Consider the following 53623-nt stretch of genomic DNA (forward strand, 5'->3'; position numbering starts at 1 on the left):
GTACATTTCCTGGAATTAGAGACTGGGAAAATGAAGGGGAATTCCCTTTGATTTTATTCAGAAAGTCAGGTGAACCAAGTCAAGTCAGAGTGACGAACTGAAATAAGTTTCTTTCTTCTCATCATAAAATAATCTGTTTGTCTTATCCAGTTTCCTTATTGTCCTCAGATAATTTTTTGTCCTGGAATAAATTTATGTCTGATAGATGTCATCTCAGTCCATAAGAACATGTGAAAATACACACACCTGGGAGGCCCTGGGAAAAGGCATATTCAGATAGTGGAAATGTTTATTAGAACCAAGGGACTTTGAAATGTAGAGCAATCCAAACAACAAAATGACCCAAATCTCCCAAATCTATAACTTTCAGATGAGGATTTGAAAGAATTCCAAGAGAAACCAATATTAATGACTCTAGAATCAGTCATTCCTTCAATTCATGAATACTAGTTGAATGTTAAATTTCTCTCAAGGTTTAGAATCAATTAACAAATGTCCTTCGGGCTCATTCATATTGTTACAAATGACAAGATTTTGTTATTTTTTTTAAAGATGAATAATATTTCATTTTGTATATCTACCACATTTTCTCTATCCATTCACTTATTGATAGTCACATAGATTGATTCCACATCTTACAATTGTGACTGGTGCTGTTATAAATACGAAGTGAAGACATTTCTTTGACCTACTGATTTCCTTTCTTTTGGCTATATACCAGGAGTGGAGTTGCTGGATTATATGGTGGTTCTACTTTTGGACTTTTGATGGAAGACTATGCTGTTTTCCATAATGACTGTACTAATTTACATTACAGTGTGTAAGAGTTGCTCTTTCTCCACATCCTTGCCAGCATTTTACTATTATTTTCCTTGGCCTTTTGATAATAGACATTCTAACTTGGGTGAGATGGTATCTAGTGTGATTTTGATTTGCATTTCCCTAATAAATGTTGTCAAACAGTTTTCATACACACACACACACACACACACACACACACACACACATATATACACATACAAATGACATATGTATATTTATACATGCACACACATACATATATGCCATTTGCATATCTTCTTTTCAGAAATGTCTATTTGGATCATTTATCCATTTTAAAAATCTTATTGCTTTTTTTGTTGTTAAGGCTTATGAGACCTTTATATATTTTGGATATTACTCTCATGTCAGATGAATAGTTTGCAAATATTTTCTTCCATTCCGTAGGCTATCTCTTCAATCTATTGTTGCCTTTGCTTTGCAGAAGTTTCTTAGTTTAATATAATACCATTTACCTATTTTTTTTTTTTGCCTGAGATTTTGAGGTTCTTACCCCATGCCCTCCAATTTTTGCCCATATCAAAGTTTTAGAGTATTTCTCACAGTTTTTGTAATAGTTTCATAGTTTCAGATTTTAGGTCTTTGATCCATTTTGAGTTGTTTTTTGTATATGATGAAAGATGGAGGTCTAGTTTCATTCTTCTACATATGGATATTCTGTTTTCCCAGCATCTTAATTTCTTAAAAAAGATAAGACATAAATATACAAAATTACTTATAAGATTTAAATTAAAGGTCAAAAGAATATCAATCAGAGAAAGACATTCAATAGCTTTGAAAAAATGCTGTAAGAATTCAGAAATATATTTTTTAAAGTACTCAGTTTAAATTTCCATATTTCAGACTTTTAGACAGTTTTTCCAAGCAACCACTGGTTTTGATGATATCTGCTAATGATGCAAAAACTGTGCCCAATCTTTAACATGTATACATTTGTTTCTCCTTCCATTTTGTGATAAAACTAGGGCTTGTGTAACAATCTGTGTCTGTCACAGCTTCATATGTAGATTCTCAAATCGGTACTACGATCGTCCAATATTGACCGTATTATGGAAATATTGGCTTACCAGAAAAATTTATCTCACTAAAAGAAAAGAGTTCACCTGCCAGTGTGTTTGGGTTGGGGTGGACTCATCTGGGTGATTCACTAACTCCACTTCTAGAGATGGGTTGATCTCTGAGCAATGTCAACAATAACTCTGCACACTTGAGTCCATCCAATCATGTATTTCTGGCTGTCAGTTTTCTTGCACAACATCCTTTTCTCAATTCCACGTTGCATAATGTGTTCATGAGAAAATAAAAGTAGCTGGCTACTGGCAGGGATTTAAAGTACATGTTTTTCCTTTGGTATAAGTGTAAGAATCTGAGTTTGTTTTTTGAAGTCCACTAAATTTTAGTTATGATTGCATTGCGTTTTTCAAAATGTGTGGTGATCTTTGCCTTTTTGGTTCCAAGTGTTTGTGCACTGGACACTTTCATTGCTGCAGTGTATGAGCATGCTGTTATATTACCAAACAGAACAGAAAAACCTGTTTCAAAGGAAGAAGCTTTGCTCCTGATGAACAAGAACATAGATGTGTTAGAGAAAGCTGTCAAGCTGGCAGCCAAGCAGGTATTGTCATTTTTATACTGGCTGGGTAAAGGGGATTTAAAACTTGGAAAGTGTGTGAATATTTAGAATTTATGATAAACTTCTTTGCTCCCACTTGGTTTGAGCAGGGTGCTCACATCATTGTAACCCCAGAAGATGGAATCTATGGTTGGGTCTTCACCAGGGAGAGCATTTACCCCTATTTGGAAGATATACCTGCCCCTGAAGTGAACTGGATTCCGTGTAGAGATCCCCAGAGGTAATGTCATGTCATTGCCCTTCGTTTTTTTGAACAGAAGGATTGTGATATTGTCAGGTACCCACAGCAAATTCACTAAGCTTGACTAGTAATTTTGCTGACAAATAGCCAGTCTATTCCATTGGACTCTGATACAACTGCTGTTTCATAATGTGTATCATCTGGTGTGTCTCCTATTTGGTGGATGACCTAAGATCATGATGCTTGAGTAGTTATTTGTTGCTATTTCCTTATGTGTATACACAATTTTTATAATAAATATAGTTAATTGGGTTTCAGCAAGCAAGAAAGTTGCACTATGTACATCTTATGTTGTCAGATACAAGTGAGTTGGCTCATTTGTGAACACCTCTGTCCTTCACAGGAATGGTTAAAAAAAAAAGGGTGAATGAGTCTATATTTCCAAAGAGTGTTGCTATCACTGTGATTTACAGCATAATTAACAAGATGAATGGAAATTGCATGGGACTTGAAGCACTGTTAGTTTGTTTTTTTGTGGGGCAGGTACCTGGGACTAAACTTAAGGGCACTTGACCACTGAGCTACATCCCCAACCCTATTTTATATTTTATATTTTATTTAGAGACAGGGTCTCAATGAGTCGCTTAGCTCCTTGATGTTGCTGAGGCTGGCTTTGAACTCTCCATCCTCCTGCTTCAGCCTCCGGAGCTGTTGGGATTACAGACATGTGCCACAGCACCCTGCAGGAAGTACTGTTTCTGATTCCACATTTTACTGCTTCCTATGCTGAGTGATATGGGGCATATAACCTAAATGCTTGGCATTTCTGTTCTTTTCTTTATTTGTAAAATGGATAATAAAATTTACTCTCTACTTCCTTTACAGAGTAAACAAGAATTTCAAATGACATGACAGACATGGAACCTGTTTCCTTCAGTGCTTTCTTCATTGTTAGCTGACACTATAGCAATTTTTTTTAAACAAAAGGAACTGAGTCCTTTTTTGCATTTTGTCCTTAGAGTCTAGTAACTATTAATAGTCATGGTTTAGGCATAACTTTCTTTAAAGAAAATGTGTACAGTAAATAAGAAATATTTATGAAAGAGATTATATTAGGTGCCGTTTACTTCTAAAATAGCTACTATGTAATTTAAGTGGGAAAATTTCAAAAGTAATTTAATTTGCTAATTCTGTATTTATATGCACCTGTTCATAATTATGTCTATGTGCAAAAAGAGGAACTTAATACTATTGACCCTAAGGAAGCAACTGGAGGACAAGTCCAATGCTATGATATGCCAAATCTGCTATGTGGGTCAAGCCTCAGGATTTTCAGCTTTGGGAAAATACTCTCTAAACATTGCATAATTTGTGTTTACAGAAACCATGTAATCATGACTCAACATCTACTTGCTTATGAGACTTTCAAAGCAAAAAGCAGTTGCTATTTGCATAATTCAAAAGGCTTATATTAAAATATTTGACTAGTAGAATAAGCTGGTAAAAATAACTTTCCTAAGGGAAAAATGGTCATAAGCCTGATAATTAGTGTTAGAGAATTATTTTAACTTGAGAAAGTAAATGACCAGTGACACTTTAGGGAGTCCAGTGGACACATTCACACTCTGTGTTTTAACTAAGGAGAAGTCTAGTATTTACTATAATGATAACATTGGAAAAGAAAGGTGCAGTTTCTTCCCTGGTAATATTTATCTCTGATAAAGGGCTATGTGGTCATGCTTATGGATTTAAATATTACTACTTAGAATGGTGACATGACCAACAACTTCTTGGGCATTTTTCATGAGGAGTTAGTATTGAGCCAACAAAAGAAAAATTTTTAGAAATTACATGGCAGACTTATTAAAGATTTTAATGAATATAAATATTGATAATATTTCTTGATATTTCTTGGAGGAAAAAAAAGAAAAGGCCTAAACTAATAAGTCATTAATCTGTCCCTTTCAGAGGGACTGAGAAATCATGGAGAGATTGTGACCAGCCTCAAAAGGCATAAAGCCATCATTACACAAGATCACCTTCTGATAATTACAGTTTATTATTATAATTTATTTACTGAGCACTTTCTGGTCCCAGATACTGTCTCTGTTGTACTGTGTACCTCCAATCTATAACTACTGATATCAGTTATCTCTCCGCATTTTTTTTTTCATACCAGGGGTTGAACTCAGGGGCACTCAACCACTGAGCCACATCCCCAGCTCTATTTTGTATTTTATTTAGAGATGGGGTCTCACTGAGTTGCTTAGCACCTCACTTTTGCTGAGACTGGATTTGAACTTGGGATCATCTCGCCTCAGCATTCACTCTGCATTTTAACTACAAGAAGAAAAGGAGGTTTATGGTCTTGTACTTGATAATTATATCAGCAGGAATTAAAACAGCCACTTGGATTTAGCATGCTGAGTGCCTGATTGCACCATGTTATGCTGAAACTTTCAGAGACTAGTAGATTCCCTTTTTCACCAACAGTGGTCTGGTTTCTAAACACTTCTTATTTTCTACTGAACCCCTTCCCTCTTGTAACTTCCTTTGGTCTTTGTTCTACCTTGTATGTTACATTCATATACATGACCCATATCCTTAAATGAGAATCCTTTAAATATTTAAAGGTAACTGTCACCTCACTACATTCCCTTCTTATTTTTAGGATAAATATCCCCCAATATGGATGAATTTAGCATTACTCCGAAAAGCAATTTCATGGTCTATATTTTTCCCATGAGTGCTAAGATATAAAGCTGTATGTCATATGTGACAGATGAGAAAGCTGAGCCAGCACTGTAAAGTGTCGTTTGTTGACATTTCCACTGCACAGTGCTGCCTTGATTCTCTATAGAAGATGGCCTGCACAGGACCAACTATTTTTTTGTCATCTGTCTCTTGTGCCACCTCCTATTAGCAAATGTGTAGAATTAGGGTTTATAGACGAGGTCATTTGCACAAAAACTCTGCTAAATTTCAAGCCCTTCTCTTGCCTTCCTGGGTGCACTTCATAAGAGACAGTGTTGCTTCTCCTCCTCCTCTCCTGCCTCCTCCATCCCTTCTGCTCTTCAGTCTTGCACTGGTATCTGGAATCGGGCACGTTCAGAAAGTTAACTTTCACAAAGATGGGCACTATATTTCATCTGAGTTTTAAAAATCTTTTCTGTTGATTCTTGACCTAGAGCTGCCATGTTGTAGGAAGCAGGCAAATAAAGTTTTATTTCATATTCTGGAAATCACTAAAATAAATAAGTCAGAGGCAATGTTTTTTGAATTAGGTTTGGCTATACACCTGTGCAAGAGAGACTCAGCTGCCTTGCCAAAGACAACTCTATCTATGTGGTGGTAAATATTGGGGACAAGAAACCATGCAATGCCAGTGACCCTCACTGTCCCCCTGATGGCCGTTACCAGTACAACACTGATGTGGTGTTTGATTCTAAGGGTAGGCTGGTAGCTCGCTACCATAAGGTGAGAATTACTTTTGCCTTAGAAAAACTTGACTCTCTTTGCCTGTGATTTACATACATGTTTGTTTGTTGAATGCTGGGAAGAAAATGGTTCTGGATGCATCTTATAATCCTTAGTAATTCTAGTTGGAAAGGGGATTTAATTTATTTCAATCCAAAAGAAGGGTTTCAGACTTGATTTAGTAATAAAATAGAATATGGCAGAATATAAAAGCAGATGTGATAATAGCCTCACAAATATTTTAATATTCTCTGAGAAAGGAGAAATAGCATTTTTCATCCATGATTTAGTGTCAGAGTCAATCTTTTGGTCCCATTTGTTAATATTTCATACTAAGCTCCCATCTATTCCATTAGGACTCATTTGATTGCAATGAAACATAATCCCCAAAGAAATTGGCTTTAAAAAAATGGAAATTCTCTGCTTATGTACTTGTGCTAGCTAACTTTGTCACTGTGACAAAATACTTGAGAAAATCAACTTAAGGTAGAAAAGATATATTTTGACTCACAGTTTCTGAGGTTCCCATTTGTGGTCACTTGGCTCCATTGCTTTGGGCCTTTGAAGAGGCAAAACATCTTGACAAGGAGCAGATAGTGAAGCAGAGCTTCTCATCTCATGATGGCAGGTAATAAAGAGAAAGAGAGAGTTGATGCTCAGTGGTGGAGTGCTTGCCTAGCATGTGGTAAGTACTGGGTTCAATTCCCAGGAATACAGAAAAAAGAGAGAGAAGGAGCGAGGAAGAAGGCTAGAGACACGAGATACTCTTTCAGGAAATACCTCAATAGCCTATATTTTCCCATGAGTGCTTCTTCTAATTTGTCCCCATCTCCCACATTTTCCATCCCCTCCCAATTGTCCATTAAGTTATGAACCCATCAGGGGATTAACCCACTGATGTGGTCAGATCCCTCAGGATACAATCACTTTCCAAAAAACCCCACATCTGAACATTGCTGCTTTGAGAACCAAGCTTTCAATGCATGAGCCTTTGGAGAACATTCCAGATCCAAACAATAATAGTACCTGAATGAATAGTATCATGATAAGAATGGGGCTTGTTTCAGGTGCAGTCTGTCACTCAAAGGGTCAAATCATATTGTCATCCCTCTGGCCCTTTTTGCTATTGTTAACAGCTGTTTTTCAGGGTGACCTTCCTTTTAGAAGCCACAGACTATAGCAACACCAAGTTCACAACTATTATTATTATTATTATTATTATGGCAAAATACACATAACACAAAATGTATCATTTCAGCTATTTTAAGTACACAATTCAGTGGTATTAACTATTCATATTGTTGTGCAACCATCACTATCATCTATCTCTGGAATTCTTTTCACCTTGTGCATCTGAAATTCTATTCCCATTAGGCAACGACCCCTATTGCCTGACCACCCAGCCTCTGGCATCCACCATTCTACTTTTCATCTCTATTTGAAATTCATTCAAGCAGGAGGGTTGACTAGCTGGCATGGACCCACTAGAGAACCTGCTGAATGCCTGGACCTTTTCTTTCCAGAAAAGCCCACTTATTGTCTCCAGATTGAAAACCCCTATTTAAGTCTGTGACATTTTTGGAGCACAGAGTTCATATCCTTATGAACAAAATCCACAGGGAGAGTGTACATGGTCTCCTAGGTTCCATCCGTTCACCTAAGGATGAAGGATGCACTACCACCTGGGGGTGAAAGGAGGAACTAGAGATGAGCAGAGGGCATGGGTAAGTAGCTCAAGGGAGAGCTCACCTACGTATACATCAGACAAATAAAATCCTGATCCAAGCATATGCTGAACTCCTGAGCCCAGGTTAAGTGAACCTTTGGACCCATAATCAGGCTGAAAAATAATTACTCATAGATTACTGATTAACAAGGTTTAGCTATTGCATTGTCTAAATTAATTTTAAATCTATCTCACTTATTAGCAGTATCACAGGGAAACAGGACAAAGTTTATTTTATTAATATGCATTAGACTTCACGTAGGGAGTGGTATTGATATTGGAAGAACACAGGAAATAACCTGAAAATGATAAAATTCAAGACTTCATCCTGTGATTTTAAGATAGAAATATTCACATCTTAAAGATCACTTGTAGACATAACTTCACTCATTGGTGGTAGAAAGGCAAGTTTTTTGATTAAGGTCAGTTAAAAATTCTCATAGGTGTATAGTGGGCATGAGTTGTGCAAATCCATGTGTAACAGTTTTAAATGTGCAAGTCAGTATACTTTGGAGGAAAGATTTTTTTTTTTTTGGGTGTTGATCACATCTGTTGGCAGTTTGCTTTATACTGATTTCCCCTTTCTCTGCTTTTTGTTAACAGTACAATCTTTTTGCCCCAGAAATTCAGTTCGATTTCCCTACGGATCCAGAACTGGTGACTTTCGACACTCCCTTTGGGAAGTTTGGCATCTTCACTTGCTTTGATATTTTTTCTCACCACCCAGCTGTGGCGGTGGTGAATGAGTTCCAGGTGGACAGTGTTCTCTACCCCACGGCCTGGTACAACACACTGCCCCTCCTCTCTGCTGTCCCATTCCATTCGGCCTGGGCTAGAGCCATGGGCGTCAACCTGCTGGCTGCAAATACCCACAACACCAGCATGCACATGACAGGTAACTCATGCCAGTCACACACGGAGTGGCAGTGACGGTCTTGGGAACTCTTTACTGATATTCAAGCCACACTTTTCCTTCTCCTCCCTTTTCTTCCTTTCCTAACAGTATTTATCAACCCTAAGCCAACCACTTTCCCCAGATTGCCTGGGGAGATTTAGGACAAGGAACATATAGGGCAGAGGGGACATGAGAGACAGGAGCACCTACTGGTGGGGGCAGTGGCCCCTTCACTTGGTGAAGAGGATGAGAAAGGACACCATCAGACAAAAGAGCCCATGGCCTCGTAGAGGCAAACCCCAGAATAGTGTAGAGAGCTATTGCTTCAGAGAAGGATCTTGGCTTGCTCATTACCAGTGGTGAGACTCCCAAGCACAGTGCTAATCCCAGCCCCAGAGAAGCCACCCCAAATGTGGCAGCCCCAGCTCCAGTGAGCGTGGCTGTTGTGTTGATGTCTCTTGAAATGGCATTGATTTGGAAGCTGCTGCTAGTGACAAGTGAGATCGGGTGACTAGACGGCCAAGTCGCGGAGGCTCTCACCTGCCAGTGGTCCCAACCAAGGAGCGAGAGGAGATGGACTTGGAGCAGGCATACATTTTTTAGGGGGTAAACAACGGTGACAGGAGAGCTGCCCACTGCACAGAGAAGAGAGAGGGGCAAAGGGCAGGGCCTGCAAAACAGAAGCCACATTTTTCTTTACTGATTGATGCATGTATTAATTCTGTCACCATAAAATTAATGATAATATTGGTTCTACTTAAGAACATTATTCTTGTAAATAAAAGAGGAAAACATTATCTCAGTCTTATATGAGGGGAAGAGAGAAGTCAAGATAAGTAAAAAGTCAGAGCCAGGTCTAAGGAATGTCCCAGCCAACATCTACTGCAATCATGAAATAAATCTTATTGTTCAGATGATAAAATCATTTCAGACTTATCAGGTTTTTAGAGTTTATCCTTTAAAGTATTCAAGTTCAAGTTTATGCACACTCCCCTCTTGCCCTCCTGAATACTTATTTGTTGATTAAAATAAGGACTCCCAGACACAAATAAATGAACTAGATCAGTGGGGAGCTGAAATTACCCTTCATATTTGGGAGAATGTTCTAATTTCTTGTTAAAGTTACTTAGAAAAGGAAAGATTAAAAAAAACAAAGAGCTCTCCAGGTTAAATGAAGATTTCAGCAGCATTTTAGGGAAAACACGGGCCAATACAATAGCCATCTCCCTAAATGTCTTAAAAAATGCTTATGCCTTAATAACCTTAATTTCACAGGGGAATAGTCTAGCAGCGTGTCACCTTAAAAAAATTGAGAACTGGGGGTGTAGGTCAGTGGTAGAGCATTTGCCTAGCATTTGCCCTAAGTACCATCCCCAGCAACACAAAAAAAGTAAATAAAATGGAAACCAACACTTGCATTTTGTTGTTGTTGTTGTTGGCCATAGGGAGTGGAATCTATGCCCCAGAAGCGGTCAAGGTGTATCACTATGACATGGAAACAGAAAGCGGCCAACTGATGCTCTCAGAGTTGAAGTCTCAGCCCCGTAGTGATCCCGCCTACCCTGCAGCCATTGACTGGGGTGCTTATGCCAAAAGTGTCAAGCCCTTCCCTTCCGATCAGCTGGATTTTCCAGGGATGATTTATTTTGATAAGTTCACCTTCACTGAGCTTAAAGAAAACATGGGAAATTACACAGTTTGCCAGAAGGACCTGTGTTGTCACTTATCGTACAAGATGTCTGAGAATCGAGCCGATGAGGTCTATGCCCTGGGCGCTTTTGATGGACTGCACACCGTAGAAGGCCAATACTATTTACAGGTAGACATACATCAGTGTATTGCATCACTAAGTATTATTAGTGTTTCTTCTAGGTCATCATTACCTTTCTTTAAAAATTGTGCTAGAGTCGGTCATAATTGGTGTAATGTTACATTTATCATTAATTTTTTTTCACCCGGAACACTCAAATTTGTTTCATCATAGCCAGAACAGAGTTAATTTTCTTGACTGCAAGGTAAAAATATAAAGTAGATTGATTAGTTCTCAGCGGGTCAAGTTCAAGTTTAAAAAGCTGAAACTTTTGTTCATTCTTTTTCCACCAGGTCAAGTGGTATTTTTCAAATCACCTTCAACTGGGGTCTCATGTTTTCAATTGTGACCCATTTTAGCCACATGGCCAAACCTCTAAAAGAGATATTTAACTAAACCGTTTATGAAACAATCAAATTAGAATTTGAAGTAGTTATAATTACGTGAAATACACTTTGATTTTAAAAATTCTAGTCTATTCCATTTGTCTTCACTAAAAATAATAAATCTGGATCCACTGAATAGGCATTAGGATTCACTAATAAGTTGTGACTGAAGTTAACACTACTTAAAAGGCAATTTAAATATTCCTCTACTCTGAAATTGTGTATTCAAATGAGAAAATATTTCCAAATTTTTATGACTACTTTTTTTTCCTGCTTAGATATGTACATTCCTGAAATGCCAAACCACAGCCCTGAGAACTTGCGGGGAGCCCGTGGGGTCAGCTTTTACCAAGTTTGAAGAGTTCTCCCTCAGCGGCACATTTGCCACGAGCTACGTTTTCCCACAGATCGTCCTGAGTGGGAGTCAGCTTGCCCCTGAAAGACATTACGAGGTAGGAGGTTTTCAAGATGACTTTTCTTTGTGCAGATGTGGTAGAACCACATAATGACAATCTTTGAAATAATGGGACCGTATGGAAACATTGTCATTCACATTCTTTGAGAAACACCTGAAAGACGTTTGGAAACGATGGGAGGAACGAGTTGTGGCTTTAGATTGTCTTTGTGCTGTGGTAGAGGAGTTGGGCTTCATTTTTCTTCAGAAGTGTGATGTTGAAATCCAAGGCATCACTGAAATCATAGAGAAATTAAACTTGATGTATTGATTGCTGATAATGGCAACTAATGTCCTGTTCCTTTGCATATTATAGAATATTCATGTTAAATATGGTACATTAAAAATGTTTCTGAGGGGCTGCCGTTGTGGTTCAGTGGTAGAGTGCTCGCCTAGCATGTGTGAGGCACTGGGTTTGATTCTCAGCACCACATAAAAATAAATAAAATAAAGGTATTGTGTATTGTGTCCATCTATAACTAAAAAATATTTTTAAAGATGAATCTATGATTTATTTCTTGAGTGTTTTACTTTGAGAATTTGTTATAATGATAGTAATAGTTAATAATCATAGTGTTTTATGAGCTTAAAGAGCACTTTTTAAAAAAATACATTATTTTATTTGATCACCTGTGAAAGAGAATTATTTGCCACACTTTCAAAGTCCCTCTATTATTGGATCTAAAACATAAGCCTGAGTTTTTGGATACCAAATCCTGCCTGCTTTTTACAACCCTGTGCTGCTTTAGCAGGAATGTTGTTGCCAAGCAAAGCCCCTGGCTGGAAACCAAGCTCTGCATTGGAATTAATCCTTTGCTTTCTTTCATTAGGTTTCGAGAGATGGACGTCTAAGGAGCAGAAGTGGAGCCCCTTTGCCTGTCTTAGTTACGGCCCTCTATGGAAGAGTGTTTGAGAAGGACCCTCCACGCTTAGGGCAGGGACCTGGGAAGTTACAGTGATCCCTTTCCCCAGGGCCTTTCAGGATTAGCCTGGCAAAGGGGTTGCGGGGTCGGGGAGAGAAAGAGAGAGGGGTGCCCTTGGTATCTGTTCAGAAGAGATGCCTTAAACTTATTGAAACAGCAAATAAAGATTTAAAAAGCAATGGGTGTGCTATGATTTGAATATGGTTTTCCCCTCCAGCACTCATGTTGAAATTTAATTGCCACTGTGACGTACGGAGAAGGTAGAAAATCGATCTAACTGTGTTTAGAGGTGGGACCTTTGGGAGGTGATAAGAATTAGAGAAGACCATTAGGGTGGAGCCCCCAGGATCAGATCTTGGTGGCTTTATAAGAAGAGGATACTGGAACACATAGGTACACGTGCTGTCTCATGCCATGTGATGCCCTGTACCGCCTCTGACTCTGCAAGCCCGAAGGCCATTACCATGTGGGTCCTTGGCCTTTTATCATGCACTCAAATAAACCTCTCTTCTCTAAAATGTATCCAGTCTTTGGTGCTGTTATTAGCATCAGAAAAGACTATGACAGTGTGAGTGCATATTTGAATCAGCAAAAACTCATTACATGTATGTGTTCCTGTAAGTCTGTATAAGTATAATCAAACATATATGTAAGTGGGAGCAGGGCCTAGAAAAATCCTTTTGTAGTAATTGCTCTAATGTAGGCAAATATTGATTCCATTTGATGGTGATTAATTTTATGTGTTAACTTGACTGGACATGGATGCCCAGATAGCTGATTAGACATTATTTCTGTCACATAAAGAGAGGTGTTTGGGAAAGAAATTAGCATTAGAACCAGTGGACTGAGTTAGCATCAACCAGTCCTTTGAAGACCTGTGTAGAATAGAAAGGCAGATGAAGGTTTTATTCATTTTCTGCCTGAATACTTCAACTAGACCATAATCTTCTGGCTTCTGGTGCTCAGACCCTCAAATTGCATTGGAATTGACATTATCTACTCTCTACCTCTCAGGCCTTCAAACCATTGCACCAGCCTTCCTGGGTCCCCAGCTTGCAGATGGATGTCAGACCATGAGACTACTCAATCTCTATAATTGTGAAAAACAGTATCAAATATGTCCTAATCATCATAATCAAAATCATATATATCATTAATAATATAAAATATAGGATATCTATTCTATCATTTTATTGACATATATAAAATATAAGAGATCATTTTTATCCTATCAGTATATATCTCCTATCACCTTCATTGCTTTGGTGAATCCTGATTAACACGTCATTTGTCATTATGCAGGGTGAACTTTGTGCTGAGGTTATTTGATTCCCGTCAAATAAAACACTAGGGCAACTTTTCAAATGATTATGAACAACTTTGTAGCTAATTAGAATTGTTCCTTTATCTTTTTTTTTTTTTTTTACCATAATCTACTTGATTCTTATGGTGTATTTGAAAGAAAATTAGATACTTGCAATGCAAATAAAAAATATTTAAATGATCTCCTTCAGACTACATCTTGAATTTTTTTCTACCTATAATCTACCCAATTCTGATTAAGTCCTCTTGAAGTACTCAGAGATTTGTTGCAACATGTGCAAGGCCAGGAGCTTTCTTAGAAAGAGCCATCCTGTCACCTTTCCCCTAACAATTTTTGGCCCATCTCCCCTGGCCCTTTGAGTCCTTTTCCTGGCTAGTCATTGATTACCTCTGGGAAGAGACTCACATGAGAGAGCACATGGGTTCTCTGGGATCTGTGGGGGTGACTGAGGACCACTGAATTAAGAGACACCTTTTACCTGTATTTTATATATGTCAAAGTATGATGATTGCATTCCTAGGCTTCTCCTAGGCATTCATTCCCACCCAATATAATTTAATCTAGGACCAGGAAGCCAGAGACATTCTGAGCAGCAGAAAATGCCTTTGGTATCCCCATTTCCATCTTTCTTAGATCCTAGATGATACCACACTGACTGGATTTCTTCTGTCCATGTGGGATATGGGCACCTTCCCTCTTTATGGCCTTATACTGGTACCTTCTTAGGTTTCTTCCTTGTTTCTCATAAACCACTGTGTGGAGGTGGTTATGCATAGTGGCCCCAGCTTCCTTACCACCCTTTATTTCATGCAGGTTTTTCTAAGCAAACTTCTGCACTCTTTTTACTAAAGAAAATTTCAAAAATCAGATTCCATGGACATTTCTTAGCTCTTAGTTTCCATGAGAGAACAACTGAACTGCCCCCTCCTGAAGTTGATTTACCCCTTATCTTTTAACACCCACTCGTACTTTTTATTTTCTTTCACCTCTGGCTTTCCTCCCTTCCTCTCCTCACTTCTCATGTTATTTACCATGACTTATAAGTCATACTAAACTCAGCTTTCACAGACATGACTCTCTTTCTTTGCTCTCTTTCTTTGGAGAGTAAAACCACTCATAGCTTCAACTAGTATTTCTGATACTGCAGAATTTAACTCCCTGGTTAGAAAAAGAATCAAACAAAAAACTAAGCTACGAAACAAATTCTTGAGAGCCAGTTCAAGTTGTTAAATAGATATTACAAGGTGCCTTTGTTTTGGACTAAGCTCCTGCCCTGGACTCCAATAGAACAGGCTAAAAATCCACATGGAATCACTTATACTAAAGTTCAATGTCACCAAATGGAACTATAGTGGTTATCTGACCCTCTGAGAAATCAGGATTAGAGAGATAATGACCAAATTTCCCCAAAAGACCAGTTTCAGTTGGTAGGTAATAAAGATCCTTCTGCTTTAATATTTACATAAAAGAAGTGATCTGAAATAACAGGATCTAAAACAATAACTTTTTTTCCTACTGTTCTGTCTCCTTGTTTCTACTTTATAAGGAAAGCAACTTTGAAATGACAGGCCCATTTTTTGTCCTTTTGTTTTTCTTTAGCCTTCTCTGTCTGAAAAAACCAGCTTATTTTGCTCAGGTCACAGGAACACTTGTTCTATTTTTTGGAATGAAATTTTCCCCAAATCTGGAATTTAAAATAAAGGCAATGAAGATCATTAAGATACATTGTTGTAATTTTGTCTTGTGACAAGGCCACCTAATAATGTTTAGGGGCTACATTAAAAAATGCAAAAATAGTTTTATTAAGTTCTATGCCAAAAATATACATTCTGAGTACATAAACAACTTATCAAGCAGATTAAGGTCAATCAGGGAATTGACATGGAGTTATAATGACTAATGGAGTTATAATGACTATGAACATATATATTTTATATATTTATTTTATATATAATATATACATATATATTTACATATACATTTTTTAGCAATGAAGAGGCAGACTTTTCATCTTTCACCACACACACAGGTGCACCAGTGTGTACATGGCTTTTCAGAGTTCACCAGGTGAAGTGCAAGAGGTAGTGCTAATCCCATTCAGTCCTTGTTCTCAGTTCCTTCCCCTATCTTTTAATTCTCTCTAGTTGAACTGGCAGAACTTGCTTCTGAGTTCCTCCTGGGGCCTGCTTCCTGGGTTGGTGTCATCACTGCTCTGTCAGCAAAGTCCAGTGGGTCTTGCCTCTGTCTAGGCAGTGGGCATTGTCCATTTTCCATTCAAGAAGCAGTTGACTTCCTCGGTTCTTGGTACTTCTCATTTCCAGGTCCTGTTTTGACATGGTTTTGTAAGAATCTGCAGTATTTCATCTGGAGCCTTGTACATGACAGGTAAGTCCGAAATAGACTGATAGCATGGTAATCCTCAGGGACTAGGGAAGTGTCCCATGGTACCATGATTCCGTCTCATTCTTCTAGGGAGCCTGTACCCAGGGCTGTGAACTTCCTTCACAAGTGCCTCCAAGCTTTTTTCGTCTATCCTTAGGAGGGTTATGAACCAGGTAGAGGCAGTTAGAGTTGAGATTTTACCCTTTCTTGTGGAAGGTTAGAGGAGTTGGATTTGAAGTCTCCCTTCTTCCAGGTAGATTAGACCCTGGTAATAAGCTTCCCTTAAGGGCAGGCTTTTGCTAAGGAGGAGAGAAGAGAATGTTCTGGGTATATTTTATAATGATCTTATTTTCTCTCTCCTCTGCAGGAAGCACAGGGGATTTTTATCCTGATATTTATCCATTTTCCTTGAGAACCTGGTGGGATTTCTGGAAGTAAAACTCACAAATGTGAGAGAGACTCCTACAACCCCATTCAAGAGTTCTAACTGTCAAGATTGTCCACACTGAGTTTCTAGCAATTCATCCGTCACAGGTCAGAGCACTGGCTCCACATCAGACTCTCCACCTTCAAGTGTTTATCTTCCGTATTTGTCTGTCTCTCCAATACTGAGAGTGATCATTTGTTCTATGACCTGAATTCTCTGATGCTTCTAAGAAAAGTTGCTGATTTTTAGTTGTTTGACTTTTTTCTTATGGTGAGGATGGGCAAGATGACTGCCAAGTTTTTTACATGTTATATTGGAAACTCAGTGGGAGATTTTCATTTAATATTTTTAATTTAAGAAGTTCAAAGTTGTATTTTTTTAACCTCTTGGTGACTCATACCAGCTTTGAGATTCCTTTTATCAATTGTTTTGTAACCATTACATCTCCTTGCAAAGTATGTAGCATCCCTTGCTCACCTGGATGTGTGGCAGGTCCAAAGGAGGTCAACAAACAGAGGGAGCTTGTGTTTGTTGTGTGACTCAGGAGGACTGGAACTCAAGTTAATGTTGAAGTCCAGTGCCTCTGAATGTGACCTTATTTGGGAACTATGATGATGGGGTTATTCTGGAGTCATGTGGGCATTAAATCTAATGATCAATGCCTATATGATAAAGGGGACTTTTGAACACAAGTATGCACACAGGGAAAACACCATCTGAAGAGACGGAGGGAAAAGATAGCCAGGGAGCCAGGCCTGGAACACATCCTTCCCTCAGAGACCTGAGTAGGAACCAACCCTGGTGACACATTGCACTGAACTTTTAACCCCCCAAATGAGGAGACAATACATTTTTGTCTATACCACCAAGTTTGTGATACTTTGTAGTCTTGGCAAACTAATAAGAATACATTTCCTTATCTGCTCTTTCCAAATCACCCTTGCAAGAAAAGGTCTTTTGTTGCCTAAGAATAATGTGAAGGCACAACATTTTCTTAAAATTAGTCTTTTTCTTTTTATACCAAGCAAATGAGACCTCTATTTTAAGTTTTCCTTAAAAACAAAGACTCCGACAAACATTCCTGTCTCCTCTGGGAAATGCAAGATGATTAGAGAAGTGCATTTCATAGTAATTTTTCTTTTATGTACTCCAAAACTTCATATACACACAGACTGGGATAGCTTAAAGAGTTTAACCTGAATATCTTGGAATGTCATAAATTAGTCTTTAATAATTACTTGTACAAAGGGTTCATTTTAAAGCAGTGAACCAGCTTTTCTTTTCATTTGACTTTTTCTACTTTTCTATTTTAAGTTTTATTTTCATGTGAGGGTTGAGGGGTGGGAGTAATTATTAAATACCTATATCATTGAGAAACAAACTTTTCTACAATTAAAATTAGTCTTTGCAATTCGTTTTTAAAGTACTAGGTTCTGGGAACCATGTGACCGCTTGTGATTTCCATCTATAAATAGCAAGACACACTCTGTTTTGCAGTACTCTTTGGACTTCAGCATGATCACTTCTCAGTTGCTGGCTTATGTGGCAATTTCGGTTTTCTGTGTCTTAAAAGCCAGCTCCTTGGATACTTTTATTGCAGCTGTTTATGAACATGCAGTGATACTGCCTGATACTACCCCGACCCCAGTGTCTCGTGAAGAAGCCTTGGTATTCATGAATCGAAATCTTGATGTTTTGGAAGGAGCAATCAAATCAGCAGCAAGTCAGGTAACATCTCTGCCATCTCTCCAGCGTGCTAGATTCTGTGAGAAGTACGGGTCCTAGGGGACAGGTAGGTGTTGTCAGGGTCAGTTACAGTTTTAGATGACATATGTATCAGGATAGCCAAGATCCTTTGTTTTACAGTTAGAATCTCACTTTCCTCTCAAAATTGACAGAATAAATAAACTCATACACTCCCAACAATGACAGCAAATCTAAGAAAGGAATGGTTTGGTCATCACTAAGAAATAGCAGACCTTTGAGAAACTTGCTATAAATTCAACATCTTTGTTCCTCATTTCTGCTACAGATGGGGGTGTCAGACAGATGGGGGAGGGAACAGGTACTATCCTCAGAGTATTCATGGCCTCAGTGTTCTCTTGTACCCTTAAGAGTTTGCAGGATTTCAGGTAAATTTATGATCTGAAAACAAATTAAAGTTACAAATTACTTGCAGGTGTGTATTATATGCTACATGCTTTATTCTAATTGTAGGATAAAAGTATATGTGTTATTGAACAGTCAGTTCTGGAGTTAAATGAAGGGGTAAGATTGAAGCAAAGCATGCAGTTTAAATGTGTGTTTTGGACAAATAAGATTTAAATAAGATATTCATATGTCAGGTATAGAGCATAGATAAGTGATGAAGATTACTGGTAACATGCATATTACACAATCTGTCAGTGTATATTCTCATATGTATTAAAATATGGCATTATCAGGAAATTCGATGCTCTTTTTCAATTAGTCCAGTTGTTTCCTTTAAGACCACAGCAACCTTTTAAGGTGACCCTCCAAACCAAAGGTGGTCATGTTAGCTCAGGTCGTGCTTCTAGTCTCAGAGCAATTCAGGTAACTGTGACTCTCCTCCTTCATTGGAACAGGAATTCTGTTTGCAGGGTGCCAAGTAGGGGAAGGCTAGAGCAGAAGAGGAAGTAAACAGAGAATTTGAGTTAATAAATCCATCCTGGCACAGTAGATGCAACAATTGGTCAAAGTTCAGGGAGGGATTGATTTCAGGAAGAGCCAGGTTTATAGCTAATGACTGCAGTGGTGACAGAGTTGAGAATGGACTGGAAAATTATTTACATCTTTGAGAGAATGAAAAAGTTATATAGAAAAGGCAATGGCAGGATTAGAAAATTAAAGCATTTGGGAAAAAAAATAAATTACATCAATGTAGGAAACAAACGAATAAGAATGAAAGGGGAAGAAAAGACCCAAATGGATGTTAGCCATTTAGTCCCTCTTGAATCCCTATCCCCTTCAAATTTCCCTATTTGAAGAATATTTTAATTAACTATATATATTTTCAACAGGGCGCACATATAATTGTGACTCCAGAAGATGGCATTTATGGTTACAATTTCAGCAGGGAGTCTATCTACCCATACTTGGAGGATATCCCCGACCCTCAGGTGAACTGGGTCCCCTGTAATAATCCTAACAGGTAAAGAAACAGAATGTGAAAAAGTCAATCATGAACATCAGCTTCTTTTACCTGGGAAAACTTTGATGATAACCATTGCATAGATCCATTGTGAACTATACACTTCAAAATACTTTATTTTTCACATATTATGGATCAGAAATGTGAATTATGAAGTCATATAAATCAGTGTTAGAAAATAGCTTAGAAGTCATCACATTTCAGCCAGATGTGGTGGTGCACAACTGTAATCTCAGTGACTTGGGAGGCTAAGGAAGGAGGTATTTAGTGAGAGAAACAAGATCCAAACGTTGGTCTCTAAATTCTTGCCTGTGAACAGAAAAATATTTCCGTGTGGATTGTAATTTGAAACTGTATGAGCAGATTGCAAAAGAGAAGCACATGTCAGTTTAGGATTAATAATTTTCCTTTCTCATTGATCAAATAGTTGATGAGGCTATTGTATCAAAACACTTAAAACTTAGGCTGATTTTTAAAAAATTATTCTTTTTAATTATACGTGACAGTAGAATATATTTTGACTTATTATATGTACATGGAATACAACTTCCCATTCTTCTGTTGTGTAGGCTAAATTTAACCTAGGAAGTGATAGAGCAGAATTGTGTATATGGTTTAAATCTTGTATAGACTAAAAAAAATGAAGTATCATATAAATAGCACTATTAATTTTAATGTAGGAAAGTCAATATTTCTCATACCTGGGAGAATCATGTTAGTGAACACACTTCTTTCTGAATGCACTGTGGCTAACAATGTTTTAGGAATTCCGCTTTTGAATCAGTTCTCAAAACCACACAAACCAACTACTATAGCTGCTGATAGAGACACCTTGATTTTGACAAAGTTCAATACTACTTATCTTAATCATGTTATTCTCATTTCATTGTATCATAATTATATTTTATACAGTCATCTCCCACCCCAGATCTTCAGTGTCTGAAAGACCAGAATTCTATTATTACTTTCATTATGAATTGAATTTATTTGTTTCTGAATGTCATTTCCCTTCTCTATGAATTTGACTACTCTAGGAATTTTATATAATGGAATCATATAGCATTTGTCTTTTTGCGATTGACTTCTTTTACTTAAGATAACGTTCTCAATCATCCTTTTTGAATTTCCTTTCTTTTAAAGGCTGAATAATATCCATGTGTTTGTGCATGTATACCACATTTTGCTTATCCATTACATTGCTTTCACTTTTTAGCTATAGTGAGCAAGACTTCTATGAGCATGGGTATATGAATATCTCTCTGAGATAATTCTATTTTAACACTTTTGGGTTTATATACCAAAATGAAATTGGTGGTTCATTTTTTGAGGAACTGACAAACTGGTTTCCATTGTGGCAGGTACTTTATCACCAAGAATATGCAGGGTTCCAATTTTTCCACATTCTAACAAACACTTTTTATTATTCATTATTATTTAATTGCCATCCTTATGGGTATAAGGTGGTCTATCACTGTGGTTTTGATTTGCATTTCTTTAACAATTAGTCATGTTGATCATCTTTTCATGTGTTTATTGGCCATTTGTGTATTTTCATTGGAGAAATATCTATTCAACTCTTTTGCTCATTTTTGAATCATTTGTTGTCATTGTTGACTTTTAGGAGTCTCTATGTATTCTGGATATTGATATTAATACATATTTTTCTTTGTACCTTATAACCATTTTTGACTCAGAGTCTGTTTTGTCTGATAACAGGAATGGTTATCCTTGATTTTTAATGGTATTATGTCCTGATTAAATAAGTTGAAAATATCATAAATAAAAAAATACTTTTAGTAGGCTAAATTTACTGAACATCATCTCTTAGTCTAGACTATATAAAATATACTCAGAACATTTACATTAACCTACAGTGGGGCAAAATCATTTAAGAAAGATTATTTTGTAATATAATGTTGAATACCCCATGTAATTTACTGAATACTGTACTGACAACAAAAAACAGAATGGTTGTGTGAGTATGCATTTGCACCACCATAAAGTTGAAAAGTTGTAAGTCTAACCATCATCTATAGGGGATCACCTGTATAGTCATCCTAGTAACCATTTGCATAGAGTATTGTTTGCTATCCTTTCACTTCCAACCTATTTGTTACTTTGGAGCTAAAGGAACTCTGTAGACAACATAAAGTTGAATTATGTTTTTAAAGTTCCATTCTGTCAGTCTCTGTCATTTTATTGGAGAGTTTAATGCATCTACATATAATGTAATTAAAGATAAGGAGGGACTTACTTCTGTCATTTTGCTATTTGTTTTCTATATTCCTTATAGCTTTTTGTTCCTCATTTCCTGCATTACTGTTTTATTTTGTATTTAGTTGATTTTTTTTTAGATATTTAAATTCCCTTCTCATTTTCTTTTGTTGTCTATCTATATCTATTTTCTTTGTAGTTGGCATGGGGATTACATTTAGTATCCTAAGGTTATAACACTCTAATTTGAATTTATTTAACTTCAGTAACACCAAAAATTATCTTTTTCTCTTTCAGTTATTAATTCCACAAATTTACATCATCATACATTGTGTGCCTGAAAACATACTCATAAATTTTAATGATTAATTTTTAATTTTATTGCATCTTTACTACTAAGCTACATTCCCAGCCCTTGTTTATATTTTGAGAGATGATCTCCCTAAATAGTCCAGGTTGGCCTTGCTGTTGCGATCCTCCTGCCTCAGTCTCCTGAATAGCTGGGATTACAGGCGTGCACCACCATGCCATCAAGACAGTTATTTTAAAGCCTTTGTTTAGTAGGTCTGACTGTGATCATTTTTAGGGGTGGTTTCTCGTGGCTGGCTTATTTTTTTAAATAGAAATAACTCCCTTTATTTCATCATATTTATTGCATAATCAAATATATTAAGTAAATACAAACCGAATATAGTCAAATTAGTGCAGTGGGATGATTAAAAATTCTAATGAAATCTTTTGGGTTTTTTTGTTGGATCAGTTACTGCTTTTTTAATTTTTAAAAAAAATTTATTTATTTTTATTTTTACAGATTGCATTTTGATTCATTACACACAAATAGGGTACAAATTTTCATTTCTATGGTTGTGCGCGATATAGTTCATACCACACTTATAATCATACACATACGTTGGGTAATGATGTCTGTTCTGTCTCATTCCACTATCTTTCCTACCTCCTCCTCCTCCCCCCTCATTTCCCTCTAAATGATCCAAAGTTCCTCCATTCTTCTCTTATCCCACTCCCCCCATTTTGTATCATCATCCACTTATCAGAGAGAACATTTGTCCTTTGTTTTTTGGGATTAGCTTATTTCACTTAGCTCCTGGCTTATTTTGGTTTTGGTATTTTTATTTTCTTTTTTGTTTTTCTTCTCCTCCGTCTTCTTCATTATTGTTGAGGATCAGCTTGAAATATAAATATAAGGTCTTCTCATGTCTTTTCTATGCCTGCATCTTTTCCTAAGTTTGGGTGGCATCTTTATTTTGTATGTCTTAGTTCTTAAATGTATGGCTTCTAAAAGATAAAAATGAAAAGAAGGTTGAGAAGGCCCTTTGAATACCTTGGCAGTCACTTTGGCCAGAAAGGAAGGAGTTGCAACCGTGAGTTGCATGCATGTGTATGTGTGCAACCATGGCTGTCTGCCTCTGTGTCTGTAACTCCATATTCTGAAGGAACCAGTACTGATCAGAACACATATCCCTGATGTTAGAGGACTGAGCCCTAATACTCACCCTGATCCTGTAAGCTGTCTGCAAACTGCTCCAGGAACACACATGTAGCATCCTGTCACAGGGCTTGGGGTGGGAGATAGGAAACCACTGCTGAGCTCAGAACTGAAATTGACTAAAATTAAGTACAATCGACCTTCCAAATTCCCCCTGAAGTTGCAAGCCTTTGAACGAAGTTCAGAGTTCCAAAGTAGTTTATCAGATGGTTTCTACCAGTGCAGTTGTTATCTACCTGGGTAGTTACATTCCTGGCATGTTCTGCTTTCTACTCTGCTATCTTTCCAGGCTCCTCCTAGTCATAGGTATTGGTTCACTCATTCAAAATATTTTATAATTCTTCTTTGCTGTCAGGCATGGGTTCAGTAGGCAGGGTATGCAGGTCTTTGCCTCATTATATCTATAGGATACTACAGACTTTGAATAATAAGTCTGAACACATAAGTGAATATGTGACTATATTTATAATACATGCTGTGAAGGAAAAAATACATGACTTGGAATCTTACACTGGAGTAGTTTTCTACATCCAAATTTTCTCTAAACCCTCTTCTTGTCTAAATCCTTCTCTTTTACCTACTGTTATTCAGAATTTATTTTTGTATATATCAAATGATAGGTTCAGACAACTATCATTCTGAATTTTATTAAAAGCAAAAATAACTTGAAAATATTATAAAAAGCTAAGCTTGAGTAACTTTTTTTTCTCTTCCAATGAACATAATCCAGATTTGGCTACAATCCAGTACAAGAAAGACTCAGCTGCCTGGCCAAGAATAACTCTATCTATGTGGTGGCAAATATAGGGGACAAGAAGTCATGCAATGCCAGTGATCCTCAATGTCCCCCTGATGGCCGTTACCAATATAACACTAATGTGGTGTTTGATTCTCAGGGAAAACTGGTGGCACGCTATCATAAGGTAAAACTAATTTGCAAATAATTGAGTTACTAAATGCTTAATGAATTAAAGTGAACAAGAAAAAAAATCCTCTTATTATTGATAATAAGTATACATGGAAAGTAATGATTAAATGTGGTAAGTTCTTATAATCCCCTGTACATTTTGGAGTATAAGAGTTTGTTCTAGGTGTGTGTGAGAGTCAGCAGGAGTCACCTACATTGAAATATAAGGTTTCTTTTTAGACTTTGTTCTTTTAAAGATCTGCCCTGTTGATGAGTCAAAGATAGAATGAAAAACTCCTCACCAGGTAGACTTGGTCTTGACAATGGAGAAAATAAAGCTCTTGGCCCACAGGTAACAGTTAAGTGTTCTTGGCAAACAGATGAACTATTTTACCACTTTACCTTGTGAGATTCAAGACAGGTGAGGATACCCATACACAGTCGTCATGTGAAGATGGAGCCGAAGGCTCCATTTCACTGGAGTGGCCTCAGGTTCTCCAAAGCACAGCTCCTCCCACGAAGACAGCCATCATAGATGAAACTGGCAATGTCAACTTGATGTGAGCTTGCACTTTTTTAGGTGCAATGATGTCCAGACCAACATCTTAAAAGAATTTCATTTCCCTTCATCTTCTGTTTATCACAGCAAAACCTTTTCTTGGGTGAAGAGCAATTCAATGCACCCAAAAAGCCTGAGATGGTGACATTTGATACCACCTTTGGAAAGTTTGGCATTTTCACTTGCTTTGATATCCTCTTCCATGATCCTGCTGTTGCCCTGGTGAAAGATCTCCATGTGGACACCATACTCTTCCCAACCGCTTGGATGAATGTCCTGCCACATTTGTCAGCTGTTGAGTTCCACTCAGCTTGGGCTATGGGCATGGGAGTCAATTTCCTTGCATCTAATATACATCACCCCTCAAATAGAATGACAGGTAATGTGTGATCTTTAAGATACATAGACTTTGAATTGTACCAATATATGTGCAAATTATAATGCACCAATAAACCATTTTAAAAAGATTTTTAGGCTTGATATAATCAGAAAAATTAAAAAATGCTTTTTAAAACACTAACATGTACTCCTTAATACAATTGTTTTCCAGTTCTTAACTTTTGAACATTTAGCTGGTGACACTCTTCAGAATCAATCTCAATCTAAATTGTTTTACAGATTTATTTGATTTTATTTAACCTGAATGCATACTCCTTTTCTTTTTCCAAAATTCACCATTTTTACATCCTTCTTGGTTTCTTATTGCCACATTTTATTGGGACTCCTCTCACTATGCCCCTCTTATCATATTTTACTGAAAATAATGAAGTACATAGGTTGACTTGAACTGATGATAGGAGTTTAAAACAAGAATTAAGTAATTTTTTTTCACTTTCCTAATTAAAATGGCATTTCCAACTGATTACTTCCAGGAAGTGGCATTTATGCCCCTGATTTCCCTAAAGCATTTCATTATGATATGAAGACACAAGACGGAAAACTTATCATCTCAACACTGGATTCCCATCCAGCCCATTCCACAGTGAATTGGGCTTCTTATGCCAGCAGGATAGATGCATTCCCAGCAGGAAACCAGCAGTTCAAGGGTACTGTCTTTTTTGATGAATTCACCTTTGTGGAGCTCACAGAAATCACAGGAAATTACACAGTTTGTCAAAAAGATCTCTGCTGTCATCTAAGCTACAAGATGTCTGAAAAGAGATCAGATGAAGTTTATGCCCTAGGGGCATTTGATGGACTGCACGTTGTTGAAGGGAGCTATTACCTACAGGTAATGTTTGGTGTCAGAAGTTGCAAGGTCAAATATAGACACTCAGGTAAATTTGAGTGTAAGATAAACAGTGAATGATTTTTTTAGTGTAGATAAAACTTTTTTGAATAGATGTATTCTTAAAATAATTCTTTATTGGAAATTCAAATTTGGTTGGGCAGTCTGCATTTTTATTTGCTACATCTTGCAATCTTAGATGTCAGTCTAATTTTAAATGGGTTGGATCAAAGTAGAACATTATTTGTAGTACTAGAAATAAAAATTATTCAGATTGCAGATCATTTTAATGAATAATTAAAATTAAACACTTATGATATAGTCTGCCTGAATAAATTTAGACATTTTCTCTATATGTTCACTTATTCCTATCTTGTTTATAAAGAGGTGAACTCTAGTCATGTACTGGAAACAGCTGAAACTATCCTCTAAGATTTTTTCAGTGGAATGGTTTATTACTGCTGAGAATCAGAGATCTCATAATCCTCAACATTTAAAAAAGGGGGCTATTACAACTTGGTAAGATGGAACCCCAAAGAACATGTGACCTCCATGTTCCTCTCATTCTACTCTTTTCTTCCTTGTTCTAGTCCCCATCCTTTCTCACTCATTATTGCAATACTCTCCTAAAACAGCTTCCTGTAGACAGTCTCAGATCCATTCACTCCATTCCCTATGCCATAATCACAAAAATTATGAAAAGTCATTTCTGATTTTACTACTTACCTGCTTAAATGTCCTCACTGCCTACTAAATGACAAATGAAGTTCCCAAGCAGAACAGATGTTAGGGCCATTTCCATTTCTTTCCTCTTCTCTCACTTCTATCCACATGTGACCTGAGTTTCTATAATACGAAGACATTTTCCCACCTCCGATTTGAAAAGTGTGCAGGACATCGGGGCTTTTGCAGTTGGTTTCCTTTATCTGTGGTGACCCACATCTAATAATTTCTCATAGAACATTCCAGTTGTTATATTCACTAAGAAATATGCCCTGAGACTTCTGTAACCACAGCCATGCACCTGGGATGGATCTCTTTCATGTCCTCCCAGAACACCCTTTGTTTGACTTATCAAAGTCATATCGTGTCATATTATTCACAAAGTTGTTTAAGACTGAGTCCCTGAATGCTGGAAATATGCCCTTTGCAAACATTTTATTTACTGTGCGATTGGGGCTATACCAATGATTATTCATTTGCATAAACATTTATTGAGTACCTACCATATACTGGGTACTATCCATTGTTAATGATAGGAAGATGAATGAATATTGACCCTTCTCTTGAAGAATTTAGTCTCCTAGTACAGGAGAAACACATATGTCTTTTATAATTTTTTTTCTCTTTTTAAAAATGTATGTATATTATGGAGTACATTATAGTAATACAGTACATGTACACAATATGCATTAATCAAATAAGGGTAAAAGCATTTTCATATCTTCAGCCATTAATCATTTTTATACGTTGGGAATTTTATAGTTTTTTTTCTAGTTATTTTGAAATATATCATAATTGTTCTGTTCAATAGTTACCCTACTGTGCTAAAGAAAGGTGTTTTCTTTCCTCTGTTTTAAGTGCTCCTCATTGAATTTCAGGGAAAGAAGACATTTGGTTAGATAATTTCAGTGTAGGTTTACATGTGAGAGAACACAGAAGGCACATCTTGCTGTAGGAGTGCTAAGGAGTTGAACTTAGTCTAACTGGGAATCCAGGGGAGTTTCTAGAGATGATGCTAGTATCCAGGTGAAGAAGAGTGGTAGGGAATTCTCAGTGGAGTGGGGAGCACAAACAATGAATTAGATGTGTGGAAAAGAAGAGTGTGCAGGAAGAGCTGGGTGGGAGAAGCAAGAATTGGGAGAAAGCCTGGAAGGAGCATCACGTCCACATGTTCAAATCCAGCACATTTAACAGAGATTCATCTCTTCTTCTTTTCTTTACTTTCTGTGTTGCTGGAAATCAAACCTGGGCCTCACACATACTGGGTCAGTGCTCTATCATGGAGCTATATCTCCAGCCCCTATGTGGCCTACCTTTATTCTCTGGGTGTTGGTCAATTTTGGGAAAGTGCTCAGCAAATAAATGAAATGATCAGATCTACATGGAGTAGATTTTTTTTGGCATACTCTACACGATGAAACTAAGGTTAAAAAAAATAAAGAGAGAAGATAGATTATTAAAATGGTTTTTCTAAAATCCTGAACCAAGATTATGTTAGTAGGGATAAGGAAAAGGCATACAGTCAATAAATATTTAGAAAACTAAACTCAGTGGTTAATTTAATGTGGAACAGGAAAGTGGAATGAAAATTGCCAGTTTCCGGCAAGAGTGGTTGGGTAGATGTGATGCTTCTGATAGATCATGATGCAAGAGGATCAGATTGGATGGTAATGGGGAGAGGCTGAGTTCAGTTTGGGATTTGCTGGTCTTGAAGTTCTGATGGGCCACTCAGCTGCAACCAGCAGAGAAGCTATTGAATGTATGGGGCTGGTACTGAAGGAAGATTAGACTTAAAAACACTGACTTTGAGAAACAGGAAGATATGACTTACAAGAGAGAATGACATTGCAAAGGAGACTATACACAGAATTTAAAAAGCAAAACAAAAAACTGAACTAAAAATGGAACTTTCTGAAGCTCCACTGTTCAGGGCAGGAAATGGACAAAAGAATAGGAACTTGCAGATAAAGATGGAGCAATGAAAGAGAATTTAAAAAAAAAAAAAAAACTCTAATGGACACCAAGGATATAGAAACTCTTAGAAGGGGGAAATTATGAGGCATATTTGTGCACTGTTTTTACATATTGGCATTAATAGGTACAATTGTGGTGGAATTTCCTTGGTTCATAATGAGAGAGTGAAGGACAGATTGTAGTGGTTGAGAAGTCAAAGGGTAGTAAAAATATAGAGAAGAGTGAATATTTTTTCATCAAAAACCTTATCTGAGACAGGAAAAAGAGAAACAAATCAGGGGTTGGACAGAGACTTGTGGTCAGGAATTTTTTTTTTTTCTTCTAGGAGATGAGAAAGCCTTGATTATCTGTATAGATCTATAGCAAAGAGAAGCAAAAGAGGAAAAGGATAAAAATAAAGAAGGAACCAATACTCCTAATCAGTTCTTGAAGGTGCTAGAGGGAAGGGAAAAAATAGTACTGTGAGCATAACAACTGAAAACCAGATGAACAAACTATCATATAGAAGAATATTTATTGTCACATAAGCATTACCATATAATATATGGTATAATAACACATTAAGTTAAATATGAAGCATATATATGGTACTATATTATCATATAAAACTTTTAAGTTAAAAAATAGTGAATTTTTGTGACATGTTTTCAAAGTAAAAAGCCAGCTACCATGTAAGACAGCAATCTCTCAACTCTTCTTCCCTTTCAGACTCGTTCTATCTTTCTGCTTTCCTCAGCCTTGTGTCCACTCAAGGAGAACAGTAGAAAGTCCCTTCTTAGTATTGGTAGGTGGGTTGACTCTTTCAGGAAAAACTAAGTCCTCTGTTGCTATTGCTGTTTTGCTACCTCTGTTGATACCACACATTCTGGAATTTGGAATTTTCTAATTTTACAAACACTATTGCTCGTGAACGTAAAGCTGTCAGAGTCTGAGACAACACCCACAATCAAACTTGTAAGTTTATCTACTGGAAAACAGGGGAATATTTACCCTAAATAGCTTAAATAACTAGATTATAGACTTATGTTAATTCCATTTAGGTTTTAATGCCAAAAGGTTTATAAACAATTTCTATTTTCAGAAAATTTTGGATATTGGTGCAGATGATAAGGGGACTTGGTTGTATGATATGGATAATCTTTCATAGTCTGTGATGCTATATGATGCTAGAAAAATCTCTGGTGTTACTAAAAACTACTTCCTAACTAAGGGAAAGAAGAAAAAGACAGAGGGAAGCATGAACTAACCCCCCATCTTGCCTCACAGATTTTCTACATATTCTCTGGTAAATACACATAATTTTGTAAGACTTAAGGATGTGGGCAAAGAAGGAAGTGGTGACATTCTACGAAGTAGGAAGTGGTGAAAGACTGAATAAAACAACTAGAAGCAGACCTTGAAGGAAGAAAAGATATGAAGCAGTTGTTATAAAAGAGTGGGAGAAGGAGCAGTCGATGTATTTTAAAGAGTTATTGAGCAATTCAATGAAAAAGGAATAGATAATTGAAAAGAAGTTAATTCCCTTTACCAAATGCACTTGGGAATTTTTCCTCATTGGATTATTATTTACACCCTCTCCATAACCTCCCTCCAGGTGACAGTCCTCCAAACCACCAGCTTCTGGGGCTTTTGACTCTTCAACAGTGTAAGGGATTAGGGACTAAAAACTCTGCCTAAAAAAAAAATAAAATGCAGAGAAAGAAAGATAAGAGAGACAGAGAAGGAGAAAGAAAAAAAGAAAGAAAGAAAATCAAATCAAATCCTGGTTGAATCTCTGACTCACTGCAATGTAGTCACCTGGCCTTGAGCCAATCCCTTAGCCTCCTTAAGTCTATAACCATCCTCACCTATAATGTGTGGACTCACTCTCTTTCATCAAATACTTATGCAATGCCTGCTATGTTTAGGCATTTGCTAGAGGCTGGGGATGCTTAGATGAATAAGAGAGCCATAGTCCCCTAAATCTAAGGGGAGCCAGGCACTGAACAGAAAATATAGAAAATTGCTATTTGTTTTAGTTGTGACAAATGTTGCATAGGAAGAGGACCTACAAAGTTCAAGTACACTACTGCAGAACCTCTCCTAGTCCTGGAGAAAGGATAGCAATACAGCATATTCTCTGGATCTGTCGGCCTCTTTCTAGATCTCTCAGCACCTTCTGCCTTTGGTCCTCATATGCTGAGGTTTTTGGAGACAGTTCTTTATAGGGTTTTGAGGAAGTTTGATTTAATAAATTGATGTTATGCACTAAGATCAGCATGTAAAAAGTCCTTAATAAATGTTTGTTTTATTAGTAGAATTGTCAATAAACGTAACCACAACCTGGCCTTTTCATCATCAGACCTACACCACCAGGTTTCACTCACAGCAACACCAGCCACGTTGCAAGCAGCAATTCCTTTCAATTCCTTTCCTCCCTCAGTTCTTCTCTTATGCTGGACGTCCTGTCCCTTTTTCTCACCTGGATTGGTTCTAGCCCTTCCTATCGCATTAATTTTAATCAAAGTAATTCATGGGCATAATTAAGAAGACAAATAGCATTAGAGGTTTATGAAACCCTGGTTCACTTTTGAGTCTGCCCCCTCCCCCTTTCAGGAGGCAAATACTTGTCCATCTGTTAGTTGTCATTTTTCTGGAATTTACTCTTCACTATATTTCTATACAACACTGCTATGTTTTGTTCATAAATTTTAGTCCTAATTAAATTCTTTTATCCCTTCATTTCTTAACATATCCAAGACTTTCTATGTTCTACTGCCAAAATGATTACGTTTTTTGTTCTTGTTGTTTTTGGTACTGGTGATGGAACCCTGGGGTCACTTAACCTCTGAGCCACATCCCCAGCCTTTTTTTTTTTTTTTTTTTTTAATTTGATACAGGGCCTTGCTAAGTTGCTTAGACCCTTGCTGAGTTGCTGATGATGGTCTTGAACTTGTGATCTTCTTGCTCAGCCTCCCGAGTTGCTGGGATTACAGATGTGCACTACCACATGGATTCATTCTAACTTTTCTTTTTTTCATTTATCTTCATGAAGCACTGTATGCACATAGTTAAGAAGATGAAGAGCACTAAAAATGTGATGAAACAGTTGTGTCATCCATAATCTATCCAGTTTCCTTTTTCCAGAGAGAAGTTTGACTCATTTTTTTCAATTACAATCCAATTCATGTTTCCTAATAGTACTTCTCTTCTTTAAAATTCACGATTTTTAACCACTATCTTTTATTTTCCACTCTGGTAGATGAACACTTAGCTATACTACATCATTATGTCTGCATCCCATCTGCCATCCTTCCACTACACTTTTATTTATATCAATATACTATTTACATTACTATGACTATGCAAATATTCAGAGGAGAGCATTGGTTGCATATTCTTTTCCTCTTTGCTTTTCCTGAAGTTAATAATTGCATTTAGGGAGTCATCTCAGGGAAATGACCTTGCAGAGCAGGTGTGGGGGATGGTGGAGGGAGATGTCTCCAACATTCACTGTGACTCATTCATGTAATCCCCTTTAACCTCGTCTTTCATACTTCCATGTAAAGACCATCAGCTTTATCTCTCTGGAAATAAATTCCCAGTCTTTTACCACAGGAGGGGTGGGACCATGGCCCATCTGTAGTGGGAGGTTTATTATCTAAGGCATTCTTCACAACTTCCTACTAATTTTCATTACTTTGGCCCCTGCAATTTTATGCACTGTTCTGATGATGTACCTGGTGGTCCCAGTGATGAACTCTTTTGGGCATTCTGCAGTGAAGATGGTTGATTCTTGCCTTTCCCCATTGGCCAGCTTAGGATGTGGTTTTCAGAGGTCTGTTGAGTCAGTAACCACTTTTTGCACCAATATGCAGATTCTGAAGTTATACCATGATCCATCCTTCTGTTTTCTTAGCTTTCTTTCTTTCTTTTTAAAAATAATGTTGGTTTTATAGGATTCCAAGGGATTTTCTTATTTTTAAAAAATAGTGTTGGTTTTTATAAGATTTTAAGGGAACAAAATATAAGTGTGTGTTCATTCTCCCATTACTTGAAAATTATTTGTCTCTCATCTTAACACACTTTCCTTGAAGCACTTCTATCTGCCAAAATGGAATCAGGGAGACCAGTTAGAGACTAATGCTCAGTCAGGCAAGAAATGATGTTGATTTGGAAGATGCTGCAGATGGAGTTAAATGAGTATAGATCCTCCTGGAGGGAATGTTCCATCTGAATGGTGAAATGACTCATACACTTAGATTTTACATTGAAATGACAATGTCATATAGTGGGAGAAGGACTTAATTGACTTTTTCCAGTCCTTGTTTGGATATAAAGTACATGAACTTTCCCAATTACAGGGGTTGCCTCTAGGTCAACTTCGCAGCTCATTACAACTCTAACTCTTTTTTATTGTGTGAAATAGGCAATAAGAGGTTACACTAGTGTCTAGATTAAATATTTTAAAAACATAGAACATTCTTGATAATTAAAAACATTGCTAACTTGAGAACAATGAAGATATAGTTGTTCATGGTTAAAGATCCTATTGTCTCCTTATGTGGTTAATCTGTTCAACAGAGAATTTCTGGAAGTACTGGAACCCGAAGAAATCCTTTATCTTATTAATGAGTACATTAGTTATTCATTATTCAGCAATAAACCTGACAACTCTATGAGAAAACATTGTTTTACCAGCTAAAGGGGCACAGTTATTTTCAAGGTAGAGAGTATTTCAAGTGACATTCTTCTGACTTTTTATTTTTAGAGCAGTTAGCATTAAACTAACCTATTCATTAAAAAATTTTCCTGCAATTTTATTAAAGTGTGCCTAACAAGTAAGCATTGTGTGGTGTACAACGTGACGTTTCAACAGTTGCGTACATTGATCAAGCTCATTACATGTGCATCACAATTTTCTATAACCTCTTGATTTGCATTTCTTCTCTAGATTTGTACTCTGCTGAAATGTGAGACCACTGACTTGCGCACCTGTGGTGGTTCAGTTGACACAGCTTCCACCAGGTTTGACTCGTTCTCCCTCAGTGGCACTTTCAGAACCCAGTATGTCTTCCCTGAGGTATTGCTGAGTGACGTTCAGCTTGCACCTAAAGAATTTCAGGTAACAATCTTTGCTTGATATTGCCAATTAATTTCATGTAAGAGGAAGTACGTTTTGACCTCAAAACCTCCAAGTTCTTCCAAATACCCCCAAACCCAAAATCTCTATTTGGAAAAGGTATGATTATTTGAGGGGGGGAGGACCATGAAGGACACTGAACAGGCTAAATTTCTTGCCTGGAAGTTCTTCATGTAATAATGTGTGTCTTTAAGAACAAAGAAGGAAATCTCACTTGAGGGGTTATTGGGAGGAAGCTGGACTATGTAGGGTCTGCTGTGTAGGAAGAATATTCAACAAGAAGAGTTCAGGACCAGTTCCATCAGAGATTCCTTTGGATCTCTGGGGAGTGATGGCCTAGGGATGTTTTAGGGAATCTCTCCCATTGTAGGGGTCAAGATCTGGTGCGACCATAGGCGAAAAGGAAAGAAAGAAAAACTGAAGAAGAAAGAATTCATCAGTGGCTGATGTTGGCAAGGAAACAAAAACTTCAAAGTCTAGAAATAATGGCTTGCTTCGCCTGTGTTCTTCTCAGCCATATCAGTTCACTGATATTTCCCACAGGTTTTGGTCTCACTCCCTTTTCTAAATAGAAACAACTTCTGGGTGAGGAAGGACCATAGGGAGGTTAGGAGGATATGATGTGTAGCAGGGGATGATAGAAGTTCAGTTCAAACTTCCCGTGGGTCAATCACTCCTGACCATTTGGAGGAATCATTATTTTGTCTTAGAGGACTAGACCCGTCTCTTACGTACCACCAAATCCATTGTTTTGTGTTTAACTCATGGATACTTCCTCAGGTAAGTTAATTATAACGAATTGACATAGGCAGTTCAATAATAAATGAACCACTGCCAGTTTCATAGCTTCCATTTTTTTATGCTTAAAAAACATTTCAAATGTTTCTAAGATTGCTTTTTAATTTTTTTTTTTTTTTTTTTTTTTTTTTGGTGGTGCTTGGGATTGAACTCAGGGCTCTTGTCCATGCTACATCCCAGGCCTTCAAATATTTCTAATAAGATGAAATTCACCCAGTGTTTTAAAAATTATTTCTTCATCCAGTTACACTGTATCTCATAACTGTTGTGGGATTATAGAACTTAAAGGTAGACCTTGTCCACTCTTCTGTTTTCATTAGGTGTCAAGTGATGGACGTTTGTTTAGCCTGAAGCCAACATCTGGACCTCTGTTAACGGTCACTCTCTTCGGGAGAGTGTATGAGAAGGATCCAGCAACAAGTGGGTCACCTGACCTGACAGAGTATGCAGGAAGAATAATGTTAGTAGTTATGACACCTATTGTGTACTCATTATGTTGGTAGAATATTTACAGTTTGTCTTTTATTTGGGATAATTTAAAAAATGGTGAACAAGTAAAGGGTTTGTCTTGGCTTTTGCTAATAGTGGCCTCTGGTATAACTGAATGAAAAATATTTCTCTTTATTTAGACACACACCAGATTATGTAAGATTAAAAACTATCTATTAAAAATTGTCTGTATTTGAACATAAGTCTTTCTAGGAACTGGATTATTTGTGCCAAATAAATATCATGAACATTTTATGCAGAAGAAATAAACATTATGGTTAAGAAAAACACTACAAAACCATTACAAAATATACTTACAAGAAGTTTGAATTCCTTACCACTTTTAGTAAAATGTATCTCTCATTCAGTTCTGCTTAAGATTTTCAATGGTTTTATTTGTTGGCTGGGCTAATTATTTATATAAACATTAATTTCAGTTCTCTTGATGGGTTGAATATATCACTGAAAATTTATAAATTGAAGTCCTTAACTCCCAATATCTCAGAATGTGATTATATTTGTAAATATGATCTTGAAAGAGGTAAAATGAGATCATTAAGGTGGACCCTAATCCAATATGACTCATTTCCATATAAGAAGAGCCAGTAAAGACACAGACATATACAGGTGAAGACTGTAAACACCTGCAAGCCAAGGAAAGCCTTAGGAGAACCCAAACCTACCAACACATTGATCTGGAACTTATAAGCCACAGAATCATGAGAAAATAAATTTCTGTTGTTTATATCACCCAGTCTGTGGTAGTTTGTTGTGGCAGTCCTACCAAAATAATAAGTCCCATCCTCCCCGCTTGCTCGTCCCCCACTGTATGACTGTATGGTATAAAATGGTGGAGTACAGGGGTGGGCAAGAAAGGAGGATAGGACTTAGCATTTATTTGCTTGGGATACTGATCAAGAGACCAGACTGCTCTACAAACAGAGGGAGATGTGAGCTTTTATTGATTTGATTTGCTATAGTGGGCTAAAGTCTGGGCATTTTTCCATTGGTCAGAGGTATGGTTCCAAAAGATGTTTCTTTTTTGTGAGACTTGGACCATGGGGCATGATAGGAAACAGATATGAGCCGTGGAAACATGGAGTTAAGGGCATAATTCTATAAACTGGGCCACTGTGCCTACCCCATATGCTTTCTTTTAAAAAGCAATTTACCTGCAGCCCTGCTGGCTTAAGTCAATAGGATGCTATATTCCTTTACAATCTGTTATCTTCCAGAGAAATGCAGGCCAGAAATGGCAATAAGAACAACACAAGTTATCTTTGGGGGAACTTTTGTGGCCCTTACAAAGACAAGGTTCCAGAATGCAGGGAGACAAGGATAATTCTCCTAATCATAAAATCTGTCAGAACAGGTTAGAACTGGTCAGCATGGGACAAAGTGACCTAGAGTTGCCTCAGACATTTACTGTGTACAATAGGGACATGGAAGTCTAATGCAATACTGATGTTAGTCAAAAGTCAAGAGGTGAACCTGAGCAGGATTCTCTGGAAATTTCCCTGGGATCCCCAATAAAACCGGAGGGCATGAAGGGCATGTCATCTGTTATGGTTTAGATGTTAAGTATCCCCTGAAAACTCCTGTGTGAGACAATGCAGAAAGTTTAGAGGTAAAATGATTGGGTTATGACACCCTTAACCTAACCAGTGCATTAATCCCCTGATAGGAATTAACTGGATGGTTACTGTAGGTAGGTGGGGAGTGGCTGAGGAGGGAGGTCAATTGGGGCATGGCTTTGGGGTTTATATTTTGTCCATGGTGAGGTGAGCTCACTCTCTCTCTTGCTTCCTAGTGTGATGTTCTGAAACACTTCTCCACCACCCTCTTCCACCTTGATGTTCTGCTTCGCCTTAGACTCAGAACAATGCAGTCAACCATCAATGAACTGAGACCTCCTCTGTGTGCCCTCCAAATAAGCTTTTTCTCTTCTAAAACTGTCCTTTTGGTCACAGTGGCAGCAACAACAACAACAAACAAACAAAAAAATGACTAAAACATCACCCTTCTCGTCTCTGAGAGAACCTACACTGTCCCTTGAGTCTGTCCCCACTTTCTCCTTTCCTATCCCATCTAATAAACTTTGTTCTTCTTTTACTAAGTCTCGTGTCTTTCCTGGAATCCTCTCAAGCAAGAACACAAGAAGCCAGGGTAGGGACCACCGTGACTGCCTCACTTGGTCTCCAGGCTCCCGGGCTTCCTGGGCTCCTCAGTGGGTCTCCTCACAGCAAGCGGTCAGTCAACTTGTCCTGAGAATTTTTTAGTAACTCTGCCAGCTGGAGCCATCATCCTGGGCACACATCCTGGCATTGTGGCTGGATCTGGGTCTTATAATGGGGCTGAAAACTTTGGGTGCTTGGGCTGATATAGCTTCTGAAAAAACATAAAGGTGGGATACAAGAAAACATACCAGGCCCATGAGCGATCAACATGTCTACATGCAAAGCCAAGTAGACTCTGAACCAAAAGTTATGGCACCAAAGGGAGCAAGCTTCATAGGAAGACAGACCAAACCTTTTCATCCTGTTTGAATCACCCATTAAATATCTGCAGGCCCAAATGAAGAGTCTGTGTTTTTCAGCAAATGTAGTCTTCAATTCCTTGAGAAGTAACCTGCACAACTATTATCATGAAAACACACACATCAGAGGTGTTATTGATAGCAAGGCAAGAGTAAAATTAATAATAATGTATTTCCTAGCTGCGTGGCCTCCCAAATTAGTGATTAGTACTGGGGATTGAATCCAGGAGCATTTTACAACTGAGCTATATCCCCAGTCCTTTTTATTTTTCATTTTGAAATAGGGTCTCTCCAATTTGCTTAGGGCCTTGCTGAGTTGTGGAGACAGAATTCGAATTTATAATCCTCCTGCCTCAGCCTCCTGAGTCTCTGGATTACAGGCATGAGCTATTGCACCCAGCCCGAATGAAAGATTTTAAGTTGACTAAGAATTAGAAAAGCTAGAAGGTTTATGTAGGTTTTTCCCTGAGAACCATTTCATCTTGTGCAAATGTTCTGCGTCTGTGGTTTTATCAATCTGGTGACAGGCCTGGGAAAGGAGCACAAGGGCAGAGAAACAGCAGACCGTGTGACAAAGGGCAGTTGTTCATCGCATCCGGGGTTCATTTCATTGCCCCAGGTTTCATCCCATGGTGGAGGCCCTCATGGCCCAGGGTCACTCTGGGAGATGCAGTTAATGTGTGACTGGGGCTGCTGTCATCTCCAGGCTCTGGTAGTGCTGAGGAACTTTAATAAACTCTACTTTGGGTCTAAGTAAGGCTGAAGTTCCAGAATTATTAATCCATCAAATGACACTGCTGAGGAAAAGAGTCTCAAACACATTATCCTATTTATTTAACTGATTTTTTTAAAAAAGCAGCAAGATATTTTTCTAATAATCTATAAAAATACATATAAAAAATGAAAAAACTGAGTTTTTCAGGGCTCTGAATAACAAGAAGGATATTGAAAAAGTCAATTAGAAAACTATGTTGATGTCAAAAGTTATCTTGAAACACTTCATTTGGATCTCATACTGATAACTGATGCCTGGTTTTTGACATTTCCTTTGCTCCTCTATCCTGTGGAGGTTCTGGGCCTAATGTTCTAGCCTTGCATCACTCTAATTTTTGTTTCTGTAAAGATGATAAAATTATTAAACAAGGATAATATTCCACACCCAGTACAAATACTTAGGCAGCAGACTCTAGTTGTACAATAGAATTTCTGCTCTAAGGACAGACTGGGTAAAAATATATGTGTACTCTAATAATACTCATACCTATCCAGAGATGATAAATTAATATGAAACCCAGTAGATAAAAATAGTAAGTAAGTCTAGGACCTAGAAAATGTAAATAGCACTTTACATATGAAGGCAGCTATTACCAAAACTTAAAATTCAAAGAAAGTAATCCACAAATTAATAGTGTTGCAGCATAGTGCAGTTATTGTATATATAATTTTTATCAGAGTAATGTATAGGTTAAACATAAACAGAAACTTGTCCTTTTGAAAATTGAGATTTACTATTCTACCAGAGTTCTTGGTAAAACTACAAGTAACAATGGGCTGATTTCTACAATATAGAAAGAGAAGGAGTGAAGAAAAAGGAAGGGGAAGCAAACCCATGAGAGTGCTCCAAAATCCAATAAAAACAGCATTTTCTTAAACCTAGAAGATAAAATTTCTTAAACTGGCAATGCAAAAGAACACCTGCTTACTGACACATGTGCACATAAGTGTGTCCACACCCTGATGACCACACACATGCCAAAGTACATGTGGGGACCCTCATGATTTGGATCTGGAATGTCCTACAAAGGCACATATGTTGAAGGCTTGCTCCCCAATGCAGTAATGTTCAGAGGCGGACTTTGGAGAACTGATTATATCATGTGGACTCTGGATTCATCTGTGAATTTGTGCATTGATAACTGAATGGATTACTGGGAGAGGGTGGAAACTGGAGGCAGTGGGCCTGGATGGAGAAAGTAGGTCACTGTGGATGTGCCTTTGAGAACTGTATCATGTAACAGGCCCTCCCATATACTCTCTCTCTCCTTTCTGGCTGCTATGCCACATCTTTTGCTTTGCTCTGCCACACCTTTTCACGAAGATGTTTTGCCTCACCATAGGACCAAAACAATGCAGCCAGTCGACCATGGACTGACTCTGAAACTGTGAGCCAAAGTAAATCTTTCCTCTTTTAAGTCATCCTTGGCATTTTGGTCACAATGATGAAAATCTAACGCAGGGTCCCACATTTGGACACGGATGGAGATTAAAATAGGCCAGCTGTGTGTTTATACTTTTAGAAGAGTGCTTATGACAAAAAGGTTTGTTGGGGTGTGCTGCCATCAGATAGGAAACAAGCCATGGATCACTTCAAAGGCCAACACTCAGAAATGCCATCTGACTGGGAGATGTGCCAGTCTTATATATGGAGGGCTGAGTTCTCTTGCTCAACAAGTGAGGCCCAAGTGGTAATCTCACATTCTCCAACCTCCTGCAACTTGGGAGCACTTGACCATTGTATTGTCTCCTTATCACTCAGGACAAGTGAAATTTCAATGGCCGAGTGTGGGACTCTGTGGAAATTTTCCTAATCCATGACTCTGATTTCTGTTTAATCTTAGAAAAATACAGGCTTACTGATAGTCAAACATTTCCTAAGCATGAGTGCTGGAGAACAAGATCTCTCTGTTCTGACTCTTACCCCACAGGGACCTGAATGCCCTTGGGATTGACAAAATCCTGCAACTGGTGGTTTGTTAACAACACTGACCTAAACTGATGAAGTTCTGAATGCAGTTCTGAGATAGGACATTGGGGCGAATGGAAGCCAGGTGGTGGGACCAGTACCGAAGGGCCAGCTGAGCAGTTGAATGCCTCCTAGGAATGGGGGAGGTGCCTGATCATAATGACACCATTCACAAATCTGTCATAGGAAAGTTTTGTGCCATAAGCTGTGGTGCAAGAATGCTGACTGGGAGCCACTGGGCTCCGCTTCTTCAGCCAGTCTTCTGTCATTTTCTTTATTCTTTACCAAATGTACTTCTCTGATGATGGAAGAGTTTCAAAGTTTCTGCAACAGTAACTTAGGAAGCCAGTGGAGGATGAGAAAGGGATAAATGTTGACTCCTAGCTGGGACATTGTCTTCATCTCAATTCACTTTGTTTCTTTTTCTTTTTTTTTTTTTTTTTCTGAATAACTCAAACCTTCCAAAATATTGCTTTGGTCATTTCCTGGTGGTTTTTTTTTTTTTTTTTTTTTTCTGGCTAGAGGTATTTATTTTCAAGTTGAAGGAGAAAAATAGGACAGGGGAAAAAAAATCCTTGTATCTCTATAAATACATTGGTATAAAAATTAAGAGTAAACACACAAAAATTTCAGGTCCTAAGAACTGCCTGTCATTGGAGAAGATTCCATGTACCTGTGCCTACTGGCTATAGCTGAAGGATGCTCCTACTTGACCGGAACCACGATTTTGCAAAATATTCAAAATTACAAAAAAAGAGGAAAAAAGTAAACAATTTTAAACTACAGAAATACTTCTGCAGGATTCTACAGCCCTTTCATCCTAATATTCTGAAGCCCTTTCATCCTAATATTCTGAAGCCAGAGCATATTCAACTCCTCATATCCTCAAAGTATAGTCACTAATTTCCTGGGCTTGATAGACCCCAGTCCTCTGCTCAGTGCATGTCCTACACATGTAGTGGCCCTGGCAAGAATTGCTGTGTTTAGTTTTGTAATATTTCAAGTGCATTCTATTATTGCTGAGGTGCAAAAATAATAATAAGCATTTTCAATTACCTGCTAAAGTCATGCACTTTCTCACACAAAACAACCCTCTCTCAAGCAAGTACTATTTCATTTATTTTAAAAGAATAACACCGAAGCAAAGAGAAGTAACATATACAAGGTCAAACCAATATAAGTGGTAGAACTGGGATAAAATGCCCAGTTTCTTCTACTTCAAATGTATGCACTCTTTCAACGAACCATACTTTCTCTTTAGAATGTGTATTGATGAGCATAAGATAGGTTATGGTGCTATAACAAATAATACCAAACCTCTCATGGCTTAATACAAAAGTGTTTTTGCTTCTGTGAAGTTCTTTCCAGGGCAGTTTGCCACCCTGTCATAGCTCAGGATCATAGCTTTTTTTCATATTATGTAACCTCCTTATTGACATTTTCTTCTGGGGTGGGGAAAGCTTAGTGGTAGAGTACATGCTCAGCATATGGAAGGTGCTGGGTTTAATCCCCAGCATCACAAAAACAAAAACAGAAACAAATAAAAAAAAAATAACCTGTGCTTTCAAAATTTCTTGAGCATGAGAAAAGAATATGGTGGAATTTTACATTCCTTCTTAAATCCTTTCACATGGAATGATACATATCTTTCCAGTCATATTTCATTGGCTAAGGAAAGTCATATGGTCATGCCAAATTCAAATGGGGTAGGAAGTATAATTCCCTTGTAGGTCTAGGAAAGGGAAGAAAGTAATACCTATTGTTGAGTGTTAGTAATATCTATCATTGAATGTGAGTTTCTCAAAGATATGTATCTTACATTCTTCTTCAATTTTAGTTTCCAGAAATTACTCAACAAATATTTAATGTCTGTCTTGAGTTGCCCTTATTTCCCAACCTATAATAACCTTGTTCTCCTTACCTTTGGCTTCATTACTTCGTTGTCAGCCTCAGCTGCATGTCAGTTGCAAGCCAATGCCATTACCTTTTTCCTCAAGGAGAAGGCTAAGGTCAGGTTTATACATTCCCTACCCTTTCCATGAACCTGAATGTTATTTTGCCTATATCTTCCTCTTGAAAGGATATGAAGGTATGATTGGTATTTTTCTGTTAATGCCTTATAGTTTACAAAACATTTTTTTTTTGTTTCACAAGGTAGCATATTTTTCTCTACTTTGCATTAGAAAGCAAAATGTTAAGTTCAAATCTTTTAACATGTATATCAAATGCTCAAAACCAGAATCTATTAACTTCATGTTCAATGCTTTATGTACCATTCTACATTGCTATTATTATTGTTATTAACTTTTTTTTTTTTTACAAATCCAGGCTATGAGTTTTTTTGAAGGACTTAATGTTAGTCCTGATTGCTTTAAGTGCTAGACATTCATTTCTTGCTTAATGATTATTTTTGTCAAATTTCAATGTTATCCTTCCCTTCATATGAGAGATATGTCACATTCCTCATGGTCAATTTTGTAGCTTTAATTGCTGCAGACTTTGAAAGAATGCAGGGTAAGAGCTAAGGTGAAAGTACAGGATTAATTTGAAAGTGTGTGTGTGTGTGTGTGTGTGTGTGTGTGTGTATCCTAAAATAAAAAAATCAAAGTTGATCTTATCTGTCGACTTGGCACAGTGAATAAAAATTTTCTTTGAGACAATGGGAGAATATTGTAACATAAAGGGTGAGAGTTTTGCAGACATGAGAGGTAAGTTTAAAAGGATCAATGAACAGAAAAGCAAGCTCTTTAAATCTGTTTTGAAATCGCTCCCCATTGTGATCCAGCTATAGAAACACATCAAAAGCTGTTATCAGTTTGAACCCCTATTTAGCCATCAATACTTTCTAGAAACTGTGACATCATGACAAAGTAAACAAGGCCCACCTGTCACCATGGTGGTAAATTATCTGATAAATAGTTACTGTTTGGGCAATGTGTATTGTAGAGATGTTGAGTGGATAGCCTTTGAATTATGAAGATGTTAGTATCACAAATGTGCTATTTTGACATACTATGATGTTGATTTAATGAAATTAGTTGTGAACCAACTGACTTTTTCCTTTATGTCTATGATAAAATCTCATCTTGCTCTATCAAAGATAATTAACTAAAGGCTTATTCGATGTCCTAATATGAGTAAAAATTAATTGAAAGGATTGCTGTTGTGTGTACTCAGTACCAGGAAACTAGGTATTATAGACATTGATTATAAAAGCACTGTACAAAAAAAAAATCCAATGGCCTTAAAATACCTTCCTAAGTATGTATGTATGTATGTATGTATGTGATTATATATATATCTTAATTTTAACATAAAGAGATATGTGAAAATTATCTCCATAAACTGCTGTTAAAAATGGAATACTTTTTTGCTGATTAAGACAATTATGAATTCTATTTTAAAAATGTTTGGAAATTACAATTAGCATGTAGTTAATAAGATTCCCCAGCCCACCTATTGACAGATGGATAAGTAAAGTTCTCATTAATGTAGTTATCTCAGTTTTCCCTCCCCAGATATTTGGAGGATCTGTGGGAGATATTAGACTCTTGGACTTTTTTTTTTCTTTCCAAATTCTTGGTGGTAGTTTGGAGCCAAAACTCTGAAGTCAGCAAATCTGGAACAAGATTCCATTGCTGCCCTTAATGGTAGCTTAATTTATCTAGTTCTCAGTTCATTCCTTTGTTAAAAAAATGCTTATAAAATAGTTTCTATTCTTTGAAGTTGTAGAAATAAACTTGGGATTTCATATGATGCCCTTAGCCTAGTGACGGGTACAGGGTCAGTAAAAGCTTTTTGCCACCCTCTTCCTCCCTTTCTCTCTCTTTTTCCTCTCTCTTCCTCCTTCCCTGTTTGCCCTCACTTCTCCTCTCCTCTGTTCCCTTCTCTCTTTTTTGCTATTATTCCATTATGGCTGACAGCAGCCATGCTCAGACAGCTACGCAACAGGATGTCCAGGTTATACATAGTTCTGAGACAAGAGAAGGACCTGATGGTCCACTATCATTCACTTGACTGTGTAGTTTTTCTCACTTTTCCATCCCACTGGAGAAAATAAAAAGGCAAGAAAGATAAAGTTATTTCATAAAAAAGGCAAGAAAGAAAAAGTTATTTCTATTCTCTGGCTTTTGGAGGAGGAGGAGGAATCCAGTTAAAACAAAAAACAAAAAACCCCGACCCCCCCCCAGGAAAAGAAAAAAAAAACAAAAAACAAAAAACAAAACAAAACCTTTTCCTAGGAAAATTTGTAGAAGGCTGCCCTCTATAGGCCTATGTTCACACATCACAGCTGAGTCAGAGATTCAAGTTTAATAGGAAATTAACATTCAAGCATTCAAGCTATAGTTTCTTAGGAATGGTTCAGAAAGAGAAAACAGAAATGAAAACAAAAATTCCCTCCTGAAATGTATAAGCTGCCTTGTTAACATGACATTCTATGATTTGTGGTGATCAGAAATTGATTCAAAGATGGTCCCCTAAAGCTCCATCCTGAGATAGTCATGGAGAAGTTCAAAGTTGGAGGTATTGGGATGAGTTTAGTCAACCTGTTTCCCAGAAAGCACTTTAGATGTGCAAGAATTGGTCACATTCAGTCTGTCCTCGGGACTCTCAATTGAACACAACCTTTCATATGCCACCTTGCTTTCTAGCCTCCATATTATTATTAGTTTCCATAACTATTACTTAATGAGTTTCTATTAAGTGCAAGGCCCTGTATATGTAAAGATTCCAACTATAGGAAGATATTTAAATATGGCTATTCCAGATATTCTAAGATATTCTAAGATATATTCTAAGATATTTACATAGAAATGACCATGATATACCATTTTGATTTCATTGAGGGATATACATGAAATTTTCTGTACAATGAATCAACTAGGTGTAAGAATACCTTCCTGTCTTTTGCAAGGCTATTAAAAGCATGGCTGAAATCTTCTGCACTTATACACTCTGATACTTATAATAGCTATTTGTGGTGAACTGCACTGCACTTTAATTTTTAAGGAAATTTAAAATTTACTGTGATTTGTAGTCAAGAAGTATATAGGTTATAAAAAGTTGCCTTATATAAGAGGTCTCTTTCCTTTCTTTTCCTCTATATTGCAAATTCAGAAACTTGTTTCTCTTAATTTCCATCAGAGTGATCAAAATCTTGAAAATTGAACCATTTTAACTGAGCTCATTAAAGATGATTTATAAAGAGGAACAAGTTTTGTCATTTTCACAAATGGGAAAATCAAATGGCAGCCCAAAAGGATGGAATTCTGGAGTTAGGCCTACCTGTGATTCCTGGCTTTCCAACTTGTCATGGGACCAAATTCCTTGGTCACCTTGAGAACTAGTCTCAAATAAATATGGGCATAATGCTTCCAGACTCTTGGGGTTGGCACGAGGATTAAATGTGACAATATAATATATAGGGTCCAGCATACAGTAGGTACTCCATAAGGGTTTGATTGCTTACCACTAAGGTCACTGGATGCTCATTTCAGAACAGCAATAGCTTCACAATATCAAGCTACTTGGAAAGTCTAATAACACTTACTAAAAATAATTTAAAAAATGGAAGTAAGGGAATTCATCTTCTAGCAGAATACTCTTCAGGAGGACCTGGTAGTTTGTTGAACTGCCTTTCTCCACAATAGGATCAGAGCTAGCAGTTGACCATGTGCATGTCCTGTCTCAGGAAGCAATTGAGCCTGGACAATGCCAGGCTATGCTACAAAATTCAGGGGCTTAAAGATGCAGCTTTTATTCCAAGACCACTTCCCCACCAGCCTGTTGCATTCAATGAGTCATTTCTTTATAAATTGAAGGCCTTGTGGCTTGCTTATATGCTGTGATGGGAATTCTCTGGGAATAGTCATACTCATTTTTCTGTTGAACACCTGGGCCTCGGACAACCATTTACACTATGTCCCTGAAAAAGAAGGGCTCTCAAATGGAAAGACATGGAAGAAAGTTTGAGGAAATGGAGAGGTGAGTGGTTGTCAGGCCAAAACTTCACTAGCTTTATTGTAAAGATCGAGGGGTGAAAGCAATACTTAGTTAGAAAAGTGAAGGAGGAGGCATCATAATACCAGACCTTAAATTATACTACAGAGCTATAGTAATAAAAACAGCATGGTATTGGCACAAAAACAGACATGAAGACCAAAGAACAGAATAGAAGACACAGATAAACCCATATATAGGGAGTTAGCTCATAATAGAAAAAGGTGCCATAAACATACATTGGAGAAAAGATAGCCTCTTCAACAAGTGGTGCTGGGAAAACTGGAACTCCATATTTAGTAGAATGACATTTAACCCCTATCACTCAACTCAAAGTGGATCAAGGACCTAGGCATTAAAAAGGAGACCCTGCACCTATGAGAAGAAAATGTAGGCCCAACTCTTCATCATGTCAGCCTAGGAACTGACTTCCTCAATAAGACTCCTAAAGCATAAGAAGTAAAGTCAAGTAAAGTTAAGAATCAATAAACAGGATGGTATTAAACTAAATAGCTTCTTCACAGTAAAGGAAACAATCAAGAACATGAAGAGAGAACCTACAGAATGGGAGAAAATCTTTGTCACCTGCACCTCAGAAAGTGTATTAATTTTCAAAATTATACAAAAAACTAAAAAAAAAACTTAATACCAAAAAAACAAATAACCCAATCAATAAGTGGGCAAAGTAACTGAACAGACACTTTGCAGAAGAAGAAATATGAATGGTCAATACATATATGAAAAAATGTTCAATATCCCTATAGATAAAGAAAATGTGGTATATATACATAATGGAATATTACTCAGCCACAAAGAAGAATGAAATTATGGCATTTGCTTGTAAATGGATAGAACTGGAAACTATCATGCTAAGTGCAACAAATTAGTTCCCCAAAACCAAGGTCAAATGTTCTCTCTGATATGTGGATGCTAACTCACAATGAAGGATGGGGAGAATAGAAGTTCATTGGATTAGATAAAGGGGAAAGATGGGGATGGGATTAGGAAAGACAGTAGAATGAATTAGACATCACTTTCCTATGTTCATATAGGAATACAAGACCAGTGAAACTCCACATCATGTACAAGCACAAGAATGGGATCCTAATTACGAAAAGTTATACTTCATGTATGTACAGTGTGTCAAAATACACTGTACTGTCATGTATACCTAAAAATAACAATTTTTTTTTTAATTGAGGAGTGAGTAGGACAGGGGAAGATCTTCATACCCACAGATACATACCATTTATGAAAATGATATTAAATTGCTATAAGTAGAAACTAAGATACTTCAATTTTATTCTTTGCAAATGAGAGTATAGGACTAAAGCAAATCATTAACTTAGAATTTGTGGGGCTTGGATAGTGAGAATGCTTTTATTATTTTTCTAGCTTTTATTATTTTTGAGGGGATGTATGTGTGTGTGTGTGTGTGTGTGTGTGTGTGTGTGTGTTTAATTGGAAGGAGAAAGAAACAGCATTTTGAATCTATTCCATATACTTCTATTGATAAAAACAGTGCTGGGATAAGAATGAATTTAAAAAAACCATGATTGTTGTTGACGGAAGGACTTAAATAGTCCACTGTGAAACAGATATTAAGAAGTAGGAAATTTTTGCTTATATTCTCTACTCTCAAGGTAGCAGTGTGGTGAAGTCTGACTCTCTTTGCAGATTTGGCTCTGCGTGACCTCTGTGTGAAGCCGGTTCTGGCCCCCATGTACAGTTCCCAGGTCCTCCTTCTGTGCTCCAATAACAGCTTTCGTTTTCCTTCTAGCAATTTCCCTCCTACATTGTAAGATCTGCTAGTGTGTCTATGTATTTCTGGGATGCCAATTAAATAAACTTTCCAGGGAAAAGAAAAAAAGAAACCAATATACAAATGAAAAGATGGACTTCCAGTAGGGGCTTGATCGCTAATGCAAGGGGAACTATGAGAATTCCATATCAGTGCAATCCTTTGACTTAAAAGCTTTTAAAAATGAAAACTGCATCCATTCAGTAACTCAATCTCTTTCAGTCAGCCAATATTTTTTGAGCACCTACACTTTACCAGAAACTCTTTCCAACCACAAGATATGAATGCAGCCAAGAGCCTCAATTACCTAGAGCTTAGCTAAAACTCCAATATATGAGGTACTGTGTTGGCTTGTAAAGAAAACTCATTTACAGAATGACAGGTACTTACATGATGGTGCAGTGAAATCATTTTCAAATAAACAATGCTATTCTCTATGTACGGTTAATCAGAACCAAACTTGGGTATTATGTCTTGGACCCATTTTTAACATCTGTAAGTTTTTGAAGAAGGAATTCTATTCACTATAGGGAAACTTCAGTTTCACATAGTACAGAGTAATTTCATCTAGTGCTTTTTTGTTTTTGCTACGACTTCTTTCAATAACAGTTATTTAGATCACAAGTGGTGCATTGTGGGATGCCAATGTTTCACTGGTGGCAAAAGAACAGGGTAGTAGTTCACAGTGGTTTCTTTCAGAAATATACTTGGCATACTTAAGTATGTGCTTGGTAATGCCGTATAACAAAACACCCCCAAAACTCAGTAGCTTATGATAACAAGTTATACTGATCAGTCCGCTGGAGTGGTTCTGCCACGTGCTACGCATCCTGTGTCTGAGTCTGTTCCACAGAGCTCTCATCCTTGGACAAGAGGACTAGCCAAAGTGTGTTCTTCTCATGGTGATGGCACAGAAATATACAGTTCCCTGAAGGACTGGGTTTGGGACTGGCACATTTTATTTCTATTCACATTCTTTTGGCCAACACAAGTAAAAGAGCAAAGCTCGGACCTGAAGGGTAGGAAACTACCTTCTATCTCTACCTAATGAAGCAAAGACATTGAGACTGGCAATCTGTCATAACAATCCTGATTTCCTGTTGCAGAATAATAGCAATAAATAGATGAAAAACTACCCTTGCTTGCTCTTCATTTTGCTATTTTGGAGGGTCTGGATCCACATACAAAAGGTCATTTTGGAAATTTTGTATATAGCAATTTAAAAAAATGGGGAAATATTTGTGACCCTATAATCTCTAGAGCAAGATTTATCTAATTGTGGCTAGTTACATATTGGTTACTAAACCCCACTAGTTTAAAAAAATATAAAACATAGGTGTAAATTAATAAAGGGTACTTTTGATGAAGAATTTTGCTTTTGTTTTACCTACATGTGTATTGAGTCAAGATAAAAAAAATTTTCTTTGAATAGGTTATGATTTTTTAAAAGACTTTGAAAGACAATGCTTTATTTTAATATATTTATTTTTTATTTTATTTTTTTTGTAAACAAATGGGATACATGTTGTTTCTCTGTACATGGAGTAAAGGCATACTATTTGTGTAATCATAAATTTACATAGGGTAATGTTGTTTGATTCATTCTGTTATTTTTTCCCTTCCCCCCACCCCTTCCACCCCTCTATTCCCTCTATATAGTCCTTTCTTCCTCCATTCTTGCCACCCTCCCTAACCCTAACCCTAAACCTAACCCTAACCCTAACACTAACCCCTCCCACCCCACATTATGTGTCATCATCCGCTTATCAGTGAGATCATTTGTCCTTTGGTTTATTGAGATTAGCTTATCTCACTTAGCATGATATTCTCCAATTTTATCCATTTGCCTGCAAATGCCATAATTTTATCATTCTTCATGGCGCAGTAATATTCCATTGTATATATGTACCACAGTTTCTTTATCCATTCATCAATTGAAGGACATCTAGGTTGGTTCCACACTCTGGCTATTGTGAATTGAGCAGCTATGAACATTGATGTGGCTGTATCTCTGTAGTATGCTGATTTGAAGTCCTTTGGGTATAGGCCAAGGAGTGGGATAGCTGGGTCAAATGGTGGTTCCATTCCAAGCTTTTTGAGGAATCTCCATACGGCTTTCCAGAGTGGCTACACTAATTTGCAACCCCACCAGCAATGTATGAGTGTACCTTTTTCTCCACATCCTCGCCAACACCTATTGCTGCTTGTGTTCTTGATAATTGCCATTCTAATTGGAGTGAGATCCATATGCAACAGAATGAAATTAAACCCCTATCTCTCACCCTGCACAAAACTCAACTCAAAATGGATCAAGGACCTCGGAATCAGACCAGAGACCCTGCATCTTACAGAAGAAAAAGTAGGTCCAAATCTTCAACATGTCGGCTTAGGATCAGACTTCCTTAACAGGACTCCCATAGCACAAGAAATAAAAGCAAGAATCAACAACTGGGATAGATTCAAACTAAAAAGCTTTTTCTCAGCAAAGGAAACTATCAGCAATGCAAAGAGACAGCCTACAGAGTGGGAGAAAATCTTTGCCACTCATACTTCAGATAGAGCACTAATTTCCAGAATATATAAAGAACTCAAAAAACTCTACACCAAGAATACAAATAATCCAATCAACAAATGGGCTAAGGAAATGAACAGACACTTCATAGAAGATCTACAAGCAATCAACAGATATATGAAAAAGTGTTCAACATCTCTAGTAATAAGAGAAATGCAAATCAAAACATTTATTTTTAATTGATGCATAATTAATTGTACATATTTATGGTAAAATGTTTTCTAACTATAAAGTGTTTAGTTTAAGTACATTCTCATTTGTAAAAATTTTCATTCGGTGGGCATGTCATCTTCCTCAAAAGTGAATGTTTTTTTAAGTGCTCATTTTTCCTTTATACAAATGTCTAATAAAGGAATACTTTTCTTTCAAATCAATCAACCATTGAGGCAGGTTTAATGAGCCTGTGTTTTCATTTATATACTGGTAGCAATCATGACTGTGGTGATGGATGGCTCATGCTTGGAATTATGTTTTTAAAGTCATGGCAATATTTACCTTCTCTATTTAGCTTGGGCACAGCTGGCTTCCTGATGATGGTTTAGAATAAAATTCCCTCCCAGTTATACTTCTTGATAACATTCTGTTAGCTTATTTCAGAAAGATTTATTATCAGCTTATCGTCTTCAGATTTTAATATTTGCGTCATTCTGTCTGTGTTAACCGTAGCCTGTCCCAGAGCAGCAGTGAGCTCTAGCCAGGTACAGGAGACACAGGTACACAGCCTGGTCCCCAAGGCAGAGTTGCTGCTCTTGGTTTATCCAGGCTCTGTCCACTCTCGTCAGAGAAGGTAGGTCTGGACACTCAACAGACCCTGCAGACTCTGGAAACTAATCAGAGGCCTGGACTAGTCTTTTATTTATAGGGAGAATGCTGAAGATCATGAGACTTTTTAACGGTCTGTTGCTTATTCATGAATTAAAATTTTAGATTGTTCAGTAAAAGGATAACATGGGTTTTCTGTGATTTAGTTACTAAATACCTGATTTAGTCAGAGAAGCTAAAAATAGTTGCATATATTTAAATAACTTGTTTCACATGTGATTTTTAAATTAAAAATTCAGCTATGGAAAGTTAGGAAATTTGGAATTTTGAAACATCTGTCTATTTTTTTTTTTTAATTCTTGTCTACACTTTTTTGTAGATTAAGAAGCAAGTTAGATGCATTGGCTAGTTTTAACTTAATACAAGAATGCTTTGTAGAGATATTTAGAGATTTTGAAATTATAATGTATCTTAACACTGCTATTAAATAAGTACAGAACTGAAGTCATCTTTGTCCAAATACTATTTGGTGGGAAAAATCCTAAATGGTTTCGTGTTTGAGTATGGGTGTGTGTGTGTGTGTGTGTGTGTGTGTGTGTGTGTGTGTGTGTGTGTTTATATGCTATATATTAGATCAATTTGAAAAAAAAATTTAGTTACCTAAATGCTTACATAATTCTGATTCAAGTTATGCTATGCTTGTTAAAATAGCAGAGCTTGTTAAAATAGCAAAAACACTTTTGTGTATAAACTACCATAGTATTGCTGGAGATTTTTTGCTTGTTTTATTGCTGGTCTATAAACATACAAATAGATTTTGCTGTTTCCTGTTTATCTGTGAGGGAGATGGTTGGCTTCTGGTAATGTTTCATCTCAAGAATCATGATTTATCTTTAATGTTTAACCACCCACAGAGATTGAAGTTCAATATTTTTATCTCTTCCTAGAAAGATTAATGGAAAATAGTAAAAAAAAAACAAATGTTTTCAAATCCTCCCAACTTAACTCAAGGGATCCTTACACATCCTGATGCAATTGTTTTCAAGCAGTCCAACTTCTACCTGTATGTTACAAAATTACAAACGTTGGCATTTAAATTTTTTAAAAAAAGTTTTTTTCTTTGTTCTTTTAAGTAATACATGATGGTAGAAAGTATTTTGGCAAATCATACATACATAGAGTATAACTTATTCTATTTATGATCCCACTCGTGTGGCTGTACATGTTGCGGCTTTACCCTGGTCATCTATTCAAATACAAGGCTAGGAAAGTTATGCCAAATAATTTACTGTCTTTCCTGTTCCCCTCCCCGCCTCCCATTCCTTCATTTTCCTTTGTCTAATCCAATGGATTTCTATTATTCCCTCTCCAACCTCCCTTGTTTTGGGTTAGCATTCACAAATCAGAGAGAACAGTTGGCCTTTAGGGAATGTCCCAGAAATGGAGCCTAAAGGGAAGAATGTGCCTTCAGAATTATCATCCCCATAGACACATGTTGACAAAGGAGCTCCATCTTTTATAAAGGTAATTCTGCAATGACTTGCACTCTATTCTGCTATTGGTCTCCTAGTGAAATATCAAAAGACCTATTTTGAGAATCTAACAATTGTGGTTTTTGAGTTGCTTTGATATCTTCATATGTCTAAGAGATGGAGGAATTATCCAGACTTAAATTGTGACCTCTGGATTACAATATTTTATTGATGGACTTTACTCCCTCAGGATCCTAATCTTTATATGCTTCAATTTCTTTAACTTTCCTTCATCAGAATTAAAATTTCCATGCTCTTACATGATACGATTTATTTTCTGTGTAAAGTGAATATTGTAAATAGAACCCACTGAATAGTTTCCCCAGTTTTGAACATCTTGCACTAGAGTGGTAAATATAATTAATGAACCGATATCAATACATTATCATTAACAAACCTGTAGTTTATTTAGATTACATTAGTTTTTAGCTAGTGTCCTTTTTGTTTGTCTCAAGATCCCATCTAGAATACTACATTACATTTGGTTTTCTTGTCTCCTTAGGTCCTTTATTACCTTGACCATCAC

The 53623-nt window shown here is 37.1% G+C and overlaps 2 protein-coding genes across 3 annotated transcripts; both read left to right on the forward strand.

Annotated features, from left to right (window-relative positions):
• The first annotated feature begins 2184 nt into the window (after positions 1-2184).
• On the forward strand, positions 2185-12846 carry LOC124988630 (vascular non-inflammatory molecule 3-like). Its single transcript, XM_047558276.1, has 7 exons — positions 2185-2455; positions 2563-2693; positions 5939-6131; positions 8461-8752; positions 10198-10571; positions 11227-11400; positions 12233-12846. Exons 1-7 carry the CDS (start codon positions 2243-2245, stop codon positions 12359-12361), a joined length of 1506 nt encoding a protein of 501 aa, XP_047414232.1. The 5' UTR covers positions 2185-2242; the 3' UTR covers positions 12362-12846.
• A 3079-nt stretch (positions 12847-15925) lies between these two features.
• Vnn1 (vanin 1) lies at positions 15926-37263 on the forward strand. 2 transcript variants are annotated; one of them, XM_047559739.1, is made up of 10 exons: positions 15928-16034; positions 16399-16565; positions 17956-18186; positions 19500-19630; positions 24082-24274; positions 24905-25196; positions 25690-26048; positions 33676-33846; positions 34983-35122; positions 36962-37263. In XM_047559739.1, the coding sequence occupies exons 3-10, from the start codon at positions 17974-17976 to the stop codon at positions 36972-36974; spliced, it is 1512 nt and encodes a 503-aa protein (XP_047415695.1). In that variant the 5' UTR covers positions 15928-16034; positions 16399-16565; positions 17956-17973; the 3' UTR covers positions 36975-37263. The 2 variants fall into 2 exon arrangements, with proteins under 2 accessions (XP_047415694.1, XP_047415695.1); XM_047559738.1 differs by lacking the exon at positions 36962-37263 and having other exon boundaries at positions 15926-16034; positions 34983-36711.
• The last annotated feature ends 16360 nt before the right edge of the window (positions 37264-53623 follow it).

Source organism: Sciurus carolinensis, chromosome 7, assembly GCF_902686445.1.
Source record: "Sciurus carolinensis chromosome 7, mSciCar1.2, whole genome shotgun sequence".
Taxonomy (NCBI): Eukaryota; Metazoa; Chordata; class Mammalia; order Rodentia; family Sciuridae; genus Sciurus; species Sciurus carolinensis.

Coding starts and splice junctions, on each gene's coding strand:
- LOC124988630 (XM_047558276.1), top strand. CDS start 2,243: ATGATTGCATTGCGTTTTTCAAAATGTGTGGTGATCTTTGCCTTTTTG. Junction 8,753..10,197: donor CACCAGCATGCACATGACAG/GTAACTCATGCC, acceptor TGTTGGCCATAG/GGAGTGGAATCTATGCCCCA. Junction 10,572..11,226: donor AAGGCCAATACTATTTACAG/GTAGACATACAT, acceptor TTTCCTGCTTAG/ATATGTACATTCCTGAAATG.
- Vnn1 (XM_047559738.1), top strand. CDS start 17,974: ATGATCACTTCTCAGTTGCTGGCTTATGTGGCAATTTCGGTTTTCTGT. Junction 18,187..19,499: donor TCAAATCAGCAGCAAGTCAG/GTAACATCTCTG, acceptor TATTTTCAACAG/GGCGCACATATAATTGTGAC. Junction 25,197..25,689: donor CCCCTCAAATAGAATGACAG/GTAATGTGTGAT, acceptor GATTACTTCCAG/GAAGTGGCATTTATGCCCCT.